The 72,089-nt window shown below is 36.2% G+C and overlaps 4 protein-coding genes and 1 pseudogene across 4 annotated transcripts; 1 reads left to right on the forward strand and 4 right to left on the reverse strand.

Annotated features, from left to right (window-relative positions):
- Positions 1–7,342: 7,342 nt before the first annotated feature.
- LOC148196446 (uncharacterized) lies at positions 7,343–10,193 on the reverse strand. The gene is made up of 3 exons (XM_088095391.1): positions 10,165–10,193; positions 7,581–8,046; positions 7,343–7,495 (listed from the first exon to the last, which is right to left on the reverse strand). Exons 1-3 carry the CDS (start codon positions 10,191–10,193, stop codon positions 7,343–7,345), a joined length of 648 nt encoding a protein of 215 aa, XP_087951517.1.
- Positions 10,194–10,877: 684 nt separating this feature from the next.
- Positions 10,878–13,641, reverse strand: LOC148196447 (uncharacterized). The gene is made up of 10 exons (XM_088095467.1): positions 13,096–13,641; positions 12,886–13,011; positions 12,160–12,803; positions 12,005–12,086; positions 11,841–11,930; positions 11,629–11,751; positions 11,422–11,550; positions 11,227–11,330; positions 11,052–11,142; positions 10,878–10,979 (listed from the first exon to the last, which is right to left on the reverse strand). Exons 1-10 carry the CDS (start codon positions 13,639–13,641, stop codon positions 10,878–10,880), a joined length of 2,037 nt encoding a protein of 678 aa, XP_087951593.1.
- A 14,048-nt stretch (positions 13,642–27,689) lies between these two features.
- LOC148196448 (early nodulin-36A-like) lies at positions 27,690–28,453 on the forward strand (annotated as a pseudogene).
- A 612-nt stretch (positions 28,454–29,065) lies between these two features.
- On the reverse strand, positions 29,066–43,989 carry LOC124821023 (protein trichome birefringence-like 2). Its single transcript, XM_088095470.1, has 5 exons — positions 42,984–43,989; positions 30,655–30,847; positions 30,381–30,571; positions 29,797–29,955; positions 29,066–29,593 (listed from the first exon to the last, which is right to left on the reverse strand). Exons 1-5 carry the CDS (start codon positions 43,652–43,654, stop codon positions 29,248–29,250), a joined length of 1,560 nt encoding a protein of 519 aa, XP_087951596.1. The 5' UTR covers positions 43,655–43,989; the 3' UTR covers positions 29,066–29,247.
- A 7,284-nt stretch (positions 43,990–51,273) lies between these two features.
- LOC124829101 (protein CLAVATA3 INSENSITIVE RECEPTOR KINASE 1-like) lies at positions 51,274–57,385 on the reverse strand. Its single transcript, XM_088095468.1, has 11 exons — positions 56,334–57,385; positions 55,721–55,853; positions 55,519–55,590; positions 55,186–55,329; positions 54,987–55,058; positions 54,779–54,838; positions 54,588–54,682; positions 54,352–54,498; positions 53,249–53,590; positions 52,471–52,862; positions 51,274–51,744 (listed from the first exon to the last, which is right to left on the reverse strand). Exons 1-11 carry the CDS (start codon positions 56,434–56,436, stop codon positions 51,433–51,435), a joined length of 1,872 nt encoding a protein of 623 aa, XP_087951594.1. The 5' UTR covers positions 56,437–57,385; the 3' UTR covers positions 51,274–51,432.
- Between the last annotated feature and the right edge of the window lie 14,704 nt (positions 57,386–72,089).

The following is a 72,089-nucleotide window of genomic DNA, read 5'->3' on the forward strand; positions in this document are numbered from 1 at the left end:
GTTTAGGTTGTAGATGTGTCTTTCACTTCATTGATACTCTGATTTGTTTGAAATCCTTGCTTTTCTTTGCTTGGGAAGATGGTTATGATTTTTGAGAGTTGAATTGATTGTGACAGAATTACCCTGTGTGAGATTTGAGCCACTTTATGTTCTTTCTTGTGTGTGATATGTCTCTTGATTGCTTGCGCATATGCCTTGGCTTGACTCTTTTTGATGATTCTTGATTGATATGCATGTTTGGAAGTGATAAAGGCAATTTTGTTCTTGAGCCTCTCTAGCCAAATAAGCTTACCTTGTTTTGATCCTTTGATAACCCCTTTTGAGCCTATACTTTCCCCTATTTCTTTGTTTTGAAGCTCATACACTAGCCCTGAGTGAAAAACCATGATTACCTTAACCTTAGGGAATTTTGGAGCTTTGGAAGTGTTTTGGGAACAAGTGTGGTCTCCTTGGGGACTTTGATGAATTGGCTAGTTGGTTTCTCATCTTGTGTTGTTTTTGGAAATATGATCCTGTTGAGTGATAAAGAAAGAAAAGAAAAGAGACAGGATAGAAAAAAATGATGAAAAAAAAAATGAAAAAAAAAACAATTTTGTGAATAATGGAGTCGAGAAGAGGATTGAATTAGAGGTGTGGGTGAGGTTTGACTGTACTTATACTTGTTCCCCATTGCTCCTCTATTTCTTCTGGGTTGTAGCTACTTATCCATATTTTATCCTCCCTTGTCCTTGGCCCCATTACAACCATGAAAAGACCTTTTGATTTGAACATGCATATGTTTTGAGTGTTGATATTAGAGGCTTGCCAAGTATGTTGTTGCTTGCTTTCTTGAGTGCATTGAGTTGACATTGCTTACCTTAGACACTTGAGAGAAACACTGATAGTGCATCTGTGAGGTTTTGTTACTTTTGACTCACCTCTTGAGCTGATTGATTATTTTACCATGTTTGAATTGCTTGGATGAATTTCATGAGTATCTACTTTCTTTGATTCTATGTTGGATGTTGTCTACTGCCTTTCTTGGTCCAGATGCCTTGAGAACTGTGTAATTCTGTTCTTGTCCTAGTTAGTGTTTGTTTTCTGTGTGTTGAGTTTGTGTCACTTCCCTGATGTCCTTTGAACTATTCCTTGATCTGCGTCTTGATTTTGCCCAGGAGTGCAAAAGACTAAGTGTGGTCTATTTTGATGAGTCGATATTTTCTTCACTTCACTTAGTTTATTGTGCTATAATTAATCTGGGAATTGTGCTTAATTGTCCAGTATTTTCCCATTTTTATTAATTGTGCTTAATTTGATCGGAAATTCTTATTTTAACTAATTTGAATTATCTGAGCTAATTATTTTCATTATTAATTGCAGGGAAAATTTTGGAAATACAAATTGGGACATTTGAAAATAAAATATTCATCTACACACTATGTTATTTAATTGGAAGAAGTTGCATTGGTTTATTTTGTGTGTTGAAGAAAAAAAAAAAGTGGAAAAGATATTTGGTTCATGAAGCTTGGTTTCGGTTTTGTTGCTGGAAACAAAGTAATCCACGGTATTTTTCTTGGTAGCATCTCACGTAAAGAAGGAAGAGGGAAGTGTCCACATGGGAAAGAAGGTAACGGCCTATGGGGTCCATCCACCACCAACAAAGTCATTTTCTTTGGAAAAGAGAAGCTGCCACCGAGAAAAGAAACTTCACTTTCATTTAATGAAGGGGTGCAACCAGCAAATTAAAAAGCACAAGAAGGAGGTGTGAGCATCCACTAGGTTTTCGCTCCAGCACGGTCACGGCCCAGACCTCCAGCAGCTTCAGCATCCAGCTTGGATTCATGCGGCAGCAGCGTCTTGGGAGGTGCATAAGGAAGCAGCGGTGCACCCAGCAACCCTGGTCCAGCAAGGCATCCAGCAGAACCTAGCTCCAGCAGCCACCATATATAACAATTTAACATTCAATTCAAAAGGGGGCTCTGGTGGGGGAACAGCCGTCACCCTCACGGAATTTTTCTCCACTTAAAAAAAGAACGTTGTTTTTGAATGAAAAAAAAAAAAAAGCACACTCTCACTACGAAGAATGGAGGGTGATGTTGCTCTAAGAAGGATACACGGTGATACTGCAAAGAAGAGCTCCACGCTAATTTCAAATTGCTGAATTCTCATTGCCTTTTCTTTTGGTTTTGTACACCTTTTTATTGAAGCTTTTGTTCAACTGCTGTAACGTTCATTTATATATTCCATAAATTAGAATTTTGCTTTACTTGTGCATGCAGTTACGTTTTCAGTTTGGCATTTAATTTCATTTTGGTTCATGAAATCTTTGGAGTGAAGTTTCAGTCCAGTAATGCTTCATTATTAAACTGTATGGTGGGTTTTATTTTGGAAGAAGATGCGCTGATTCTGTGAGGTGCATTCGGTGAATCATTTTCATCTCAGCTGGTGATTGGAGTTTTATTTTCTTTGCTGGAGAGAAGAAAGCTGTTGAACACGTCCAGCATAGAAGTGGTACACGCTGATTCTTTGTGAAAGGAGATGGCTTTTACGGGAGAGAGCTGGGACGTGTTAGAACCGCCACTTGTCACGTTTTGTTTTCTTGGCTTGTGTTCTTGAAGTCTCAGAATGGTTTTTACGCTCATTTCATGATGAATGAAAGAAAAAGCTTCACTTTCTATTTTGCTGATTAAACATGGCCCTTTTTATTTCTTTGGTTCAAACAATTTTTAATTTGAAGAACGTTCACGGCTGGTTCACATTGCGTCCAAGAAGAAGAGGTGCTCCATTGGCTTTGATTCTCGGTTGGGAAAATGCTCAAGCGGTGAATGTTTTTAATCATTTTGTTGATTAAGGAGAGCACATGAGTCACGTGAAATGGTAGAAAAAAAATTTATCTTTTCTTATTTCTTTTGCCTTAGGATATTTTACATTATATTTGGAATTGCTTGTCATCTTTCTAATTAAGTGTTGCATTTTAATAGCATGAAATTGTGTTGGGATAATTATTTGTTGCTGTGTTCAGTTTAGTGTTTTTACGCACTTGAATACCGTCAATTATATTCGGTTGTGTTCGATTTTCAAATTTTAATTTAGTTCAAATTGCATTCACAAGCCTTTCACAAACCCCCCCACTACGTGTTTGATCTGAGACTGAACCACAAATTGGTCCTTGAGAGACGACCTAGGAGTCACTTCCTAGTCTATACTGCATTCTTTTATGCACAACTTTTGTTGGGAGGTGCGACCCTCTCATCAATCCCCTACTGGAAATGAACAACCTTTGAAGACGTATGTTAGGGTTGGATCACGAAGGCGTTACAAGGGAAGAGCACTTAGGACTCCATACACCGGGACCGTAGTGCTTAGAATAAAAAATGAGTGATCTGTGTATTTAGTTGATTGAAAATGTTATTTGGAAAGTAATGAAAATTGTAATCATTGTAAATAGATTAAGAAAACAATGTTCAATGTATCCGATTTGGTTCAATGAAATAAAATTTGAGTTTTGGTTTGAATTGGTCTCATATTTTATGTATTCAATACCATTGTTATTATGAGTTGTGGGTCTGTCGATTTCAGAATGTCGTAATTTTTTTTGTCTCCTAAGTTGCAGGCTTGTTTGTAACATGTTGGTGTTGGAGTGGTCATTTTGAGTAACATGTGATGTGATGTGAGTCCAAGGACTGTGGGGTGACCCCTCATGAGTTGGGGGAGCAAGCTGTGCAAGGAATGAGTGAGAGTGCTGAAAAAAGGCTCTGGTAATCGTTTACAGCACCCCCGCAAACGATTACCCGAGAGAAATTGCCAATTTGTACAGAAATTCCAACACAGGTACTCAGTCAGATGAACACAGGTCACCATTGGAAGAAAAAGTGACTATTAGGCACTTCTGCAACTGTCTGAGGCTTGTGCAGGTGTTCCAGTGGTGGGAGAGGGTGGATGGTGATGTGATGTGAGGCCAAGGAGGGTGGGGAGACCCCTCATGAGTTGGAGGAGCAAGTTGTGCAAGGAATGAGTGAGAGTGTTCAAAAAGGGCTCTGGTAATCGTTTACAGCACCCCCGCAAACGATTACCCGGGAGAAATTGCCAATTTGTACAGAAAGTCCAACACAGGTACTCAGTCAGGTGAACACAGGTCACCATTGGGAAAAAAAGTGACTTTTAGGCACTTCTGCACCTGTCTGAGGCTGGTGCAGGTGTTCCAGTGGTGGGAGAGGGTGGCTGGTGATGTGATGTGAGTCCTAGGAGGGTGGGGAGACCCCTCATGAGTTGGAGGAGCAAGCTGTGCAAGGAATGAGTGAGACTGCTGAAAAAAGGGGCTGGTAATCGTTTACAGGACCCCTGTAAACTATTACCCGAGACAAATTGGGAATTTGTACAGAAAGTCCAACACAGGTACTCAGTGAGATGAACACAGGTCACCATTGGAAAAAAAAGTGACTTTAAGGCACTTCTGCAACTGTCTGAGGCTTGTGCAGGTGTTCCAGTGGTGGGAGAGGGTGGATGGTGATGTGATGTGAGGCCAAGGAGGGTGGGGAGACCCCTCATGAGTTGGAGGAGCAAGCTGTGCAAGGAATGAGTGAGACTGCTGAAAAAAGGGGCTGGTAATCGTTTACAGGACCCCTTTAAACGATTACCCGAGACAAATTGGAAACTTGTACATAAAGTCCAACACAGCTACTCAGTCAGATGAACACAGGTCACCATTGGGAAAAAAAGTGACTTTTAGGCACTTCTGCACCTGTCTGAGGCTGGTGCAGGTGTTCCAATGCTGGGAGAGGGTGGCTGGTGATGTGATGTGAGGCCTAGGAGGGTGGGGAGACCCCTCATGAGTTGGAGGAGCAAGCTGTGCAAGGAATGAGTGAGACTTCTTAAAAAAGGGGCTAGTAATCGTTTACAGGACCCCTGTAAACGATTACCCGACACAAATTGGGAATTTGTACAGAAAGTCCAACACAGGTACTCAGTCAGATGAACACAGGTCATCATTGGAAAAAAAAAGTGACTTTAAGGCACTTCTGCAACTGTCTGAGGCTTGTGCAGGTGTTCCAGTGGTGGGAGAGGGTGGATGGTGATGTGATGTGAGGCCAAGGAGGGTGGGGAGACCCCTCATGAGTTGGAGGAGCAAGGTGTGCAAGGAATGAGTGAGACTGCTGAAAAAAGGGGCTGGTAATCGTTTACAGGACCCCTGTAAACTATTACCCGAGAGGAATTGGGAATTTGTAAAGAAAGTCCAACACAGGTACTCAGTCAGACGAACACAGGTCACCATTGGACAAAAAACTGACTTTTAGGCACTTCTGCAACTGTCTGAGGCTTGTGCAGGTGTTCCAGTGGTGGGAGAGGGTGGATGGTGATGTGATGTGAGGCCAAGGAGTGTGGGGAGACCCCTCATGAGTTGGAGGAGCAAGGTGTGCAAGGAATGAGTGAGACTGCTGAAAAAAGGCTCTGGTAATCGTTTACAGCACCCCTGTAAACGATTACCCGGTAGGAATTGCCAATTTGTACAGAAAGTCCAACACAGGTACTCAGTCAGGTGAACACAGGTCACCATTGGACAAAAAACTGACTTTTAGTTTTACAGACAACTGTAGTGTTATTAAGTGGTATTGGTTAGTGTTATTGGTTAGTATTAAGTGGTATTGGTTACTGACTTTTACTCACAACTGCCATGGTATTAAGTGTATCGTAAATTGAACATTACATAATAAATGTCGAGAATTGAGGAACCATTTTGAAACTAAACAACTTCATTTTATTAAATACTTGAAATGATCAAAGCAGGAACTGGAGTACATAGTTCTTTAAAATGCAGTAAAGAAAGCCTAAACAAGCAATTTTAAGTCTAAGGATTGTTTCCAGAAGTACTTGGCAAGTGTTGCAGTTGTTCTTCAATGTTCCCAACACGCGATTGCAACGCATCAAACCTTGTAGTGATGACCATGTCCATGTTTCCAAATCTTGTTTCAAGGGCATCAAATCGAGTTTCAAAGGCATCAAATCTTGTACCAACAAAGGTTTGAAGTTGTTCTATGCGGTTGATCACATTATCTAGTGTTGTAGATGAACTGCCTTGTTCATCATCTTGTCCTTGATTCTGTTGACCTTCTTGTAAGGGGGGATGGGGGGCATTGCCTTTGGGAACCCATTCTCCTTCATCATTTTGCATATAACCAAATGATGCTAGAACTTCACAACCAATTCTTTGCTTGAACTTCAGTTCTGAAATGGGATAACTTTCAGTAGGCACTTCAAAGTGTTCCATGAAGATGGTTATCAAATGTGGATACGGCAACTTTGCGTTCTCCCTTAATGCTCTTTTCATCTTATATCTAATAAGATGTCCCCAGTTAATTTGAATGGAATTGAAAAATGCCCATAGCAGCATAATATCCTCTTCGGATGCCTGACCTATATTGGTTGCACGAGGAATTAATACTCTAGTGAGAACGTAATGAAGTATCCTTGGTTGAACCTTCATTTGCCCCGCTAGTATTCTAGATTGTATGGCTGCATCATCTCTACACACTAGTTGCCTTGCAGTGATAGAATCGTATTGTTCTTTCCACTCATCTACAACTTTGCCTTCGTAACAAACACCATCAGATGGGAGATTAGTCAGTTGTTGAAAAAGATTAGGGCTGACCCTAATTTTGACCCCTCTAACTTCGCTTCGAATAACCCCCGTATCTGATATTGACATGTTGCTATAGAACACTCTGACTAATTGTGGGTGGTAATGTCTTCTTAAACACACAAATTCAGTCGGCCCAGCTTCGTGTAATATGTCATAGAATTGAAAATTTTTCCTTGAAAGTATTCGTCCTCTAGATACTTACTCTCCAAAATTTCCCGATTTACGAAATGTTGGGCATATTTCTCCTGTTGCTCATCCGACGAGAAGAGATCATTGGTAGGCGTAGGAGGGGATGACGATGGTGATGGGGTTGGACTCCGGCGACGGCGACGTCCACCAACGGAAGAAGATGCCTTTTGTTTCTTCGTTCCACGATCAGCCATTGTATTTCGTTTAGGGTTTTGCACTGAGAGAAGAGAGGTTTTCGAAACGAATATGAGGAAGGATGTGTTTTGGGCGGTTACGAACACGATTGCAAGTTATACACGTTATGCAGCTGGATAATTAGGTTTAATTAACTGAACACAGTAATCGATTACCAGAGCCTCGTAATCGATTACAAGGGCCTCGTAATCGATTACTAGAGCCTCGTAATCGATTACAATAACAAATACTGGTGTGGTCATATGCATCACATACATTCATTAAAGGAATTTCATCGAAGACCATTTTAACTTTGAAAAACAGAAAAAAGTTACAAAATAAGCAGCAAACAAGTTGTATATATCAGTTGATGTTGTTATCGAAATTGTTATGTACAGCTGACAACAACGACATAAATCCAAAATGACCCATTTCGGTATCTTGTGATAGTTGGATAGTGTCCGCTTCAAATTGTTCACGGTGATCACATTCAAGAACATTACTTGGTCTTTCGCCCTGAAACAACACAACTACTAAGTTAAACATAATTGATAGACTAAAAACTATTTAATAAATATTTTGACCGTAAATAATGACTCACGCATTGTTCGGTTGGTGGTGTTGAAGTGTTTGTCAATGAAGTTGACTTTCTTCTTTTGGTTTTTTTCTCAACAGTGGACTTCAACCTATTTGTGCGTGGACGTCCTTTTCGCTTAACAGTTGCAGGACTGTGTACAAGGACATCAGATGTTCCAACTGGAGTAAGTGGTATTGACGTGCATGCACCAGTATCGTATCTTAGTTGGCCTGCATCACTGATGATGTTATTTGTCATGGAAGAACTGAATCCAAATTTTGTACCCAAACAATTAAGTTCTTTTTCCAATTCAGTACTAGCTTCCTCAGACTCACATGCAACTTCAGCAATTTCATAAAAACGTTTGCACAACAGTTTGTATCTTTGAATCCGTGGTTCATTTGTCGAATTACTATACGATGCTGTTATTAGTGTGTGTCTTCTTCGAATGTTTTTGCTCCAGCGCCTCAAAATGTATTGTGAGGGAACACTGTAAACATCTTCTTGGCATAAAAGTCAGTTTTGTGTCCAATGGTGACCTGTGTTCACCTGACTGAGTACCTGTGTTGGACTTTCTGTACAAATTGGCAATTCCTACCGGGTAATCGTTTACAGGGGTCCTGTAAACGATTACCAGAGCCTTTTTTCAGCAGTCTCACTCATTCCTTGCACACCTTGCTCCTCCAACTCATGAGGGGTCTCCCCACACTCCTTGGCCTCACATCACATCACCATCCACCCTCTCCCACCACTGGAACACCTGCACAAGCCTCAGACAGGTGCAGAAGTGCCTAAAAGTCAGTGTTTTGTCAATTGGTGACCTGTGTTCACCTGACTGAGTACCTGGGTTGGACTTTCTGTACACATGTCCAATTCCTCTCGGGTAATCGTTTACAGGGGCCCTGTAAACGATTACCATAGGCGTTTTTCAGCAGTCTCACTCATTCCTTGCACAGGTTGCTCAACCAACTCATGAGGGGTCTCCCCACCCTCCTTGGACTCACATCACATCACCAGCCACCCTCTCCCACCATTGGAACACCTGCACCAGCCTCAGACAGGTGCAGAAGTGCCTAAAAGTCACTTTTTTTGCCAGTGGTGACCTGTGTTCATCTGACTGAGTACCTGTGTTGGACTTTCTGTACAAATTCTCAATTTGTGTCGGGTAATCGTTTACAGGGGTCCGGTAAACGATTACCAGCCCCTTTTTTCAGCAGTCTCACTCATTCCTTGCACACCTTGCTCCTCCAACTCATGAGGGGTCTCCCCACACTCCTTGGCCTCACATCACATCACCATCCACCCTCTCCCACCACTGGAACACCTGCACAAGCCTCAGACAGGTGCAGAAGTGCCTAAAAGTCAGTTTTTTGTCCAATGGTGACCTGTGTTCATCTGACTGAGTACCTGTGTTGGACTTTCTTTACAAATTCCCAATTTGTGCCGGGTAATCGGTTACAGGGGTCCGGTAAACGATTACCAGCCCCTTTTTTTAGCAGTCTCACTCATTCCTTGCACACCTTGCTCCTCCAACTCATGAGGGGTCTCCCCACACTCCTTGGCCTCACATCACATCACCATCCACCCTCTCTCACCACTGGAACACCTGCACAAGCCTCAGACAGGTGCAGAAGTGCCTAAAAGTCAGTTTTTTGTCCAATGGTGACCTGTGTTCGTCTGACTGAGTACCTGTGTTGGACTTTCTTTACAAATTCCCAATTCCTCTCGGGTAATAGTTTACAGGGGTCCTGTAAACGATTACCAGCCCCTTTTTTCAGCAGTCTCACTCATTCCTTGCACACCTTGCTCCTCCAACTCATGAGGGGTCTCCCCACACTCCTTGGCCTCACATCACATCACCATCCACCCTCTCCCACCACTGGAACACCTGCACAAGCCTCAGACAGGTGCAGAAGTGCCTAAAAGTCAGTTTTTTGTCCAATGGTGACCTGTGTTCATCTGACTGAGTACCTGTGTTGGGCTTTCTGTACAGATGTCCAATTCCTCTCGGGTAATCGTTTACAGGGGTCCTGTAAACGATTACCATAGGCGTTTTTCAGCAGTCTCACTCATTCCTTGCACAGGTTGCTCAACCAACTCATGAGGGGTCTCCCCACCCTCCTTGGACTCACATCACATCACCAGCCACCCTCTCCCACCATTGGAACACCTGCACCAGCCTCAGACAGGTGCAGATTAGCATAAAAGTCAGTTTTGTGTCCAATGGTGACCTGTGTTCACCTGACTGAGTACCTGTGTTGGACTTTCTGTACAAATTGGCAATTCCTACCGGGTAATCGTTTACAGGGGTCCTGTAAACGATTACCAGAGCCTTTTTTCAGCAGTCTCACTCATTCCTTGCACACCTTGCTCCTCCAACTCATGAGGGGTCTCCCCACACTCCTTGGCCTCACATCACATCACCATCCACCCTCTCCCACCACTGGAACACCTGCACAAGCCTCAGACAGGTGCAGAAGTGCCTAAAAGTCAGTTTTTTGTCCAATGGTGACCTGTGTTCATCTGACTGAGTACCTGTGTTGGACTTTCTGTACAGATGTCCAATTCCTCTCGGGTAATCGTTTACAGGGGTCCTGTAAACGATTACCGTAGGCGTTTTTCAGCAGTCTCACTCATTCCTTGCACAGGTTGCTCAACCAACTCATGAGGGGTCTCCCCACCCTCCTTGGACTCACATCACATCACCAGCCACCCTCTCCCACCATTGGAACACGTGCACCAGCCTCAGACAGGTGCAGAAGTGCCTAAAAGTCACTTTTTTTGCCAATGGTGACCTGTGTTCACCTGACTGAGTACCTGTGTTGGACTTTCTGTACAAATTGGCAATTCCTCTCGGGTAATCTTTTACAGGGGTCCTGTAAACGATTACCATAGCCTTTTTTCAGCAGTCTCACTCATTCCTTGCACTACTTCGTCCCCCTACTCATCACGGGTCACTCCACGCTTCTTGCGTTCACATCAATCACCAACACCCATCTCCCCACTCAGAAATTGATCAAATCCTTCGCATTAATTACCATTAATTTTAGTGAAAATGGTCTCGTACTTTTCAAATTTTTATTATAATGCTGCGTTCATTTTTCAATCACTAATTTTGTCATTATAACAAACACAAATGCAAAGTTAAAACAATTCATTTCGAAATCCAACCACTATTCTTATTACAAACACATACTGTACATTGTCAAATAACATTAGTTACATATTTGAACATCTTATACATGTCAAAATTGTCAAATAACATTAGGTACATATTTTAACATCTTATACATGTCAAAATTTGATAATTTCTTAGCAATCCTAGACAATGCCGTATAGATGTAGGGCTTCCATTCTGCTAATGTTCTCGTTGTCCAGGATCCAGTCACACACATATTTCTTTCTAATCCCAAGCAGCTTCTCCTGAAACCAACATTTTCCACATTAGAAACCAGGACATACAAGAATATTATCAAACACACAGTTCCAACTTACAGTTGTGTATTCAGGCATGCTTTTCCCATTGTATTTTTCATCTCCATCCCAGATTTCCATTGCTTTCAACATTATTACTCCACAATCATGTCTGAAATAATATACCCACAACATCAGATTACTTTTGCCCATATACATCACAATATAATCCGGCAGTACAGTTCAAGAAACTTACAAGTTTGGTTGGGATGGGATATTTGCTTGTTTAACTGTCAAAGGACCAATACTACCTTCCGGTATATTCATCAGGATGCAAAAAAACTGTGCCATATTTTCAGCCTACCAGTTAACAAAAACAATAATTACTTAAACAATGCAGGGTTATGTCATAATCACACGGTAATCAACAATGAAAGATGTCGAATCTTACAACGGCTGTGTCTATCCTTTTGCGGTCTCTGATCCCCTTCCCCAATGAATCAATCACAAAAATCTCCATTGACCTCAATTTCACTGAATAACACCACCAATGATCATCGTGGACAAATGGCAGAAACAACTACAAAAAATATAAACAATTTCAGTAACACATTTACAACCAAAAGTCGACAAGATTTGCAAATTCAAGGTTACTCACAAAGTCCGCCGTGGGTAATTCTTCAAGTCCAAAATGATCGGAACGCAAATAAGTGTTATAGTTATGAAGCGTGAATACATGCCGATTCTGAGGACGTTTCCTATAATCTGTAAGAATATGGTGCTGTGGACAATTTCAAAATCATCAATAAAAAATCGATCAAAAATACTTTCTTCAATCATAAATATGACACAATATCAAATTTTATTTACCGAGTATAACGGACTAAAATGAAACCTCTTAACAACACCGGACAACCTTTTCTCAAAGTACATAAAGACCGTACAAGCAAATAACACCACCTACACAATAAAAAATTTTCACATTACTAAAATAAACTATAACATGAAACACAACCAAATGTGACAATACTAACCATGTTATCAACGTATTTCATTGGGGCCAAAGTGTAAATTGAAGTCATGCTCAAGCTTTGGCCAATTATCTCGCTTACAACCCTAAACATACAAATATTAGTCAATCACAAACAATACATATTCCTCAACCACAACTACAATTCATACCACATACCTGTGTACGTTCATCTCTCTGATGCTGACTGCTGTATACAATTGGTTTGCATCAACACTAGTGCTTGGATCACCAACAAAACTCCGCAATGGGGGTATAGCCAATGGCACCACCTCTGGTTCTCCTTCATCAGCATCATCTTCTATTTCAATAAAATTAATGTTACCAACAGTTTCATCATCCCCTCTTACTTCAGCATGTGCACCTAGGGGGTCATCAACTTCATTTCCATAACCTTCTTCTTCTCCCCCAACTTCAGCATTCTCCTCACCTCCAACTCCATGTCCATCACCTTCTTCTTCTCCCCCAACTTCAGCATTATCCTCACCTCCAACTCCACCCCCAACCTCTTCATCAATGGCACATGCATCTTCTTCGTGAAAGATTGGAGTTTGATAAATTTCAAATAGCTCCCTAGTCAAAACTCCAATCTTGGCATTCAATGCTCTGATATGTTCGTTATTTTTCCTCAATCTCTCCTCCGCACCTGCTTCCCATGCCCCGTCATCAGAGCTTTCGTCTTCATCATCGTCTTTGTCAACCTTGGATCCTTCACCCAAGGATCCTTCGTCATCCATGTTGAAAGCTGCACGGATTTCCGGCCTATGACGATCTTCATTTCGTATATACCACTCCATATTTAACTGCACCAATAGCACACAACAAATTCAGACAAAATACACAATCCATTTTAACATACAAAATAACGAAAAACAAAACACTTACATCTCCGGTCATAAAAATATTTTCAATTTTTTCGGTCCTTGATTTAAACGGGAACCATCTCATTATGCGCGGGAAAAACCGGTGCGAAGGATGACCATGCAAAGAGAGTCTCTCAACCGCCCAAGCCTAAAATATCATAAAATTATTTCATCAAACATAATTCACAATGTTCTGCACTACATCAAAATAGTGAACTACATATCATATTACCTGCAAGACTGCCACATTGCCACTGAGAGTGACTGACTGGGGGATACCTGCTCCCATAATTTTCTTCTTACATTTATTTAAATTCTCTACAATGTGTTTATGTACACCGGTGCACCAATCATATAGACACAAACGGTCTAAGTCATCTAACACTCCAAAAGGCATGTTACAAACATGCCCTGATTTCCTAGGGAAATAGAAAACAACCAAACAAACTAATATATATAACCTACACACTACATCGACTTCAATGTTTTTATCATGAACAATGACATTAAACATGTCTGTCAAGTCCTTCAAACTGATGGTTTTTGATTTGAACATTTCACCAACCAATCCACCAACTACTTCATCAAAGGGAATCTCTAAACCACCTATTTCTAAACCTAAGCTCATCAACACATCAACAACTCTAAAGGGCACCAACTTTTGACTAACTCTAAAACTGTTATCATTTCCAACCCACCTGCTAACCATAACCTTCAATAATTTTAAATTCACCTCCACAAGGTTATTAATATTCACACACCACATAAATGGTGTCATCCTAATCCGATCCACATGACACTGTCGGAGTAAACGATTCATTTCAATTATGATCGATGAATCCATCGAGATAAGAAGTCGCCACTACAAAAAAAATCATAAAAATTTATTACTAACTACAATCCGTAAGATAATTAAATAATATATAAACAAAAAATTTAATTTTTTTCTTACACTTGCTTTTTTCCCTTCCATTGCAACGGCCCTAAGAAGACAACATTCCACACTCAGTTATATCATTCAACTTAATGAAAAACAAAAACACAGAGTAAAACACAATGTCAGGGCTAGCCCATTTTTACTTACACCAAAATGTAAGGGTTTCAACGCACGTTTTGAAGAAGGAGGAGAGAACGAAACCGAGGATGGAAGCTTCGAACACGGCAAGAGAACGAAGGCTTGAACGAACGAGAAGACGGACGACACACCGAGAGAGAAGACGGACGACAGAGAAGGCTTGAACGAACGAGAAGAAGGAAGGCTTGAACGAACGAGAAGAAGGAAGGCACCCTAAACCGCGAACGAACGAGAAGAAGGAAGGCTTGAACGAACGAGAAGAAGGAAGGCACCCTAAACCGCGAAACCCATATTTTGTCAAAATTTTATTTAGAAAGCCCAAAATACCCCTATGACCGTAACCCCTTCTCTGTTCCATTTTCAAATTACTGAGCCAATAGGAAGCTGCCACTTGCACGTTGTCAAAACTGTGTTAAAAAAGCGTTGTTGGAATAACATTTTCCTTTAACAAAATCCCTTTTTTCTCACCAAAAAATCAACATCAAAGGTACTAAACCCCATATACTTTTTTCTTTTTCAATCATATTATAGTTGAAAGAGAGATTTAAAATGTTTTTGGCCTAAATATTCCTTTTTTGATTGGTGGCTAACTTTATGATGAAATTTTATTTTTATTTTACTTTAAAATGTATTATAGTTTCTAATTTTTAAAAGATAATTTTGAGATAATTTTATTTTATAAAATTAAAGACTTTCGACAATAACAACTAATTAACAATTATTTTGATGAGTTTATACTCGATTCGTAAAATAATGAACATTTAAATTGATGTGAGTTATGTATATTTAAATATTTTTTAACATTTAATCATATTTCCATTTTAATTTAAAGATACTTCAATAACTTATTTAATTATTAAATTAAAATTTATTGTTTACTTTGCTTTATTAATCATATTATTTACAAAATTTTCACTAATTTCTTATTACTTTCTATATCCTTTCTCTTAATATAAACAACTTATCTTCTTATTATATTTATTTTTCTTTTCTTCCTTTTACAATTTCCACATTAAAATAAACAAATTACACCACTTAATTGCTTAAAACAATTAATAGCAAAGCAAAATTCTTTTGTTTTTTGGCTCATAATAAATGTAGTTTAAGGGAAAAATATCAATTTTAAATATAATGTTAATTATCTTTTTTCATTTATATTTCTAATAATACTAATCATAGACACTATGTGAGAACCTGATTAATTAAGCACTTAAATCCACACTCTGATCACCATTTATTACACCTTGCCACGTCAAAACCCACTCACTTCCACTCTGCATGCGCCTGCCATGTGTCACTGAGGGAACGTTCCAAAAACGTTAGTGGAAAACAAGTGGCATGCAGAGAATGGACGTTCGTCCTGCGTGGGAAGAGAAAAATATTTTCTGGAAACCTCTTCTCCATTCCTTGCATGCTTCATCTTCTTCCCAGAAAATCTGAATTCAAATCCTCCAACTTCTCTCTAAACCGTTTCCATCTTCTCTCTAAGATAACTCACTATCAATTCCTCCAATCCTATTTCAGACACCGTAGAAACCTCCTCAGCACTGTGAGCATCATTTTGATCCGAACAAAACTGAGAACTGATCTGGTAAGTTCTCGTCCCTGCATTTGGTCCCTTTTAGTTCATGCGAACCAAATCCTGGTTGCATGCATGGGTTATAGGTTGAATCTGATGTCCTTTTTGGTATCTTAGATTTAGCGAAAGTCGTGGAGTGATTCATTGGGTAGAAAGCTGTTATTGATCGAGAGAAAACCTTAAGCATTTGGAAGTGCACTGCTAGACCAGGTAAGGGAAGCTTTAGTAATTTAATTTATACTTGTATGATGTGTGTGAAGGCATGAAACTGTACTGGATGTATGAACTGTATGATATTTAAGTATGCATGAACGAGCATGGTTGCACTGGATGTATGTGAGGAATATTGTTTGAACTGTATGCAGAGAATGAGAAGTGTGATGTTGAATATGATTGAATTTCTGTATGGTTTGGAATGAAAATGTGTTGAACTGTATTGATGATGTGTTTGAACTGGAAAATGGAAAATTCTGTATTGATGAGATGATGATATGAATTCTGTAATGTATGAGAATTATGTTGGAGATAAATCCTAAGTTATGGTTCGTATGAAAACTGTGAAGTTAATATGAATGAAAAATCTGGAAATCTTATCTTCTCTGATTGATCATGTACGCTCGTTATCGAACGGTCTTATACCGTTCGGTTTCCCTGGAACATCATTTAGAATAAGGATTCTTTCATTTGGAAAGGACTTTGATTAAGAACGAGCGTTATTGGTGTCAAGCGTTAGGTGTGAGCGTTCGGCTTAGCCTAGCGTGTCCAACAACTGAAAATAAAGTGCAGTGTAGTTAGGACGCTCGGTCTTGTTTACCAGCGTTCGTCATAATCAGCGCTTAGTATTATATTAAGCGTTCGTCCAAATGAACTCTCGATCTTAGATTGAGCGTTCGTCCTAATTAGCGTTCGGTCTGATACTGAACGTTCGTTTAAATGTGCGTTCGTTCTATTTGGTGCTTGGTCATTGACCTAGCGTTCGTTCTAAGGAGGGTTCGGGTTCTACTGAACGCTCGTCCTTATCATTGCTTCGTGAGTGAACTTCAACAGCGTTCGTTCAATTTATTAATTTACGTTCGGTCTTTGACTGGCAGTGTTCGTTTCCGAATTTATTAACACTCTGATTATTTATTTGAATTCATTTAAACCGTGATGGTCCTTTTCATTTAACCTCAAGTCTTTATACTTAGAATTTTCCTAAGTATTATTCTGATATTTTAGACTCAATCTCAGTTACATTACTCATTTGTCTTAACGTCCGTGAATGGATAATGGTTCGTTTCTTTTGTTCAGAAACGTGATATCAGTGTACTGTAATACATTCGTCTGGATCTATTAAAACGATAAACTTGGTTCAAATTAAGAGAGTGGAACACAGAATGGAAATCTGAATAAGAGGAATGTTTAACAATGTGCGAATGATAGTGTGAATGGATTTATTGGATTGGATTGTGAATGAGCGTTCCAAGGAGGAACGTCTCCATGATGTGAATATGAGAAGTAGTGTAGTATGACCATGGTAAAATCGCTGATGGCTGTTCATCCTGATATTCCGTGATTGCTCATCCTCATGTAGAGGAGAGTAGTTCATGCGTGGGAATGGCAGGAGGCACTAGTCCTACATAGTACTTTGGGCTGATAAGGGTTAACCTCGGGTGGCAGCTGTTGAGGGTATCCCAGTTACTACATCACCCGGGTGCACGAACGCCTGCGGTTACATGGATCATACAGTCCGGACAGTCTTTAATTATGAGAATTTGCATGAGTTACTGTATGTGTGGATATATGTATTTAACAGTGTATGAATGGTATGATTGATTTACTATGTTTTAAAATGATGCTGTTGGTATTGAATTAAATTACCTAAGCTTACCCTTGCAAATTTTCCTTGTGTTGTCGACTGTATCTGTATGTCCGTCTTGTCAATGCAATGATCATCCGTTGTGGATGTGAGCAGATGGTGAGGCACCCCTGGAATCAATGCTAGAAGAAGAAAATTTGGAGGATGCCAACTTGGTAGAAGTTGAAGTCAAAGCTGAGCAGTAGAGGCTCGTTCCGTATTAGAAATTAGTTTTTTTTTCTGCGTTGTATTTTGGCAGTTCTGTGCATAGTTTAGCAGAATAGATTATTCAGCACTGGTTTTGTACTGATTACGAATTCTGAACGCTGTTATTAGATGCTGTAGGTGCTGTTTTCTGTTGGAGCAGCTGTTGTAAATATTAAGACTGCACTGTATTTTTGTAAATGTGATTAGTTCTGATTAATAGTAATTACTATTTATTGGGATGTTACATTTATTGGTATCAGAGCAGTTAGTTCCTAAAACGACCTGTGAGTTACGGGTTTGTCATGTTTTCCTATAGAGAATTGAGATTAAATGGTATGTTCTACCGTTTTTCCCAAATCTAGATGCCAATTCTATATATTCAACTAAAAGCTTTGAGAACAGAGATGTCTGGATAGAAGCAATAAGGATGTACACTCATGACTTGTGCCAGAGATGTTTTTCTTTTCTGAGTCCTGATTGAGATTTGACCCTTCTAATTATTGAACTCGACCGTCCGGTTTCTTGCTGATCGTTCGGTCTCTTGTTGGTCTTCTTGTGACCGAACGTTTTATTAATTACCGTTCGGTCATGCACTGTCTTGTTGACTAAGCTGATTTGGCTTTTGGCCGTAGTCAGCGTTCGATTTAAATATGATCCCTGAGTTAGAATGAGGAATATTTTCTCCTTGTATTTTCAGTAGGGGGCATTTAGGTCTTTCCTCTCTTATTTACGGTTATGGGTACGTTTAACTCCACGACATGGATGGGATGAACAATCACCGATATGCAGCGAAGGAACATTTCGTTAGTTCAGACTTATCAACATTTGAAGAGCGTTCAAGTTTCAGCAGAGACGTCTCAGTAGCAGTATGTGGATTTGGTGTGGAAGGATAGTACTAAAGCTAGTCATCTACTTCTTCTCTTATTTACCAACAGGAGTGGAATATATGGGAGTATTGCTAGGACGTGTGTAAATCGTGATAAATCGAGAATCGAGTTTAGTTGAGAGTTTCAGGGACTTAATAGTATAGGTAAAGATGCGAACGTTATTAGGGGCCTCCGTTGGTGGTAGCGAGGGAATCTTTCGGTAGCACTAATCAGAAGTGTAAGCGGTGTAGAAAGAAGGTTTGTTATGACCAAGAATGCCTAATAGGCAGAAAAGCTAGCTTCAAAAAAAAAAAAAGGGAGATGGTAGATTTTAGGTTAAATAGCCGAGTCAATAGTGTTGAAAATCATGGGTAGTGATGTTAGAGTAAAGCCGAGCGTTAATTATTTTGAATGACCCCAAACAGTTTCTGATTAACTGTCCTTGGTAGTTACTCTTCATTTTTTTCATAAATACTATACCCTGGTACTGGTTCAGCGAATTGAAAATCAGTGAAATAAGTATTCTCAGTGCATGTGAAATTGTATTTTTCCCTCCTTGATCGTTCGGTGTAAATGAGAGTTTACCGTTCGGATTAACACGCTTGGCGTCTTAAACCAATTGATTAGACGCTCGATACCAAACTCCCGTTCTTTTTCTATTCCAACAGGTAAGATCCGGTAATCTCAATTTTATACTCTTCGTTAATCCTTGCAGTGTTAAAAGGTCCATAAGATTAGATGTTCAGTGATAGGGTAGTGAGTGTGTTACTTGCTGGCGTCGCTTCACTAGGAAGTCATTCCCGGTAAATATTGTGTAAATCACCTTGGGTAGCCTAACGTTAATAAGAAACGTTTGAATTATCGAATCCCCAAGAAGAGGCGCCTAGGTTATCCCCTCAACGTGGAGTTGAACTTTTCTCTGACCTGGTACCAGATGCGTAATTAGTGTTAGTAGCCTTTTATAGAATAGCTTCAGCAGAGTAGATGGAATTTGAGAAGGCAGTTATTATGAACGAGCGTTTTACTATAAGTGCACCAGTTTGGTCAATAAATAGGAAGGATGAATCGAAATGCAACGTGAAGAACGTCTAAGGGTAACCTTACTTTAGAACTTTGGATGAATAAAGTGAAAATTTTAAGACTTGTGTAGGCTATGATGATCCATGAGTAGGGATGAGTTGAGGACTAGAATCGAATGGCATCAGACGTTTCAGTTGGAGGTAGTATATGAACTGTTTGTCAAGGATCTGAGTTAAGCAGTTAGAAAATCATTCTTGATAGTCGGTTACGAAAGCGGACATCGTGCGGGTTATGGGTAGCATGACAAAAGGTAAAGGTAGAACCTTCGAGAGAGCATGACAACGACATAGGATTATCAAGAACTTAAGCCAATTACCTTTATCGAACGGTCAAAAAGCCATAATATTATAGTAGTTAAGGGACGGGTTGACCAAGGGTATGTGCGTTATAATAATCAGTTGAGAAGCAGTAGGGGAGTAGTCGGATTCCTTAGAACGCAATCTAGTAGCAAGATAAGTAGAGATTTTCATCTGCTTTAGTTCATCTTTTAGTACTGTACAATCATTGAAGAGTAAGTTGGGGAAACCAATTGATGATTTGTTCAACTTATTACTCCAAACGAACGGCCAGACGGATAGGAAAAATCCCAAAACAGGAAGACCTAGGCATACGCATGTTTTGAGTCTATTATGGGTTAGAGATGAAGTCTCATTTTCTCCAAGAACCAAGCAGTTCAGTCCTTGCATAAACTGAAGAAATTTGATACTCTCCACCAATCAATTGGAAAAGTTTCTATGCTCTCCTTCTTAAACAGTAACTGTCAAATAGACCAACTTTTAATTCATTTAGTGGGTTTTCTTGCTGATTAGTCGTTCAGTTTTCGTTTAAACGTTCGTAGTGAAACTTTCTATTCTCTTCCTTCTGCACGTGAGTTATAAACAACGTTCTATTTTTCTCTTCTTGGACATTCGTTATCTCCATTCTTTACTTGGATTAGCTATATATATATATATATATATATATACATATATATATATGTATATGTCTTGAATTTCAATTAATAATAATTTTTTCCCGTGATGATCAGATTACTTGTTTATGTGTTTTCTCTCCTCTATTTCTCTGATTCCTTCTGTTTCTCTGTTCACACTCGAATCAAACAGTGATAAACTTTCCCATTTCACCATTTTCTTTGGAAAGACTCGTGATTTCCTACTAGTAATTTTCCCATTCTGTATTTATGTCATGAGTTGGTCGACCTTTCAAAGCTATTATCTCTTTAATGAAATGTTGTCAACCAGTTCTTTACGTCAGCGTTCTTCTGTAGTTCATTTTCTTCCCATAATCATTCAGCCTTACTCAAATATAACCGATAGGTGTGGTTGAAATCGATTACGCGTCTGCCAGTCAAAAGTTAATAATGTGCTCGCATGGCCTTTGATCGTGCATCTTCCTGGGTATTATGGAAATGGCTCATGGCGATTGTGTAAATGTGGTATCAATCTGCTCAAGGCATTTCAGTAGTGCGGCTATCGATCAAGCTGTGCCATCCCACAAATCCATTCTTTTCCGTCATCAACAATCGCTACAAACGAACACGTTCACTATTTCCATCGTCGCTCACAAGTTACTGTAAACAGTGAATTCCCTTCAACCGAACACACCCTTAAGGAGAATAGGGCCAGTTGCGTACGACATTGCCTTGCCTCCTCAACTGTCCAACCTTCACCCATTTTTCCACGTTTCCCAACTTCGGAAGTATATAGCTGATCCCTCACACGTACGGGAGTTAGAAGACATCCAAATTCGCCCAGACAGGACACTGGAGATGCAACCTGTATGTGTGGAAGACAGCCGCACCAGACTTTACAAAGGAAAGGATGTTCGTCTCGTGAAAGTGGTGTGGAATGCAAAGACTGGTGACTCAACATGGGAGGTTGAAGAGGCAGTGAAGGAATTGTACCCTCACCTATTCCCTGGTAAGCCTTAGAATTTTCGAGGACGAAAATTTTTGTAGTTAGGGGGAATGTGAGAACCTGATTAATTAAGCACTTAAATCCACACTCTGATCACCATTTATTACACCTTGCCACGTCAAAACCCACTCACTTCCACTCTGCATGCGCCTGCCATGTGTCACTGAGGGAACGTTCCAAAAACGTTAGTGGAAAACAAGTGGCATGCAGAGAATGGACGTTCGTCCTGCGTGGGAAGAGAAAAATATTTTCTGGAAACCTCTTCTCCATTCCTTGCATGCTTCATCTTCTTCCCAGAAAATCTGAATTCAAATCCTCCAACTTCTCTCTAAACCGTTTCCATCTTCTCTCTAAGATAACTCACTATCAATTCCTCCAATCCTATTTCAGACACCGTAGAAACCTCCTCAGCACTGTGAGCATCATTTTGATCCGAACAGAACTGAGAACTGATCTGGTAAGTTCTCGTCCCTGCATTTGGTCCCTTTTAGTTCATGCGAACCAAATCCTGGTTGCATGCATGGGTTATAGGTTGAATCTGATGTCCTTTTTGGTATCTTAGATTTAGCGAAAGTCGTGGAGTGATTCATTGGGTAGAAAGCTGTTATTGATCGAGAGAAAACCTTAAGCATTTGGAAGTGCACTGCTAGACCAGGTAAGGGAAGCTTTAGTAATTTAATTTATACTTGTATGATGTGTGTGAAGGCATGAAACTGTACTGGATGTATGAACTGTATGATATTTAAGTATGCATGAACGAGCATGGTTGCACTGGATGTATGTGAGGAATATTGTTTGAACTGTATGCAGAGAATGAGAAGTGTGATGTTGAATATGATTGAATTTCTGTATGGTTTGGAATGAAAATGTGTTGAACTGTATTGATGATGTGTTTGAACTGGAAAATGGAAAATTCTGTATTGATGAGATGATGATATGAATTCTGTAATGTATGAGAATTATGTTGGAGATAAATCCTAAGTTATGGTTCGTATGAAAACTGTGAAGTTAATATGAATGAAAAATCTGGAAATCTTATCTTCTCTGATTGATCATGTACGCTCGTTATCGAACGGTCTTATACCGTTCGGTTTCCCTGGAACATCATTTAGAATAAGGATTCTTTCATTTGGAAAGGACTTTGATTAAGAACGAGCGTTATTGGTGTCAAGCGTTAGGTGTGAGCGTTCGGCTTAGCCTAGCGTGTCCAACAACTGAAAATAAAGTGCAGTGTAGTTAGGACGCTCGGTCTTGTTTACCAGCGTTCGTCATAATCAGCGCTTAGTATTATATTAAGCGTTCGTCCAAATGAACTCTCGATCTTAGATTGAGCGTTCGTCCTAATTAGCGTTCGGTCTGATACTGAACGTTCGTTTAAATGTGCGTTCGTTCTATTTGGTGCTTGGTCATTGACCTAGCGTTCGTTCTAAGGAGGGTTCGGGTTCTACTGAACGCTCGTCCTTATCATTGCTTCGTGAGTGAACTTCAACAGCGTTCGTTCAATTTATTAATTTACGTTCGGTCTTTGACTGGCAGTGTTCGTTTCCGAATTTATTAACACTCTGATTATTTATTTGAATTCATTTAAACCGTGATGGTCCTTTTCATTTAACCTCAAGTCTTTATACTTAGAATTTTCCTAAGTATTATTCTGATATTTTAGACTCAATCTCAGTTACATTACTCATTTGTCTTAACGTCCGTGAATGGATAATGGTTCGTTTCTTTTGTTCAGAAACGTGATATCAGTGTACTGTAATACATTCGTCTGGATCTATTAAAACGATAAACTTGGTTCAAATTAAGAGAGTGGAACACAGAATGGAAATCTGAATAAGAGGAATGTTTAACAATGTGCGAATGATAGTGTGAATGGATTTATTGGATTGGATTGTGAATGAGCGTTCCAAGGAGGAACGTCTCCATGATGTGAATATGAGAAGTAGTGTAGTATGACCATGGTAAAATCGCTGATGGCTGTTCATCCTGATATTCCGTGATTGCTCATCCTCATGTAGAGGAGAGTAGTTCATGCGTGGGAATGGCAGGAGGCACTAGTCCTACATAGTACTTTGGGCTGATAAGGGTTAACCTCGGGTGGCAGCTGTTGAGGGTATCCCAGTTACTACATCACCCGGGTGCACGAACGCCTGCGGTTACATGGATCATACAGTCCGGACAGTCTTTAATTATGAGAATTTGCATGAGTTACTGTATGTGTGGATATATGTATTTAACAGTGTATGAATGGTATGATTGATTTACTATGTTTTAAAATGATGCTGTTGGTATTGAATTAAATTACCTAAGCTTACCCTTGCAAATTTTCCTTGTGTTGTCGACTGTATCTGTATGTCCGTCTTGTCAATGCAATGATCATCCGTTGTGGATGTGAGCAGATGGTGAGGCACCCCTGGAATCAATGCTAGAAGAAGAAAATTTGGAGGATGCCAACTTGGTAGAAGTTGAAGTCAAAGCTGAGCAGTAGAGGCTCGTTTCGTATTAGAAATTAGTTTTTTTTCTGCGTTGTATTTTGGCAGTTCTGTGCATAGTTTAGCAGAATAGATTATTCAGCACTGGTTTTGTACTGATTATGAATTCTGAACGCTGTTATTAGATGCTTTAGGTGCTGTTTTCTGTTGGAGCAGCTGTTGTAAATATTAAGACTGCACTGTATTTTTGTAAATGTGATTAGTTCTGATTAATAGTAATTACTATTTATTGGGATGTTACACACTACAAATTATAAATAAGTTAGTGATAAAAATGTTAATTTTGTAAACTGAGATAATTATTTTATTTATTTATTTTATGTGAAAACAAAATTAGGACAATCCTATAGAGCATGGTAAATGTCCTTTTAGAGTAATTTTTTTGTCGACATCTTTATTATCGAAAAATACACTTCTCAATCATATTAGTCACTGTTTCTGAAGATAAATATTTTGTTTATTAATTTCATGCTAAAAGTAATATTTACTTAACAAAATTTAACTATTCAAAACTAAAATGGGACAATTTGCATATATGATTTTACCATTGGCATATAGTTAGTTATGTGCTATTTACATAAGTTCAGGATTTATCCTTATACAAGTGAAAGAATGTCTGTTAAGAAAATCAATTTCATGAATAAATTTTTATATTTTAAAAAATTGGTCTATAACTTTTTATTTTTTATATTTAAAGATTTTATATCATTTAACAATCAAGACAAAAATGGTTTTAAAATGTCATCTACTAATATACCTTTTAAATACAAAACCATGAAGAACTCAACAAGCTTAATATTTAAAAGATTAGAATTTACATAAAAAAGTTTTGTAGTTTGGTGATGACCATAAACTTAAGACACAGAGATAGAATTGGCTCATTCTCCTTCATGAATGCTATTCTTTTTAAAATATTTGTTTTGCTCTTTTGAGATCTTAGAGTACAAATAAGAGCCACTGACCTTCAGAAATCTGGGAATCTTCTCTTTACCACATGTAATATCTGAAGGGGCACTTAAGAAAAAGTATAAATGTTATTATATCAAAAGACAAAAGCAATGAAGATTATGACAATAGATTTTGCACTGTTGGAAAATGGAATTGCGTCACCTCCCAAATTGAAGGGTACCTAGTACCTACAATGGTTACATTTGACCAACATTTGACAAACAAGAAATTGTAGATGAAAATCAAACTAGGAATTTACAAGTACATGGTAAAGTAGTTTTGATCTTGGACCAAAAATAATGAGAAGGGCCCAACAGTTTGATTCCAAATTGAAACCACATCATGGAAAGGTCACTTGTCCTACAACTTCGCATGCCATGTGGAAATTGGATGGCAACATCTATAATTACTACCATGATGACCACTTGATGAGTCATTCATGTTTGAACGTAAATTAAACTGAATTCACAGTAAAAGTTTGGAAATTTTGCATCATAAGGGACCCAAAAATTGATTGCAAAATTGGAACCAGCTTAGAGTTACTACTAATCATCTTCCATTGGTCTTGGTTGCCTAATTTTAAGTGGTGGACAACAATCATAGTGTGCATTATGATTTATGAAGGCAACAACAAGGATCCAACTTACTTTTCGGCAAAACTTAATTCATTTACAACTACAGATAGGTTAAATTGGGAAGAATAAGTTCATATATACTACCATGAATTTAAATTCTGTAATTGATGCATAGACATGTTATTGGTGAATGTAAAATGTAAATACATATTGACTCTGAGAAAACTTTGAAAGGTTTATAGTTATTTATCTTTACATTGTGTTCAACTTTTGAAAAATTTATAGTCTTTTATCTTTATACCGTGTTTAACTTTTTTTATCTTCATCCAATATAAAATTGTTTGTTTAAAATTTTATTAAGACTTCCGATAGAAAGAATCGTTACTTCTAGAATTTTTCACTTATATTATAGGTTATCTGAGTTGGTTACCAAAACAAATATTTGTCTATCATACTAATGAGTTTTTTCAAAAAAAATCACTAGATAAATACAATATTAATAAAAAAACAAATTCAATCTATATAAGATATTAAAATCACTCTCAATCAAAAACCTTTCAACAATATACTTAGATTCTTCATTTTTACATGATACTAAATTCTTTTTAAGTTTATGCATTCAACTTTTTTTTATACATAATGAATGTAAAATTTAGATTCAGATTTGAATTTTTTAAGAATTTGTAGATCTTTCTTCTTATATAATATTTAATTTTCTTATTTTTTTTTTACTTAATGTGAGATTTTCAACTCATTTAAATTTCTTTGACCAAGATAATTAAATGGGTTTGTTGTTTGATACCAATGGCCACAAATAAAGGTTCACTAAAAGAAGCTGTGAATTGGGATCTCATTCAGGCAATGTTGATGGGAAATAAAAATATAAGTGGCTACAGAGGTAATAAATAAACAGCACAGAAAGATTCCAAAAGGGGACTGACTTAAAAGCGATAACAATTTTGTTTTCTTGCTTGAAGAAGAGGCAAACCAAATGCTTCAATGGATTATCTAGCTGCTATGATTGTATGCATATCCGAGAAGGAGATCACTGCCATTTTTTGTATCATTCATCAACATTGTTTCAAGAATTTTGGGTTATCTATAAAGCCAGCTATAGAAAGAGAAATGACTCTTGGACACAACTTCAAGCTATAGTTTCCACTGTTACTTCCTTTTTTCTCACTATAAAATACAGAACTTCACTTCTTAGAGGTGACTAATCACTCTAATTTCAAAAGTTGAATTGGCCCCTAGAAATTATCAAAAGAAGACACATGATAGGGATCAATTAACAACTAAGATGTAAACAGTGCAACATGGCTACATACATGGCCAAGATTATTTTTAGCTCTGAAATCAAAATCATGGTATTTTGAAACTTTAAGAAAATATAATTACAGAAGAAGAAAACAAAGTGGTTTGGGTGAGAGAGAACGAAATTAGTGGAGAGTTAGGAATTTGAAACAGTGATGAATTCTTATCACAAGTCCTGGTAACATATTCCAATTATTTCAAAGTGTAAACGTGTTTAATATCTTGGAATGTGTCAAATAATATTTTATTCAAGTACTTAAGAGGATTATTTAACTGGTTCATTAAGAAGTTTTTTAATTAATTTTGGAAGCAAAGTGGGGTTTGAGTCTCCTAAGTGGATCCAGAGATTCAATAAAAGCCTCCAACCATCAAAAGTCAAGCACGAATGAAAAAGTAAAGAGTGGGTGCCCATCTTTTAAAGTTTATATTGACTCTTTCACATTCATATCCTTTGTATTTCAATCAGATATCTTCTGTGGACACTATTTAGTACTGAATTTTAAATTCCCTAAAATGCCTTTGTGGGTTAATATAGTATGCAGTGTAGTGTCATATTTGGTGAAAATAAACAGAAATTTGGTCAAGACAAAATGGAAATATCAAATTCAATTTGAGCATGTAGACTAAGTACAACTTCAATAGTAGAGAAAAAGAATGAGATAATCAAATTAGGTTAGGCCATCAAAACCTCCTTCCCTTGTAAACCAGTAGAAGAAAAAGAGGGTAAAAAAATACAGTTAGGTCAGGTCTATCCTGGTTAGTGTTAGATTGAGATTCAAGAAAAAGTTAGAAAATTAGGTTAAGGTTGAGATTGAATAAACCAAATAGAAATTTTTTAATGAGCACAGTTCTGTTTTGTTTCTTTTTTTAATGAGTTTCTACATTGCTACTTTTTATGGTTAAAAAATAGGAAAGGTAGAAGCAAATGGATAATGAAAAGATGATGTGATGATAACACTTCTTAGTTCTCAATCATCAACTATTTAAAACTGTGGTCAGAGACTAAGTTCTCCACTAGTTTTCTATAGAGCCCTTTGGACCCTCTTCACCAAAATCTATCAAACCCTGAATCTGGTGAGAATGAAGCTTTGTTGGCAAGCATCCATCCATGGTTCTTAAAGAAGAGCATGGAGAGAAAGGAGTGTGAGAGGGTCCTTACCCTTCACACTCCCCCACTTTCAACAGTTTGCTTGTGCTTAGCTTTGGCTTCTCTAATCAACAAGGGATGTGTTTAAACATTCTGTGAGTGGCAGAAGCAGATATGCATTCTCCAAAGGAGGAGAGGCTATGGCTACAGTCAGGCAAACCGGCAAGTCACAAAAAGGCAATGGACTCCATTGGGGTCTCTATGGCTGTGTATTGCTCATCTATGTAGTTCTTCTTGCTTTAGAATGTAATAAACAAGGTTGACCTTCCTTTAAGAAGGTACCAACTTGTGCTGTCCCATTTGCTCAATTTGCAGCTGACTAGATTTCCTTTCTCTCTTCAGTTTCTGCAGATGAGTAGGTAGATAGTTGTGATCACTTCACTCCATTTCTGTCCCCTCCCATTCTGTGTGTTTCCTTTTCCATGTTTGTTTGTGTTGCTAGTTATCACCTTATCAGAAATAAAGCAAGAGTACAATTCTAGTTCCTCAAAGTTTAGGATTGTATTTTATTGAACTTTATTACAAAAACTTCAGAGTCCTTTTTCTTAGGTGAATGATGATCATGTCCCATGACCCCTCACCCTTTTTCCCTTTATACTGCTGCATTTCTGCTGTTTCTAATATTTGTTGTTCAAGGGACTCAATGGTAACTATCTTATCCTCTTTATATTAAACAAGGCTACCCTAACAAACAGATATTCATGTCCCAAAAGTAATTGAAAAGTAGGAATATACAGACACCTAATATATACAAGTCAGTAATGTCAAGAGTAAATACATTTATATGATAACACTTCTATTAGCAAAACTAAACTTTCCTTGTATTAATACTTCTTTTGCTACAATTTTATATGTCAACTAGACACTACAACTTACAGAATTTTCATTTGGCCTTTCATCTCCAAACTATAAACCTATAAATCTAAAACAGACAAAACTCTTAAACAAATAAATAACTCATTTAGTTCTATTGTATTTAAGTTTATCCTAACAATTTCTGCATACAACAATTATTAATTTTAGTGTGAATGATTGATTAACCACGATTGATTAAAATTTGAATTTAAAATCAATAGTCAAAATCATTTCAACCAAGTCCACGTTTCTTGTTATGTATCCATCGTATTTATTGTTATACGTTTACAAGCGAAATTTTGGTAGTTGAATAGGGGAACAAATTCGATCCTTCCTTTTCTTTAACTAGTCAAGGCTAACGAAATGGAGCTTTCAATCTACAAATTTTACAGCTTTCGTGGTTTTCATTATGAGAATTGTGCAAGTCAATGAATATACATGTGTTGAATATGTATAATGGATGAGAAATCATAACGAATTTGAGGAGTTTGGCTCAACTTTTCCAATGGCCTTTACCATATTTCAATAGAGAAGCATAGAGTAATTCATTCCAAGTATCAGGTACTCCAGGCAAACACCAATGACTGCAATCTTGGTGAAGTTCCGCAGAGGCTAGCTCCTCTGCTGTCTTATACTCCATTCTGTATATAGAGGGATGCCCATCTTTTCTGTAATCTGTAAGCCTACTAATGTTCATATATATCACGGAAGTTTTCATCTTTGGCATGACCACACGCTCCAAAGCCCTCATTTTCGAAGGATACTTGCGCAAGTGCTTTCCATCAGATATTGGCTCAGTTTCTTTGTGGCACTGTCCTCCTGAATTCCATTGCCCACCCCTGAAATCATATCAGCCAGTATAAGAATATTTTGATCAACATGAATCAGTATAGATAAAAGAGTTGTAATTCATACAATAACTTTTGTTGAAGCAACTTCTTTTGTGTTTATCCCACTATAGCGTCATTTATTGCATATTGTATTTCAAACAGTAGCAAGTTCAGAACTCTTAACATTTGGCAGCCATGTTTAACACCAATACCTGAAATGAGTGACCGAGTATCCTCTGAAGAAAACCTGAGTTCGATTGGCATCAATATTGTTGTCAATCCATCTAGCCCAAGTGGTCAATGCCCTTGTATATGCATCCAGAACTTTGAGTCTGGGGTATATATGGTTGCCTTCTTGATAATAGTCCTCTCTGTAAATATACCGTAAAAATAAAAAACCTTAGTGATTATGAGGATTACAGACGGTAAGCACTTTGAGGTTGAGAATGTATGATAAAAGTAAGCACTACAAGGCATGTTTATGCAAGTGATATCGTATTCAAGAACTTTAGTTAAACATTATGCCAAGAGTGTATTATAATTCACAGAAAATAAGCACTACAAGGCAGAAAACTCTTGGTGTGAAGAAAACAAGAGATTCAAATCTTTAATAGGAAAAGCAGTTTCACAAGACAAAATAGTAAGCATGGTTGTGCATAATGTTGAATCAGACTAAAAACTTTGTTGTTACACATCATCAAGTAAGAACACCTAATCTACAGATTCCAAGGAAGGATAAAACCATGCAGAGGCATATACAATGTGAAGGCAATGTTACATAGTGAACTGAACTCACCCCCTAGATGTTTTCTCGTGAGTCCACCAATGACCTGTATTGAAGACTATGATGTCAGCATCATGATAGGTGGTAGTTGTCTGATCCATCAAATCCAATCTTAATGTCTCAAAGGATCCATTTGTGCCCTTGAAAGTTGACTCTTGAACAATGAAAGGAGAGCTAACAAAATCTACTGAACAATTATAATCCTATAAATATGGGAAAAAAATTCAATGAGATATCATTAAAAGATGCATACTCGGGAAAATCTCAAGGATATACATAAACTTGCCTCAAATCTAAAAGCATAGACACCTTTCTTCTTAAATTCTGTTTTCCCTGAAATTTCAAAAACAAGTTTCTTGTCTCTGACACTTTGACGCAAGATACACACCATGGACTCCCACATGTTCCTGTTCAGTGAGTCCCCCACAAAAACCAGCCTCTGTCCTCGCAACTTTTCCAGAAAATCAGTCGCATTCAAACTGAGGTGACATCAATAGTTAGTTAACAAACATTAGCACAAGCATTGATATGTAGTATGCGCCAGATTTCAACTTATAACCAATTTAAGTGATGTTGTTTAACAAATACATAAACTGCATTCCAAGAATTGACGCAGGTAATGAGATTTTGGAATAGTATGGTTTAAAATGGATGTTCTAGGTTTGATACTAAGTTAAAAACACTAAACTACCCCCAAAAAAGGAAGATAAATAAACTTGGTATAAAGATCTGTTAGATTCCTTTATGCAAGGAACCAAACAGCAGCAAATAATACTCACACACTCAACAGTATAAGGAATATGTATGTATATGTATTGATATTTCCTCTGTAATGATAAGAAAAGATGAATACAGGTATCTCACTCTCCCCCCAAGGAAGCCTCCCTTCCTCCACTGGCCAAGAGGTCCAGTCTTAATTCCAAAATCCTCAATAATCTACCTCTCTCAAACTATTTGTTATTTATACTCTCTCACTCTTCTAACAAACTCACCCTCTCTCCTCTAACTGATTTCCCCTCTACCCGCCACTAACTCTCTCTTCTTTTATTCCTCCTCACATACACTTTTAATTGTCTAACATTACCCTCCTCCCCAAGATCAACCTTGTCCTCAAGGTTGAAATCAGGGAACTGCTGTCGAATGTATTGTTCCTCTTCCCAAGTAGCTCCATCCAACCCCCCTTCTTGCCATTGTATTAGAACTTGGGGAATTTCCTCTCCTTGTTGCGGCTGGTTCCTGCGCTCTAATACCTTTAGAGGTGTGTACATAGGGCTGTCAACCTGCAGTTCAGTGGGAAGATGCCCTTCCACCGAATGATCCCCTATAGCTAGCTTCAATTGGGAAACATGAAAAACAGGGTGGATTCTTGATGTTGTAGGTAACTGCAAGCGAAAAACAACTGGTCCTAATTGTTTCTCCACCAAAAATGGTCCATAATACCGTGCAGAAAGTTTTGGGTGTAAGCGTGTGGCCACAGAAGTTTGTCTATGAGGCCGGATTTTCAAGAATACCCAATCTCCCTCCTTGATCTTGGTGTCCATTCTCTTCCTGTTGGCATAGTGGGTCATCTGATCTTGAGCTCTGGCCAGATGATATTTAAGTTGTGTCAAAGCCTCATCTCTTGTTTGTAAGTCTTGTGCAACGGCTTCCACCACTGTTTCTCCAGGAATGAAACGTGTGAGAGTTGGAGGGGGTCTTCCATACACAGTTTCAAAAGGTGTGCATTTTGAAGCTCCTTGGTAAGTAGTATTGTACCAATATTCCGCCCAAGGCAAGACTGTACTCCAATTTTTTGGTTGTTCAGAACTAAAACAACGCAAATAAGTTCCCAGCACCCTATTCAGCACCTCCGTTTGGCCATCTGACTCTGGATGATAAGCAGTACTCATGTTCAGCTGAGTTCCCTGCAGGCGAAAAATCTCCTGCCAAAAAACACTCATGAATGTTGAGTCGCGATCACTTACAATGGTCATGGGTATCCCGTGAAGCCGAATCACTTCCTTCACCAACAATGCAGCGATGGATCTGGCTGTATAAGGGTGTTTGACTGGGATGAAATGACCATATTTGCTAAGTCTATCCACCACCACCAATATAGTATCAAACCCATGAGATTTGGGTAATTTTACAATAAAATCCATACTAATCTCCTCCCAAATGGCTTTGGGTATTGGTAAAGGCTGCAACAATCCTTGGGGAGAAGCTGCCAAGTATTTATGTTGTTGGCATACTAGACATGCAGCCACAAAATCTGTAACAGTTTTCTTCATTCCTATCCAATGCAAAGATTGGGCCACCCTTCTATAGGTTCTGTAAACTCCAGAATGCCCTCCCGTGACACTACTATGGAATTCAGCCAACAAGCGAGGGATCCAAACAGATTTTGCTGATAAGACAAGTCTCCCCTTGTAATGTAATCTTCCATGCTCCAACGTATAAGCTAGATGAGAGTTAGGGTCTACCCTTAAGTCCTCCAACACTTTCTGCAAACTCTCATCTTTTTCCACCTCCTCCATGATCTCTTGAAATTCAAGCCAATATGGTCGTGATATCATCCGTAGCATCTTATCTGTTTCTTCCTCCTCCATGCCTTTTCTAGATAACCCATCCGCCACATGATTGGAAGCACCTGTCCTATATTTGATTTCAAATTCGTACCCCAAAAGTTTAGCTAGCCAATTTTGTTGACTTTGAGTTGTAATGCGTTGTTCCAGTAAATAACGCAAACTCTTCTGGTCAGTAAAGACAACAAACTTCTGACCCAATAGATACGGCCTCCAATGTTGTATAGCAAGCACAAGTGCCATTAATTCCTTCTCATAAATGGACTTGGTTAAGGAAGAGTCAGATAACGCCTTACTAAAGAAGGCTATGGGTCTGTTTTTCTGGGACAAAACAGCTCCAACACCTGTACCCGAAGCATCACATTCTACAACAAAGGGTTGCTCAAAATCAGGGAGAATCAACACTGGAGCTGTAGTCACTGCCTCTTTAAGCTTCTGCAGTGCCATGGCCCCCTCTTTAGACCATTTAAACATTCCTTTTTTCAACAATTCAGTAAGGGGTTTAGCCATTTTCCCATAATCTCTAATGAACCTGCGATAATACCCAGTTAACCCAAGGAACCCTCTTAACTCCTTGATGTTTCTGGGTTCTGGCCATTCCAAGACAGCTGCCACCTTCTCCCTGTCCATCTCCACCCCTGCTGCCGATATCTTGTGCCCCAAATATCTCACTTGTCTTCTCCCAAATTCACACTTTGTTTTGTTTGCAAAAAGTTCATGTCCAGCCAAGACTTTTAAGACTTGAGTGAGGTGTTGAGAATGCTCCTCCCAAGTCTTGCTATAGATAAGTATATCGTCAAAAAATACTAACACGAACCTCCTCAATAGCGGCCTTAAAACTGAATTCATCATGTCCTGGAATGTGGCTGGTGCATTTGTTAATCCAAAGGGCATCACAAGGAATTCATAATGCCCTTGATGTGTCCGAAAAGCAGTTTTTGGAATGTCTTCCCTCTTCATTCTTATTTGATGATACCCAGCCTTTAAATCAATTTTAGAAAAATATGACGCACCTTGAAGTTCATCCAGCAGCTCCTCAATGACTGGAATGGGATATTTATCAGCCACTGTTACTCTGTTCAATGCCCTATAATCCACACAAAACCTCCAACTTCCATCCTTCTTTTTCACCAATATTACAGGACTAGAGTAGGGACTGTTACTAGGCCTGATAATGCCCAAATTCAACATCTCTTCCACCTGACGCTCTATCTCATCCTTCATTCCATGAGGGTACCTGTATGGCCGCACATTGACGGGCTCACTACCCTCTTTTAAAGGGATTCTGTGATCCACTCTCCTCTCGGGTGGGAGGCCTTGGGGGTCTCGGAATACCCCTTCAAAAGCATTCAGAATTTGTTCCAGCTCTACCTCCTCCTCTTGCATTAAGCCACTCTCTTCCGTCTTCTCATCCACCAATTCTGTTTGGCTTAAGCTCCATACTAAAGACAGCATTTCAATCCCTTTTTCTTTTATAAGAGCTTCAGGAGTCACTACCCTACGTGTCAATGATGGATCCCCCTTTACCTCCACTTCTCTTCCTCCATGCGCCACCTTCATGATGAGCTGTCCCCAATCTACTTTGATTTCTCCTAGGGAGGATAACCAGGTCATTCCCAATATTATGTCCACACCGCCTAATTCAAAGAGATATAACTTATCTCTAACTTCTAAGTTTTCTAATAACACCGAGACTCCTGTGCAATACCCGCTGGTTTCTTTCCTTTGTCCATCCCCTAAACATACTTTATAAGGGCGTGTGTCGGTGCACTCCAGACCCAGTTCTTCCACCAATCGGGTGGATATAAAACTATGGGTAGCTCCACTGTCAATAAGCACCAGAACTTTCTTCCCCTGCACCCAACCTTGCAGCTTCATCGTGTTCGATTGCGAGAGGCCACCCGCGGACAATCCCGACAACTCCATAGTCTTCTGTTCTACTTCGACACTTGCCTCCGCTTCTTCATCTTCATCCTCCTCTGCCAAGATCATCACCCGCATGCTTCGTTCAGCGCAACGATGACCTGGACTGTAAGGTCCGCCGCAGTGGAAACAACGTCCTTCTTCTCGCCGTTTCATGTATTCTTGATAAGGCAGGGTCCGAATGCCTCATCCCGCGGTTCCTCCTCCACTGTTACCAGCCTTCGAAGCCACAGTGTTCGCACTAACGTCCTTCTTCATTCCTTGCCCTCCGCCGCCATTCACCGATCCCTCTGACGGTCCGCGAAAAGTTTCTGTCCTCGCCACCGTCCCTGAACTCGCGGAATATCTTCCCCACGTCGCTCCGCTTCTTCCTCCCACTCCACTACTTCCTCGCGACGTCCATCCCACTTGTTCGATGTCCCTAGCTCTCTCCATTGCCGTCAACAAATCGCGTGGGTCATGCGGTCTCACAGCATTTCGTAATCCCTCCTGCAAACCCGCGAAAAAATATCCCAGCAATTGGTATTCGGTTACTCCGGTCGCCTGCGCCACGAGTACCTCGAACTCCTGGATATACTCATCGACGCCCCCTCTCTGTCGCACCGCGGCCAACTTCTCAAAGACGGTTCCCCTAATTAATCCGCCGAACCTCCTCGTCAACGCCTCCGTGAATGCCTTCCATGTTGGATGTCGGGTTTTCTTCCGCCAGAAGCGGAACCAGTAGTTAGCGCTTCCGTCCATGCATATATACACTAACTTCATCTTCTCTTTCTCCGTCACTCCTTGTATGTCAAAAAATTTCTCAGCCTTCGCTATCCATCCCGTTGGATCAGTACCTTCAAAAGTTGGAAGCTCAACTCGCTTCATCCAACTGCGTTGTACGTCGTTCCGGTCCTCCTCCGATTCTTCATCAGAGCTCTCTGTCGACCTTCGTTCTCGATCACCCTGAACGGAATTTCGACTCCCCTCAGAACTCCTATCACGGGTTCCAGAACGTCTTCCGAGGGCTCGTCGAAACTCGAGAGTCATCGCTCGCATTTCTGCCTTCAACTCCTCCATCGTCGACTCCACAGCCACCATTCACCCCTCCATTCTTCTCTGATCACGCGCATTCCTCTTCCCTCCGAAATGATCCGGCAGGTCGGACCAAATCTGTTAGATTCCTTTATGCAAGGAACCAAACAGCAGCAAATAATACTCACACACTCAACAGTATAAGGAATATGTATGTATATGTATTGATATTTCCTCTGTAATGATAAGAAAAGATGAATACAGGTATCTCACTCTCCCCCCAAGGAAGCCTCCCTTCCTCCACTGGCCAAGAGGTCCAGTCTTAATTCCAAAATCCTCAATAATCTACCTCTCTCAAACTATTTGTTATTTATACTCTCTCACTCTTCTAACAAACTCACCCTCTCTCCTCTAACTGATTTCCCCTCTACCCGCCACTAACTCTCTCTTCTTTTATTCCTCCTCACATACACTTTTAATTGTCTAACAAGATCCCTGCCTGAGTTTCAAGTTGTAGCTTGTTCCATATTGCAAGTAGATCACTTGATAAAGAATTTTGTAAAGATTATATTGTAATTTCACACAAGTAAACAAGAATTGTGGTCGTTGACAATGTACCTTGCCCACAACTGTGTCCCTTGTCTAACATAAAGTATAGATATTCAAACTTGTTTAGCTTGCTCCTTTTTCTATCTCTTGTCCAGAGTAAACCAAAATGACATTGTCATATGCAGAAAGAATTGCACATATTATTCTAACGAGGCACATTTCCGGGGGTAAAAGTACCATTTCACAATTTGACACCCATAATCCTTTGCATTGAAACTGAGGTGACACCAATAATTAACAAACATAAGCAATAAGCATTTATATATTGTATGATTTAAAATGGGTTTCACTGGTTTGATAATTGAAGTAACTACAAACCAAAACTAAGGTTAAAACACCAAACTTCACTAAATATAAGAAAAATAAACTAGGTTATAAAGATCCCTAATCACCCATCCCTGCCTGAATTTCACAGACTATAATTGCAGATTATTCCATATTATATTAGCCTGTATATCTCTAGATCTCTTAATCCTGTTTAACCATATAATCCAAACCCTACTCACCATTATTATTACTCCAAAAGGAACAATGGTCAAGGAACAATTACCCTCGTTTAGTTTAAAACTGGGAAGGGAGTGTATGGGAAACAAATCCCCCTCAGCCTAATTTTATTCCCCACAAAATGGTGGTTATGGGACAACTTTTCTTTCAATTTAAAAATGTGTTGTATGTTACCCATAAATTCACCTACTTAACTACTTATTAAAATAACGATTACTTATATTGTAATTTCCTACTACCGAAAAACCATTGTGGTCCTTGACCATGCACTCACAATTTCGTCTCTTATATAACATATAGTATGGTTCAATACTTACATGTTCAAACTTGTTTAACTTACTCCTTGAACAGGAATAATGGCAAATGACTTTATAGCATAAAGACAGAATGGCTCACATCAATGTAATGAGCCACATTTCCATGGACCAAAGTACTATTTCACATCTTGAGACCTATAATCCTTACCCTCTTCTATCTCCCCTTAATAAAAATTCATACTGATGAATGAACTTTTTTTCCGTTGCATTCGTTCTTCTTTATGTTATATTTTTTTCTTTTTCACTACATTTTCCTATCTTAAAAGCTTTCCGTCTAATATTCAAATTAAGGAAAGTTTATGTTTTCTATCCTTCATACAAACTGTTCGCTGGCAAGATTTCTTTCATCTTTTATTCATCAATATTGCAATCTCATAGAACCTGCTGTTGGGAAACAGCGGTACTTGTTCCCTCCTCTGTGAACCCCAAAATGGGCACTGTGCGGAAGCGTAAAAATGAAAGCGTAAGAAAAGAGAAAATTAACACTGGAAATTTTAACGTGGAAAATCCTCTCGGAAAAAACCACGGGACCTAGTCCAGAAAATTATCTCCACTATGAAAGTAGGATTACAGTGTTTCTCTCACTCTCTGAGGATCTCTCAATAAATCTCACCCTCTCGGATGGTATACAAGACTCTCCCTGTATCACACACACTCACAATATCTAGTGCACTATGTCTTCACCAGCGGTATCTCTCTCTTTCTTTCTTTCCTCACCGTGGCTCTCCTTTTCTTCACGGTGTATTTCCCTTCTTCGCTGCTTCCATTCTGCTACTTCTTCATTCACTTTTATAAGTGAATTTTTCACATAAAATAGAAAGAGGACAAGATGCTAGAAACATGCAAGTTGAAAACATGGAAACATGTTTTCCGTGAAGTGGGAAAACATTGACCCTTAATTTAGGGTGTAGGTCCCATTATTTGTTTTATTCCAACAAAACTCCCCCATAAAACAAAAATGGGTCTTCCATCCCTTCTTGACTTAATTTGAAGGTACCAAGATACCAGCACCTTGGCAACAGTCTTCAACCTTCTTGGTTGGTACTGACTTAGTCATCATGTCAGACCAATTCAAGTCTGTATGGATTTTCTCTATCTTCAATTTCTTCTCATCCAGCGCTTCTCGTATCCAGTGATACCGCACGTCGATATGCTTCGAACGTGAATGGAACATGGGGTTCTTGGTTAGATGGATGGTACTTTGATTATCACAGTTCACCACATAATCATCTTGATCATGTCCTAATTCACTTAGGAAATTCTTCATCCATAGCATCTCTTTAGAGGCTTCAGTCACCGCTACATACTCTGCTTCAGCAGTAGACAATGTCACACATTTTTGTAGCTTTGACTGCCAAGAAACAGCTCCCCCTGCAAAAGTAATCAGATAACCTGATGTTGACTTCCTTGAATCGACATCTCCAGCCATGTCTGAGTCTGAATATCCGATTAGCTTTAGATCTCCATTGCCAAAACACAAGCTTCTTTTGGCAGATCCTCTTAGATACCTCAGTATCCACTTAACAGCTTCCCAATGCTCCTTTCCTGGATTCGACAGGAATCTGCTCACAACTCCTACAGGATAGCCAATATCTGGCCTTGTACAAACCATTGCATACATAAGGCTACCCACGGCAGAAGAGTAGGGTACCTTGCTCATTTCTTCTTTTTCTTCTTCATTCTTTGGACATTGAGACTTGCTGAGTTTGAAATGTCCAGCAATTGGAACACGAGCAGATTTGGCATTGTGCATGTTGAACCTTTTGAGAATCTTCTCAATGTAATCTTCTTGAGATACCCATAGCATTCTTCTAGAACGATCTCTGGAGATTTTCATTCCAAGTATCTTCTTTACTGCACCCAGGTCTTTCATGGCAAAAGACTTGCTTAATGCCTTCTTGAGAGCAGCTATTTTAATTTTGTCCTTCCCTACAATCAACATATCATCAACATATAAGAGAAGTATGATGGACTCACCATTTTCATAATGCTTCACAAACACGCAATGGTCTGCGGAGGTCTTCTTGAAATTATGTTGGATCATGAAGGAATCGAATTTCTTGTACCATTGTCTTGGAGCTTGCTTCAGACCATAGAGACTTTTCTTCAGACGACACACCAAGTGTTCTTTGCCTGGTTCTTCAAAACCCTCTGGTTGCTTCATGTAAATTTCTTCCTCTAGGTCTCCATGTAAGAATGCTGTTTTGACGTCCAGTTGTTCAATCTCCAAGTCTAGTGTTGCTGCTAAACCGAGAATCGCTCTAATGGATGTCATCTTCACCACTGGTGAGAATATTTCATCAAAGTCTATTCCTTTCTTCTGGTTGCACCCCTTCACGACAATTCGTGCTTTGTACCTTGGGCTTGGGTTGTTCTCTTCATTCTTGAGCTTGAACACCCATTTGTTCTGCAATGCTCTCCTTTCTTTTGGTAATTCTACCAAATCATAAGTCTGATTTTCCTTTAAGGATTGCATCTCTTCTTCCATGGCTTGCAACCATTTGTCTTTGTCTTCCGTCTCCATTGCTTCTACAAAGCTTTGAGGTTCACCTTCATCAGTAAAATTAACATATTCATCTGAAAAATACCTTCTTGATGGTTGCTTCTGCCTTGTTGATCTTCTCAATTGGGGTTCTTGCGGAGCATCCTCAATTGGTTGATCTTCTTCCGTCAAATTAGGTTGATCTGCTTCTTCAGCCACTTCATCAAGTTGTAACTCTGGTTCGGCTTGATGAGTCTCTCCCCCTAAGTTGTTCATCACAATAGGGCTTTGATCACTTATCAGCTTAAGTGTTGGTTTCTCCACTTTCTTGATGTCTTGGATTGTCTGATCTTCAAAGAACACCACATCTCTGCTTCGAACAATCTTTCTGTTTGCAGGATCCCATAATCTGAAACCAAATTCATCTCTCGGAGAACCAAGGTATATGCACTCTTTCGCCTTAGCATCGAGCTTTGCTCTTTCATCTTTCGGAATGTGAACAGATGCCTTACATCCGAAGACTTTCAAGTTGCGATATGAGGCCTTTTTACCGGACCATACTTCTTCTGGTATCTTACCGTTTAATGGTCTTGAAGGTGATAAGTTGATTAAATCAGCTGCTGTCACCACTGCCTCCCCCCAGAATGACTTGGGAAGTTTTGCGTGAGACAACATGCTCCTGACCTTCTCGGCAATCGTTCTGTTGAATCTTTCAGCTACACCATTCATCTGAGGTGTCTTGGGAGGTACTTTCTCATGTTTGATCCCATGAGTCTTGCAATAGTACTCGAACGGACCTCTATACTCTCCACCATTATCACTTCTCAGACATTTCAACTTTCTACCAGTTTCACGTTCAACTGAGGCGTGAAACTCCTTGAAGATTCGTAGAACTTCATCTTTTCTCTTCAATGGATAGACCCACAATTTTCTGGAGTGGTCATCAATGAAGGTAACAAAATATTGAGCACCACCAAGGGATTTTTCAGATGTTGAGCAAACATCTGAGTGTACAAGATCCAAAATATGCTCTTTTCTTCTTCCATTTTCAGATCTACGGAAGGACACTCTATGCTGTTTACCTGCTAGGCAGTCTTCACATAATTCAAGTGGTTGTCCTTTTATACTTTGGAGATGATCTTTTGCGAGGATCTCTAATCCCTTCTCGCTCATGTGGCCTAGTCTTTTGTGCCACAACTCCTTACTTTCTTCTTGAGCAACATTCGTCTCTCCTTTGTATATTTTTCCTTGCATGCAGTACAAGGAGCCTTCCTTCTTTCCTCGAGCAACAATCATGCTTCCTCGGCTAAGTTTCCATTTTCCATCTCCAAACTGGTTGTTCATTCCAGCATCATCTAGCTTACCGACTGAGATAAGGTTTAGACGCATCTCTGGTACATGTCTTACCTCCTTCAGCACAAGTTTGTTTCCATTTTCTGTCGTCAAAGTCACTTCTCCTATGCCCACAATTTTGCTTGTGACATGATTTCCCATCTTCACTGTTCCAAAGTCTCCTTTTTGATAGGATGAGAAGAATCCCTCATGAGGAGTAACATGGAAAGATGCTCCGGTATCTACTATCCAAGTGCAGTCATCAAAAGCAATATTTAGATAGTTTACCTCAGTGATAAGGAACACATTCTCATCATTTGATACCACCGCCGTTGTGGTCTTTTCTTCCAGCTTCTTTTTGGGATCTACCATATCAGGGTGTACAGTTCCATTCTTCTGATCTCTCTTCAGGAATCTACATTCTGGCTTCTTGTGACCATCTTTTCCACAATAAAAGCATGTCAGACCTTTGGAACGAGACTTGAATCTTCCTCGTGACTTTTCACGTTTTCCTTTGCTTCTGTTTTCACTCCTTCCTCTATTCTCAACAACATTGGCTTCTGAGTGACTACTCGATCCCCTTTCTTTCCTTCTGGATTCTTCATTCAGTAAACTGTCTGTGATGTTATCCAGACTGAGCTTTCCATCTGGTGTTGAGTTACTGAGAGTGACCACCAATGTGTCCCAGCTCTCAGGTAGAGAACTAAGGAGTAAAAGAGCCTGTAATTCATCATCAATTTTCATATCTGCTTTCATTAACTGGTTCACAATACCTTTGAAGGTATTGAGATGCTCGATCATATTCTGGTCGTCAGAGTACTCCAACTTTACGAGTCGCCTGACTAGGTGAGCTTTGTTTCTTGGAGTCTTCTTTTGAATCATAGATTCAAGCTTTGTCCATAACTCATACGCATCGGTATAAGTCGATACATGCTCAAAGAGACTTCTGTCGATGTATTTCCGAATCATAGCCACCGCTTTACGATTCAGAATCTCCCAGTCTTTTTCGGTCTTCCCTTCCGGAATTTCCAGATTTGTGATCGGCTCATACAAATCCTTGCAGTATAGATGATCTTCCATCATCGGCTTCCAGTAGGAATAATTATCCGCAGTTAGCTTGAACATGTCTCCTTCCATCTTGAGTTTCAAAGGATTTCTGACTTTTTCGAACCGGTAGCTCTGATACCACTGTTGGGAAACAGCGGTACTTGTTCCCTCCTCTGTGAACCCCAAAATGGGCACTGTGCGGAAGCGTAAAAATGAAAGCGTAAGAAAAGAGAAAATTAACACTGGAAATTTTAACGTGGAAAATCCTCTCGGAAAAAACCACGGGACCTAGTCCAGAAAATTATCTCCACTATGAAAGTAGGATTACAGTGTTTCTCTCACTCTCTGAGGATCTCTCAATAAATCTCACCCTCTCGGATGGTATACAAGACTCTCCCTGTATCACACACACTCACAATATCTAGTGCACTATGTCTTCACCAGCGGTATCTCTCTCTTTCTTTCTTTCCTCACCGTGGCTCTCCTTTTCTTCACGGTGTATTTCCCTTCTTCGCTGCTTCCATTCTGCTACTTCTTCATTCACTTTTATAAGTGAATTTTTCACATAAAATAGAAAGAGGACAAGATGCTAGAAACATGCAAGTTGAAAACATGGAAACATGTTTTCCGTGAAGTGGGAAAACATTGACCCTTAATTTAGGGTGTAGGTCCCATTATTTGTTTTATTCCAACACCTGCCTCAGTCCATATTCACACTCACAATGACACATAAATTGCATTTGCACAAGTATTGTTTTTCCCAATCTAAATCAACATTTCTTAACTATTGTTGATGAAAAGAACAGCAAGAGCATCATCATACCTTGGAATGTCACACCCATTCGGCTGCCATCTCCACTTCACATACTCATTATCAGGCCTCCCGTTAAGATGGCAATCAAAATCCCTATCAATGAGAGGACAAGACCCCAAGGGATAGTAAGGTTTCGATTCATCCCTCACCCATTTCCCATCAAAGATATCACACTCCCCAAACAAACTACCAACACTGTCATTACTTGCCTTAACCAACCCTTCTTCACACTTTCCCAAAGCATCATCACCACTGCATGACGAATTTCCCACGCGCCCATTTTCCTTCCCTGACACAGTAACATTCTTCAAAGAACAACAGTCTTCATGTTCCTCGTGGCCATCATGCAAGCTTGCATTTTTCTGATCCCCAGTGAGACTCCCCAAAAGGGTCTTCTTCTCCGAACCCTCACTCCACACATTCACTTCAGCCCTGTGCAGAGAACTCACGGAATCATTGGAATAACGGGCCGAGAAGGGAAAACGCCAAGAAAAAGAAGAATTTAAATCGGATCCTTGGAGAAACAGTTGAACCTTGGGAACAGTGAGTGAAGTGTTGTTGAGCAAGATAACGGTAACAAAAATAAGAGAAACTCCAACGCCTAAACTGAACCCTGAAATCACCTTTCTCCTCTGAGACATAATGGGTTCCGAGAATGCAAGCCTCTTAGAAGAGTCCATGGTGGAGATAACATGAACAAGCAAAAACAAAGCCAAGGCATAGAACAAAAAGAGCAACACCACCAACGCGAACTACAATAAAAAAAAAGTGCTTGGTGGTTCACCGATCAGAGCGGTTTTGAAAGAAGCAGTGATGAGGGAAAAAGGGTTTGAGAGTTAGAGTGAACGTGAGCAATGACAGAGAGAAAGAGGGCTGTAAAGGGTGCACCTTTGTAGGGTGCAATGTGTGTACATGAAAGAGTGAACCAAGTTTGATAGTGTGTTACTATTACTGTTACTAGTAACTCTGAAGCGTCTCATCATCATCGTGCATTATGCAACTCATTTTGGGTTTTCTGTGTGTTCTTTGGAGACCATTGCACCATTAACTTGACCTCAAACACCAAAAATAAATGTGAAAATGAGGTTGACTCAATTAAACTTGAATTAAAACTTGATGAGTTAAAATTTGATGAGTTAAAATTCTCTAGATTCAGTTCTAAATCTTAGGAAAATATCTCTCTAATTAGTAAAAAGATGTTGCTTTTTCAATCACCCTTTAATATATTATAATTATTATTATTGTAAAAACGCAAAATAAATACTAAATTGGTTTGGGAAAGTGAATTTGGGAGGTATAACTTGCCATGTTGAAACCTAACCCTAGGTAAAAAGTTTACACTTTTTTTGATGAAATTTATGATAAGTTGTGTTGTGTTCATCCAAAATGGTAAGTTGGAGGTGCATTAATGTAGAAAGAGGTTGAGATTTGAAGGGAGGGGTAGTTTGGTGAATGCATAGAGAAAAGGTATTTGTTTTGTTCTGTTTAGTTTGGTTTGGTTTGTTGTGCAAAGGGCAAACCAGGTATAAGAAATAACGGTCACGAACACGAAGTTGTGAGACGTGGCGTGACCGAAAGGGTGCAAAAAGTTGTGATGCGTAACGTAGCACCGACAAAGAGCATGAAATATGATGACGACACGTGGCAAATGTTGGACACAGGGTGTGGAGATTTATGGTTTGGAGATGGGTGCAGGAGCACACTAACATGGACGCACATGCCAACTTTATCCTTACAGTGAGCTTTTTGTCTTTCAGATAATCGATATTATTTTTAATAAATATACTATAATTATTATTATTAATTAAAATATAATTAAAAAAATTAAATTAAGTTCATTCTGTTAGACAATATGAATCTGCAAAAATTTATAATTTTAATGAAAATGTGAAAATATATTTAACGTTTTCGTGATTTTCGTAAGATTAGATTTGAATGAGTAGGAATAAATATCGGCGCATTTGAATAGCTAGCTACATTGAGAGAGAATTTGCAATTGGTATTTAATAAGATTCTTAACTGAATTATTTGATATTTTTCTTTAATTGCGTATTAAGTGAATTATAAGATTAGATTCTTTTTTATAGTGAGATGAATAAATTAATTTTCAAATAGGAGAAATATATTAATATATTAGTGGCATTCATTTCTTAGATTCTTCAAATTAAAGTTGGGTAAAATTAAATCAAGTCAGATTGAAGTTCTAAAAAAAATATTAATTAAATTTATGAAAACAAATAAATTTACATTTTATATATAATATATTGAAAAATAATAATTTAAAATTCATCTAAAATAATAAGTAATTTCAAGAACCGTGATGGATGATTATATAAAATAATTTATTTTAACTTTTATTGTAACATCATAACATCGTAATATAATAATCATCACACATTTAATATAAAAAACCAATTGAAGGAAGGATTATAAAATATAATTTACGATCATCTAAAATAATCATAAATTTAAAATTTTATATACAAATAGTTATATCAAAACTATATATAAAAATGTTCATCTCAACCACATAATAGAATCAAGCTAAGACATATAAAATCTACTACTACGGCAAAGGAGCATCAGAAACATCTTCATCAATAGCTTGCTCCACTAACATATTATTGTCCGCTGCTCACACCCATCAGATGATCATGCAAAAAGAAGAAAACAACAACACACAACATCATAACAAACAAAAGGGTAAGTTAGATAAACAAGGCAATTCCATATTTATATGGATGTAAGAAGACATTCCATTTTTCATTCTCTGATATAGGCATGTCAACCATGTTTGGAGCTCATGCTCTGACTCCACCTTCGACATACGGTATTGTGAGACCTTATGATAACTCGTTTTATTATATCAAAAGTCTCAATGAAATAGCATCCTCCTTTGGTGCGTATCAAGGAGATGAAGTTGAACAACATCATCAACCACAACCTTTAGAGGAAGAATCACCTAAACCTCTACGGGGAATGAGGAACCTAGCAAGGAACGAGCGATGATTGGGTTGTGGAACTCGACATCATTATGGGAAATGATTAGTCAATTATTAATTTTAATGTTCAATGTAGTTATATTTAGTCAATCAATGTTCTTACATGCACTCTGCCACAAAGACAAGACTTAACACCTTTATTGAGTAATCGTGCCAAAGCATATATTCGCTTTGAGTAAACTTAAATCTAACATGTACTCCAACATGCTTTAATCAATCAATGCTATGACATGCACTCTGCCACAAAGACAAGACTTAATACTGTTATTGGGTAACTGTGCCAAAACATATATTCGCTTTGTGTACACTTAAATCTGACATGTACTGTGACATGCTTTAATAATCAATGCTCTCATATGTACTCTACCAAAAGAAAAGAATTAACACTTTTATTGGGTAATCGTGCCAAAACATATCTTCGATTTGAATACACTTAAATCTAACATGTACTACGACATGCTTTAATCAATTAGTGCTCTCACATACATTCTACCGCAAAGACAAGATTTAACAACTTTATTAGGAAACTGTTCCAAAACATATCTTCGCTTTGAGTACACTTAAATCTCATATGTACTGCGACATGTTTTAATCAATCAATGCTCTCACATTCACTCTACCACAAAGACAAGACTTAAATCTAACTTGTATAGCGGCATGCTTTAATCAATCAATTCTCTCACATGCACTCTACCACAAAAACAAGAATGAACATCTTTATTAGGTAACCGTGCCAAAACATATATTCATTTTTTAGTATACTTAAATCTCACATATGTTGCGACATGATTTAATCAAGCAATGCTCTCACATGCACGCTACTACAAAGACAAGACATAACACTTTTATTGGGTAATCATGCCAAAACATATCTTCGCTTTTAGTACACTTAAATATGGCATGTACTGCAACATGTTTTAATCAATCAATGCTCTATCACATGTACTCTGCCATAAAGATAAAACTTAACACCTTTATTGGGTAATCGTGCCAAAACATATATTTGCTTTCAGTACACTTAAATTTGACATGTACTGTGAGATGCTTTAATTAATTAATGCTCTCACATGCACTTAATCGGACAGACCACACTTAAGTTTCACTATAAATAACAACAATTTAAACCAAATCTACCACAAATATTTATTGAATAATGCACCCAACACCTACAATTACTTTGAACACATCAACACATACACTTCTTTCAAATGGAAAACTTTGCCATCAGTCAAGCTATTCAAGTTCCTACTTCACTGTCTTATTTTCAAATGGTCAAATCATTAAGTCTGAAGATGGTTTGCAATTCCAAAGTCAAAATACAAAATTCTTTTGTATTCCATATAATTATACATTAAACCTCCTAAAGCAAAAAGTGTGTACAACTCTCAATTACCAACCACCACATCCATCAACAAGTGTTACTTTAGAAGACCCGTATTGAATGAAGAAGGATCCATTGTGTATGATGCTCCTCAAATATCAACTGATGGTGATGTTACACAAATGATTATTTGTAAGTCTAACTTTCCTATTAACACAATAATTGAATTGTTTGTTACGTTCACAAGGTCGAATGAAGAAATATTTTCTCTTCTAAACCCAACTCCATCACAGATAGCCCATATGGCTATGATTTATACTTCAGATTAGACACCCTTGTCACCTTGTCAGTCCTGCACAATTACACCTTCAATAAGCTTCTACAAAAAAATAACCTAAAGAATACATTATGAGGACCACACAATAGTAACTAAAATTGACTACCTTTATCCAGTGAGAGTAGTTAATAACAAACTCATCCATAACATGGTTCAAATCAAATCAAATAATGATATCACATAAATGATCAATCATGGGGAAAAAGTTCAACGTATAGATCCATTTGTGTATCATCCCATTCTTGGAAATATTTTGAATTGTTCATCCAAACAATAGATATACTTTCACCAACAATTAACGGACAATGAAAAGATATAAAATCTTGGAGTTATGTCAATTGGAAAGGTGGTGTAAGATTTAGACTACCACTCGTACCAATATTGTAACTTTTTTTATTTAATTCCATTTTCTTTGTATGTGAAAGTCTGTAATTGGTTGAATTGAATGAACAAATTTTTATTCACTTCTACATTTTCAATTTCGTTATTACATTATATCTAATTAAAAAATTATAAAACATGAACGAAATTAAAACAATATATATATATATATATATATATATATATATATATATATATATTATAAAAATATCATTTAAAAAATATTATAAATAATTGAAAAATATATATTAAACTATTAATCATATCATCTCTTAATTTTTATTCTCGTCTCCTATTTTTTAATAAATGAAAATAAAAAGAAATTGTTTCAAAAGTATAATTGACAAAATTTAAACATATAAAATACATATTCTCTCATTACAAAAATATATAATTTTTTCATTTTTTATTTTTTATATTTTAATAAAATTTAAAATAAAAATAAAAAAACCAGTTTAAAATTCGATTCTTTGGAAACTCAATTTCAATTAATGTTTTGGCCATTATTCACAAAAGTAAAAATAAAGGTCAGAATTTGACTATCCGATAACCACATAAAATCAAAAATGTACTATCCATATAAATATGGTACACAATATTATATAGGAAATTTTAAACAAAATATGTTAGGCATAAAAAAACAATCTTGTAAATCTACCAAATCACTCCTTTAAGCTGTGAAATCTATAAAAGGATTCATTGGTTTTTTATATTTTTGCACTTGCATGTGAGCCTGCACAATAAATGATAGAATGATTGGAGACGTATTATAATTATTATTATTATGAGTATTAGTATTATTAGTATCATTGTATATTATTATTAGTATTACTAGTAGCAGTGGTAGTATTATTTGATTAAATTTAGTAGTAATATTGGTATTATTTGATTTATTAGTTTAGTATTAATATTAGAATTATTATTATTATTATTAAATAAATATTAAAATAATAATCTTTATTTTTAATTAATTTATTCATAAAAAATCCTGTGATTAATTATTTAATTTTTTCATATGATCAAACTATTTATTTAAAAAAAATATTTTTAACAAATTATAACACTTAAATACAACTATTTAAATAAATTGTTTTTTCAAAAAATAATAATTACATTAGTTATTTAATACAAATATAAAATAAAATAAAATAACACAACGACACGGTCCAAAACTAGTTGATTTCAAAAACAGGTTACAACTGCTCAAATTAATGGTTATGCTAAAAAACTAATTGATTAATTTATTTAACATCATTTCCAAAAACCAGATTTTATAACATTAATAAATTAGAAACAAAAACTAATCGATTAAATGAGAAAATGTGATTTTCATACTGATTTAATCAATTAGATTTTAAACTTAATCGATTTAATATGAATAACTTCTTCTACTTAGTTTTTCTTTCAACTAATATAATCGATTAGATATTTATACTAATCAATTAATTGCGAATTATACATCCTGTTTCTAAGCTTTGATTGATAAAAAAGTACTTAACCATTTAAAAATAAGATTATTTTAAGTCATTATTAGTTCAATTGCTTAAAAGATTTATCTTTCAACACCAATAGGAGAAGGTTATTTAAGGTCTTTGACAATTTTAACTAAAAATATCTTTAAAATATAATTAACTCGATTGGAATCTTACATTAAAAACATATTTAAGTTTTATAATTAATGCAATATTCTGTTAAGAATAATGAGTTTATTAAAAAAAACATATATGCCAAAAAAGAATCGTACACGTGCCTCACATAAGGCCCAAACTGAAACACTAAATACTTAAAAGTTTTCTTTCCACACTCCTATTATTACTAACTGCACCGAATACTGGGAGAATATTCTCTCTCACTGTCTCTGCCATTATGCTCCCTTTATCTTTCAAGTTAATAAAGATTAGGAGTCTTACAAATACAAATACAACCCCTAACACACCATTTTTAAATCATTAATTAAGATTTATTAAACACAGAATAACATGAGATATTAATAAAATGAAGTGATTCTCACAAAATTCCAATTTTTAATAAATTTTATCAATACAGAAAGAATGTGTTTGAAATAGTATTGTAAGGTGAGTGAGAGATATGTTTAATACCATTAATTGGATCACAAAAAATATTTTTTTATTATAATAAAATAAAATCCCTTCTTCCCACCTCATATAACCTCATCTATAAGCCATCATTAATCCAATTCCCTTTACAATTATGGTGTTTGAGATTTGGATGATAGTTTCAAGTTAAGTGATAAGGTTCTATGGACATGTTTTACGTTGATGTGTTGTTTTATTGATTATGATAGTTTAGCAATGGATTGTGGGTTAGGTATTTATTTGAGTGTGGAAGTTGGTTTAGCACAAGGGAAGAAGATCATCACATCATGGTACGTCAATGCTCATGATTCATGATTGTGTTAGGTTCACATGTTTTATGATTATATTAAAAGGAGTTAATGCTTCAATAAAACTTTAATAAAACCAAATCCAAAGAATATATCCAACATGATTATGGGAGAAGATGGTGGTTACACAATTGTAATGCCAATATTGCCATTAAAGATAAGTTTCAAAAATTAAATTATATATTTATTGATTCTTATTGTATAACATTTCATTAATACAATAAATTGGAGACTTAAAATAGTAAATGGAAGGCTTAGATATCTTTTTAATTCATGATATATTGTGAAGTTTTGTTTTTAGACTCTTAACATATTTTTAATTTCTTTCAGTTTTATTTTTTTTCCCAAGCTTATTAAATTAATCTCATTCATAATTTCATAATTAATTTTTAATCAATAAAAAAATATATACAATAGTGGCAGAAAATACAATATGTAATATATATACTAAATATATATGTTACTATATCATATTTTAAAAATCAAAAACTCTTACAGTTATAGCAAAAACCAAAGGGAGATACACAATAAGACACTCTTGTCTACCTTCTGTTAATTCTGATGAACTTCAATAGTAAAAGGTAACACACAATTTATGTAAAAAGCCATGATTAACGTAACTAGAGTTGCTAATAACACTTTCAAACAATTAACATAAAAATGAACAAACTTATCACATATATTGTAATTTATAATTAATGTAAAATTGTTTTAAATCTATAATATATGACCTGTTTTATGATTCTTTCTTTTAAATTTGCTCATTCCAGAGCTTCCATACAGCGAGATGATGTTGAGTGCCACTAGATACAATTTTCTAACATTGATTAAAAAAATTTCTGAAGAAAGTAGAATGAACATTCCAAAAAGATACTTATACAAGACTTTCCTTTTTTTCTTTTTACAGATGAATACGAGCATTACATAGGTATTGACACTAATGAGAATGTCATTTTTAACGTTTAAACTACATGTTTTAAACAGGGAGCTATAGTGGAAAACCAAGATGCTTGTCACCTAGGGCCAGAAAGCTCCATGGCTTCAATTATGAGTGAAGATTCCTCTATTAAATCTGAATATCTTTGAGGCTCACAAGACCGAAACCTTGGTGTTTCAATCCTCTGTGAGGCCTCCCATCTCTCAGCCAAGCCATCCCCTTCCAACATCTTTAATACTTCTGACATCTTGGGGCGGTGTGAAGGATTGAACTGTGTGCACAAGAGTGCAACCTGAACCATTTCTTCTAACTCAATCAGATCAAAGTTTCCCTTTAGATCTTTGTCCACCATTTGACTTAATCTTCCATCCTGGTGGAGCTTCTTAACCTGAAAGTTGTTTCATTCACATTCAGCAGAAGAATGGTTATTTAAGACAAAAATTTATCTTTTTCACCCATTTACCAAGAACAAGAGAGAATAACTTTCAACTAAACTGGCCAATTCTTTTAGCATTTTTGTCAGCACCAATCAACCCTGATGAATATATTGGAGGTTTAATCCACCCTATTGAGGGTAAAGTTTATTTTTAGGATCATTGAATGTAGCAAAACTCTCACTGTTTTCTTCTTAATCCAGTTGCATTCATAGAACTTCAATTCAATAATACCATTAGTAAAGTTAAGCTAAAGAAATGTTGCTTTCTAATCAATACACATACACTTAAAAGGCTGGTTTGAAGCAGCTCAAAATGTAAGGTTTTTATTAAATAACATTTATATCATACCTTTTGTATTTATGATGTAGTAAATGTTTTCTTTCCTAATAAAGACATTTCACTTTTAGTTGCTTACAATCAGACCTGGTAAGTATTAATGTTAACCAAACTGTTTTATTACTACTAACTCCTATTTAGAGAAGTTATTCAAGTACTCTTTCCATTAAAATTTCTAGGAAGACAAGTTATGCATATAAGAAGAAAGTTGCTCCAAGTGCCAACAAATCATTCATTGTAAGTTGTGGGAATAAATACATTCTAAAACTTGTAAAAGAGTGATATGCTAAGTGAAGAAGAAAAGAAACGTTGAAAAGAGTGAAAGTGTGTGGAAAACGTACCCAATCAAGCATTACACCTTTCTGGTTCGCTGCTCGCCCAAAATCTAGAGCCTTGTGACCTGTGATCAGTTCAAGCAGCAAGATTCCAAACCCAAACACATCAGTCTTTTCTGATGATTGGCCAGTGGATAGATACTCTGGAGCAATGTGACCAACAGTGCCACGCACGGCAGTGGTCACATGGGAGTCTCTATGATCCAGAAGCTTGGCTAAACCAAAATCGCCAACAACAGCTTCAAAGTCTTCATCTAGCAATATGTTAGCTGCTTTCACATCACGGTGAATAATCTTAGGGTCACATTGTTCATGCAAGTAAACCAACCCTCTTGCTGTACCTAAAGCTATTCTCTTCCGCCTAGTCCAATCTAACGCCGGATGGCCATGGATATGATCTGGTACATAAATCCAAAACCAAAAACAAATAAGTTTAAAATGATCTTGTGGAATTGAATTATAATTATTACCCCTAATCATGAGCAGCTCATGAATATCTTAGCAAACCAACTAACTATAAGTAAGAGCTAAGAACAGAAAAAGGTAATAGGTTTTCTGTAACTGAATAGGAACTCGGCACAAAAAGGCTAGAGTGTATTAGTATTAACTAAAGTGGCCAGTTAACACAATCTAAATACCTACATACGGTAATCTGACTGTAAGATTCAAATGATCATATGACAGATTATTGTCAGTTGACATAAAACAGGCTGAACACAGTACGTCCAGCCAGTTATTAGTATACTGGTTAGGTAAACAACAGATTGTAAAGCTCAGATCTAACCTTTTAATCTAGAGGCTACACTTCCATTAGACATATATGGATAAACGAGGAGCCTTTCATGCTGAGTGCTGCAAAACCCCGAAAGCCTGAGAAGATTCCGGTGGACAGCCAAACTGATTGTCTCAACTTCTGTTTGAAATTGGATCTCACCACCGGCTGCATTGTAGTCCTTTAGCCTCTTAACAGCCACAACAGACCCATCATTTAGGCATGCCTTGTAGACTATTCCAAAGCCACCTCTTCCAAGAATGTTCTTTGAGTTGAAATGGTCTGTTGCAGTTCGAAGCTCTTTGAATGAAAACCTTTTTAAATGACCAAGACGCACCTCCGGATCATAATGTTCTGCCAAATAACAAACACACACAAGTGTCAATTGAACATCATTGAAAGAGAACGAAGTAAAAGCTCTTTCATACACAGTATTTTGGTATAGGAGCAGAACGTATGCTTATATCACATTAGGGAATGGATTTATAATGATACTGTTTTCAACTACAAAATGCACATAATATGCCAATGTTAACTTCCTTTCAAAGAAGGTGGTCCATATATGATTACACATTACATATACCACAAGTGGTACTGTTAACCATCAATTTTTTCTCTTCTAGAATAACCATTACAGAAGTTGCATAACACCAAATAAAATTTTCAACTAAGATTTCCAACAATTTCAAAGTTTAGAACAATGACAGCTGTTGTTCGTCATGTTTCAAAAGGTCACCATCGAGGTTTAGTCCCATTTCATTATATGCATAAGTCTTACAGCTGATTTAATGAGCTTAGAGTAGTTGGAAAATAATATAAACAATCTAGAAACAGTGCAACATGTTGAATGGTCAGAAACAGACAAAAGTTCTTTGGAAGCAACGTCGCTTAGTGTTAGGTAAAGGTGGGTCAATTAACTTTGCCAGTGTAACAAACATGAATTGAAGCGAGCATCTAAGATGTGAATTCCTTGAAAAAAATATCCTTAAACGATTGTGTGCTGTAACAGTGCGATGAGCAACCCATTTTTTGCAAATTTTCCATAAAGTTTACTGATAGAGAGCATAAGAGATAAAAAGAAAAAGAATTATAAAAAGAAAAATGAGAGTTCTAACCGTTAACATCAAAGAATATCTGCTGGTTGCGTCTATATCGCCACCAAACAAGAAACCCAACTATAATCACAATGACAAATGCAGCACCAAAGCTTGCACCGAAAGCAAGTGCCACGTGATGGCTTTTTTTACCAGAATCAGATTGGCCTAGAAAACCAAATCACCACATTAAGCACGCCATATTTTTATTCAAAGAAATAATAATGTGAAAGCAGAGTTCAATGATAGATTAACACCTCTTAGTGCATCTGGAGGGAAGGAAAGTGGCTCCGGTAAAACAGAAGAACAGTTGTTTGCTTTTGGACCACAAATTAAAGGGTTACCCACAATCCTGCAGTAAATAATTGAGCAAGAGATAAACTACACTGCCCTGTTTTAAACTTGAATACAGAAGAAAAAAAGACGAGCAAATTCGAAATGAACTAACTTTAATGTTCTTGCCGATATTCTAGGCAAGGAACCACTCAGATTGTTGTAGGAGAGGTCCCTGTACATATTCAAGTCATAAGAGTTAACATAACTGTCTTTTAGATAGAAATCAAAGCTTTGAATCTGCCCCTTGTTCTCTGAGCTAAAACTGAAATATGATTAAGCAAACAGAAAAATAATGGTGCAACAAGATGATAAAGACTTACACAAGGGTTAGACCTTCGATATTGCTAAGAGACTGAGGACAGGATCCCGTAAGGCTGTTATTGTTTAACCTCCTGGCGTGCAAGTAAAATAATTTACATTGAGTAAGAAACATAATTTCATTAGTCACTGCTAAAGCAAATGAATAACTCATAATCACTGCAATCAATAGGTTCTTCAGAAGTGCTTTTTGTAACTTACAAATAATTCAGGTTCTTGAGGCCTCCCAAAGAACTGGGTATCTCACCACTAAATGCATTATTGGAAAGATCAAGTGTGTGAAGCCTTTCCAAGTTTCCTATTGCAGCAGGAATCCTACCAGAAATGGCATTATTCTGAAGCAACCTGCATGTGTATAATTAATAAAGCATAGTTGTAATTTTTTCACTTATTCAGCTTATAATTCGGGGGAAGTATGATTTTGTGAAAGGATAGAGCTGATCAATAAGAACTAAAAGACACTGATGCCAAACTCAACCACCATACAAAGCGAAAGCAAGATATAAAGAATCTCAACAAAAATAGCAGACGTACACAGATTGCAAGTTAGTGAGGTTTCCAATTCCGGGAGATAGTGTACCAGACAAGTTCTGACTCGGAAATCCCCTGATAAGAGAAAAAGAAAATCCTTTAGTTGAAAATCAAACTAGCAAAAGTTGGATGGTTCACTCTCTAAACAACGCCTCTTGAAACTTCTTCATCACTCTAGAACCCACTTAAAGGCCAAGCAACTTACAATGCAGAAACGGAGCCATCAGAGGAACACGTAACCATTCTCCAGCTACATGGATCAACAGAACTAGAATCCCAATTTTCCAGAACGTTGTGAGGATCAGTCAAGTCACCCTTTATGGCCATCAGAGCTACAACTGTTGAAGGAACAAACAGAAGAGGGGATAAGAAGTTTCATCCGAAAATCCTCCTGTACCTCCAGCAAACAGATAAAAAGAACATTGATCGGCCAAGAAAATAAAATAAAATAGGAAACTGAAGACCCCACCCCAACACCCTAGGTATGGGGAAGAAGAAGAAGAAGAAAAAGAAGAAAAACCCTATTAAAAAAAGGAAGAAGAACCTCTCTGCTGCTATTTTGTCATAGATAGTTAGGTAGCACTTAAATTCTCAAGGAAAATGAAAACTGAAAAACCAAGACAGAAATAGCATCATTACATTACATCAACCTTAACCACCGAGCTACCGTGCCTACTAGTTTCCAGCACAATTAAATTGGTCAATATGCAAAACTTTTGTGCCTTAAATAATCAATTCACAAACCTTCACTTCACAAGTTTTACCAAAGATCTCAATGAACAAAACAAACAAAAAAAATTCCCAAGAAGAACATTAACCTTCATAGTTTATGCCAGATGGAGAAAGAGCAGCAGAAGAAATCTCCATCAACTGCAAAAGCAGCAACCCCAGTAGCCAGAAAACCAAACTACTAAGTTCCATACTCTAAAATTAGTTCCTCAACTGTGTCTCCCTCACACAACCACTGACCAGTGCTCCAAGCCACCATAATTAACAACAACTCTCCCCATTCCCACAAAGAAGGTCCAGTCTATATCACCTTATCCAAACAGAAAAAGCCAGTCTCTGGAATCAGATTCCCACACAAAGCAACCCCACCCTCACCAAAACAGCAACTTCCACTAGACCAAATTCAATGAACATCAAGCCAAAAAGAACCCAGATGCCAAAATTGTTTTTTTTTTCCTTTTTTGCCACCACAGACCAACTTGGCAACTAAAAATTTGAATCAGCCAAGAGGAGTGAGCACTGAGAACACCAAAAAGAGCAAAACTTTAATGGCGAAAAAAAGAAAAAAGAAAAACCCAAGTTCAAGGCTGAAGTTGTGAGATCCTTGAGATCTGTGAGCGTTGGGTTTGGGTTCTATGAGGTGTGGACAGCCCCCACAAATAATTCCATGTGAGTGTGTCGTTGTTGTTTCCCGGTGATAACACTACCATTATCTTCTTTCTTTTGCAGTTGCAGAAAATAAAAAGGAGGTGAGCATGGAGCACGCTCACAACCCAACCAAACAAAGAACCAAACAGAGGACAAAACAAAAGGCCAAGGTGGACACAAATGTAGATGCACAACTATACCCAGTGACCAAAAACTTTTCTCAGGAATAAAAGTAAATAAATGAACAAAAATTATTATAATGATGGAAAACTGGTTGGTGCATTTTTTAACTTTGAAAAAAAGGAGATTGTGGTGTGAAGGGATGTGTGGGATTGATGAGTGAGAGAGAGAGACATGAGAATTATGGGAATGGGATGTGGTGATGAAAAAGAAAATATGGTTGCAGGCAGGTAAGTTTTTTTGGACAGGTCACGTGGTTGGATTGTCTCCTCCTTTGTTTGCTTTTGGCTTGAAAATGTAACTTTTTCAGAATTCGGGAAAAACAAACATCAACCAACGAAACAAATCACATTCTGCAATCTGCAGCTCATGAACTAATGGTCCATTGTGCTACACTGTGCCTCTTTCTTTGCTTAGTAATGCAGGAACCCTTTCATTTAAACTCTGATTAAGTTAATTCAAATAGGATAACTTTATACTGTTTACTATATGTCTAACTTCTTGTTAATAACTAACCATAAATTTTATGTTAAATTTGTACAATAAATCGAGATATTGTTAAATTTTGTAAACAATTTTAGGTTTAAGTTTTATGGAAAGATGCAATTGCGAATCGATTTTACCTTATATAATAGTTTTACTTTAGAAATCATGAGTTAAAATAATTTAAATATTTTTTTATCTTTAAGAAATTATAAATTTAAAATAAGAACAAAAATTTCTAATTTTTGTAATACTTATTTACAATTTCATAAATGCTCCCTTTCAATTTTATATGTAAAAAACTAATGCAGAAAAAAATATTTTCCAAAAATTGCTTGCCACATTAATTTTCAAACAATAGTTATCAAATACATGTGTAAATAAAAAGATCACATGTTACATATGCTCAACTAGCAGAAACAATATGTTGCATGTATTGAACTAGAAACAAAAGTAATATCATAGATATTTATGTATCAGTTTTTTTTCATGATTAATATAGTAAATTGAATATTATATCAATTATTTTAGTAACTGATCTAGAATGTTTGGAGTTAATAGGACTGTATCTTCTCGCTTTTTTATCATTTTCCCACAATTATGTTTTTTCTCTTAGGTGATAATACGATCAAAGTAAGAATATTTATCCTGAAAAATAATTTAGAAAAATGGATGACAGATAATAATTTTTCTAGTTGGCTAGTTCTTCCTATGATGGACTAATATTCAAAATGTGTTTAATTTTTTACTTTTAAAGTTTTAAATATTTTCCAAAGTTAATTATTGATAAATATGTTTTCTTTAATACAAATTATAAATTAAATTATTATTGAAAATTTGGAAATAGAAGATGTTTTAATTACTTATTTAAACCAAATATTTTAAAAAAATATTACAAATAATTCAAACATCACATAATTTTCTAGAATTATTAAAATTTCTCATATCAACACAAAGTAATTGACTCAATCTCAAAAATATTTAAACATTTAAAAAAAATCTTGAATTAATACACAGCATCTCACATTCACAAAATTTATGAGATTTGTTTTGTTTAATTGAGTGATTAAACAAATTATGAAATTCAACATCATTGGTTCCAGTTTAAAGTTTTGTGTTTTGTGACGAGTCTTTCGTGATAAGAAGCATACATTAAAATTAGTTTATTATGTATCAACCAAGCCAAATTTGTAAGCAAGTACATACTCATTGGCTCCTTAAAGTTAAAAGGTAAAAATAGATAAACAAATAAGAAACTAAAATGCTTTTTTGGGTTTTATAATTTTTAACATGTTTATATATGATTTTTAATAAAAATACCCCCACTGTCAGAACTCTTAAATTCTATATTAGTGAAAGCCAAGGGTAGGTGCAAAGGATTTAAAATTCAAAAAGTGAAAAACAAGAGTGAACAGTGGAGTGGACGATCGGTTTTTAACGGTAATATATAAATCAAGTTTTCAGATTTTCGTGTCACTTTGTTGCATGCACCTTCTTCTCTAAAAGTTTTTGAGTTTCAGTTTTCTTCTTTCTCTCTAAACTTCGTCTCCTTGTCTCTACAAATTCTCCTCCTTCTCTCTACAAATTCTTACCTGAGTCCTCTTGGTGTCAAGGGCTTCACTTTGCACCGATCAAGTTGTTGTTTTGGAGTTGAAGTTTGTAGGAGGTTATAGAAGTTACTCGCGGCGTAGGCAATACTGTGAAAGCATAGGAGTTTTTTGGGTTTCGAGGTAAGGGAAACTTGTAATTTAATTATGATTCTTTGTTTTGAATGGTTGCATGTTTTAATGATGTTTGGTTTAATTATTTGGTTGATATGAACTATCGATGTTATTGTATGTTCGTTTGTATGTGTTGATGATCGATAAATGGTGTGAACTAGGTAGGATTAGAACTTGATCATGATTCTGCAGTATTTGTGCAGAATTCATTAATTGTCGTCAAGAGTCATTCGTGACCATTTGGTTTCTCTTGGTGTGTTCGGTCTTAACTGAATTCTCATTCTATGGAGAATTTTAGTTAATGACCGATCGGTCTTCTATTAGTATATTTGAAAATAAGTGTTCGGTCTTAGTATAGTTTTCTATTTCTACTTAGCAATTAGCCTAGTTAAGGTACTCAATATAATTTAAATCTTAGATACTATATTTATCCTCAGTTATAAATAAGTGTTTCGTAGTTGTGCGAACGAATCTATTTATTCATTTTATATAAGCTTAGTAATGCTCGGTCTTGTACTAGCACTCGGTCTCAGTAGTACTCGGTCTTGTACTAGCACTCGGTCTCAGTAGTACTCGGTCTTGTACTAGCACTCGGTCTCAATAGTGCTCAATCTTGTCCTAGCACTTGGTTTGTATTGGTGTTAGCTCTAAATTCTAAGTGTTCGGCCTAAGCTGATAGTGTTCGACCTAAGCCAATAATGACCGGTCTAAGGCAATAGTATTCGTTCTAACTCATAAGGGTTCGGTTTAAGATTTAAGTGCTCGGGTTTAATTGTAGTATTTGGTTGTTTTAGTGTTCGACTCTAAAATCGTGTTCGGCTCATGCTTGACTCTTGCTCTTTAAATGACCGCTTGGTCATGATCATATGGGTAGTGATTTTCCATCCAGTCCTGTTCATAAAGATTAATGGATATTTCTGTTCGGTCGTTCTCAAGGGTGGTGTTGTTTTACTGTTCGGTTTGAATTGTATAAATGAAGAAGTATGATGGCAATACAGTATGATGTGATTTGTGTTATATGGATATGAACAAGTGTTCCAAGGAGGAATATCTCATGGATGGTTATTGAATGGTAAAGTATGAATGTGATTATAGCTTAGCTAGCGTTTATCCTAATATTCTGTGATTACTCATTCTCAAGTAGAGAAGAGTAACTCATGCGTGAGAATGACAGGAGGTCTTAGTCCATAAGGTGAACTTGGACGAGGTATAACAGACTAACTTCGGGTGGCAGCTGTTGAGGACATCTCAGCTACTACACCATCCGGGTGCATAAACATCGTAGCTACATAATTCATACAGTCCGGACAGTCTGAGTAAAGGTAGTCGGTCATTGCATGTAAATTCCTGTCGGTTATTATATGAAATTGCATGTGTGATGATTTTATGCTATATGTGAATCTGTTCGATTTTTATGACTAATTAAATTACATAAGCTTATCCTACTATCCTATCTTGTATGTTGTCCGTTCGGTCATCCTTCCTGTTACAATGATCATCCCGTGGATGTGAGCAGAAGGGGATGAGGGTTTGCTGGAATAAGCTTTGGAAGGAGATAATATTGAAGATGTACCTTAGGACCGTTCGGTCAGTAGGATTAGTATTATTTTGTACTACCGTTCGGTTTAAATGTAGTTTTGGAACCGTTCAGCTTTTTCTTCTAATTTGTACTGGACTTTTTTTGTTATTGTAAAGTTCTAAACGCTCGACATTTTTAGTTTATCTAGAACACGTATTGTGAATCTTTTAACTGTCCTATTATATTTTTTGGATGTTACACTCACTAGTGTTATAAAAATATACTTCATATTTGAGATGTTACACTCACTTATGTACTAAAACTATACTTCATATCATATTCATCTAATTTTCATCTCTTTCCAAAATTAACTTTATTACTTTATAGAGTGAAAGGAGAAAGAAGGCAGTAACGTTTTTCTTTCTCTCTATAAGTGGACAAAAAGGGAAAGAGGAATCTTAATGTTTTATATAAAAATTAAAAGAAATTCATTTATCATATTTTATTATAGGTGTTATTGACATATATCTCTTATCTCTTTGTTTCTTTTACTTACTACACATTCAAACAAGAAGAAGGAAAACAAATTTTTTTCTTTCTTTTATTTCACTTCTACAATAAAAAAACTAAAACAACACATCTTATTTTTTTAATTTTGTTAAAAAATAAATTTAAAATTTAATTTAATTTTACAAAACTTTATTAAGTGGTTTAATTTCAAAAAGTTAATTTATAAAATAAAATATATATATATATATATATATTTTTAAAATTAATGTTATTTTTAATCAATATTAGATTTTATATATTTATTTAACTTTTTTTTCTAATTAAAATTACAATTACAAATACTCTTTTCCAAATAAAAAGGAACAATTATCCATACATGTATGATCAGAATTCAGATGACAGTTGCAGTGCAGGGGCTACACCTACACTACACGGTAATTTTTTTTTCTCGCCAATACGACAAAACAATGAAACATAACGTCAATGTTAACATGTTGTCCATGAACTGCTCACACTGTCTTTCAACAGGTTCAAAAATCTAAATCATTTTTATTTTTTACCAAAAATATATTTAGTAAGTTTTATATTCCTTGAAAATGAAATTTGTTTCAAACTTCATTTTAATTAGAAAATAAAAAATTGCTGTGCAGTTGCAATTAGTTTTAATCTAATTTTTAATTGAAATTTAAACATAAAGTGATGTGTATAAAGGGAAGAGAACTAACATGCGCCTGTGGTGGAGGCGCAGAAAAGGGAAAGGGAAGAGAAACACTGATTAAAAGGAACAGTATAAAGTGTGGTAATATTCTTTTGTTGGATAGCGTGGAATTGGAATCTCTACACTGCGTTTCCCGGGACACTCGTCTTCTGTTTTATTTTTTATTTTTTCATTTTCCACCTTTTTATCAGTACTTTATTTTAATGATAGAAAAATTAGTGACGGTAAAGGTTATTTAAAAAAAAATCTATTCATTAATGTCTTTGCTATACTTTTATATATTTGTGAAAAATAATTACAGATTTTTTTTATTGTATCATGCATACTTATTTTTTTTTTAATTTTAAATAAAATCATCAAATTTTAATAAAATGTACTACAAAACATAAGTTTCTAAATTTTATTTTAAAAAAAATAATTTTATAAATTTAAAAATTATGAAATATATAGTCATTTGGCATAAAATCAAAATTCGTCTCAAACTTTAATATATATTAATATCAAATTTTAAAAATAAATAAATATAATTCTTCTAACTTATTTATATTAATATCTTTTAACATATTAAATATATTTTAAGATTATATCTAAATTATTTATATTATTATAATATATTTAAGTTTAAATATTATTATAAAACACTGTTTAATAAATTCAAAAACATCAATGTCAATCCATTAAAAAATTATATCTATTAATTTTTAAATTTTAAAAAATACATAAAAAAATTTGGACAAAGTTTAATTTAAATATATGGATTAAAAACATATCTCGTTTAAACATAAACATACAAAATAATTTATTAATGATTATGTATATATGAAAGTATATATTATATGTACACATAGTAGTACACGTGTAACTAAGACTATAAATATTTGTTTGTCCCTTAAAAGAGGTAGCAATATAACACAGTCTGTTAGGAGCAAATGAGAAAAGGTACTTTTGTTAAGCACAGTCACCAGTGGCAGTAGTTTAATATTAATCTTGTTTTATAAACAAGAATTTTCATGTACTACTTCACTAATTTCGAAGTGATTAATTTATGAAATAAAATCCTAATTATTGAACTGCCCAATAGTTTATAAACCAACTCCAAGGGTATTTTTGTCGCATTGGGAAAGCTGAATATTCTTTATGCACTTACTATAATAAGTTACTCTTACTCTTAAGTACTTTTATTTTTAATTTCTTTACTTATCTTTAGTTTATACAAGTGGATTATGTTTCAAACAAGATCCTCAAACACCAATAGACCTTGGCTTTGGAAATTGAAAAGGCAAAAATTCCTAGTTTCATATTAAATGCTATTTCCCATGAACAACACAACACAACAATCATAAATGAGGAAATCTGACCAATCATACTCACACTACATTTATTACATAGTTACATCACTCCATATTACTTTTTTCTCTTTTTATATATACTAACTATTTTCTCATCCTTTTAATTGCTATTTTTTATATTATTTAAAAATAATTTCAGTATTATTTTAAGCTTCAATGTATCATATTCTTTCACCAACTTTAAATTAAATATATTTTCTTGTTACCATTGTAAAGATCCACTCCCAACTCCAGCATTTCCCTTCTTTATTAATTGAATTATAACATGAATATCTTTTGTGTTGGATTCAATTGAATGCCACAGCAACATTCTAAGTACATTCCATGTTTATATATATAAATATATGAACACGAATGAGTTCTTTAAAAACTATAGTATCTAATTTTTAATATGGAGATTCTTACTTTCTTTACTCTTTTTAACAATTAGACATTTATGTTATTCTTTCTGTTTTAAAAAGTGCATTCCACACTACTTTTGCAACTAGTACAACCTTTTTTTGCCTCAACCATCTTAAATTTTTCTTCTTTTTGTTTTCGTATTTATTTCCAAATAAAAATTTTATTTTTTTTAAATATAAAAGTAAAAATCATTTTATACTACAATTATAGTCATTATCAATCTGAATTACAATTTATGTTTTCAGATATTTACTTATTACAAACTTTATTTTTGATATGTTGATTTAATATGTTTTAAAATGTTAAAATCAATGTAATCTAGAGACAAAATAGAAAAAACTAGTAGATAATCAAATTGAAAAAGGTTTGTAAGAAAAAGTCTTTCATATTGTCTATAAAATTAAAATAATATTACCTATTTGATCATAAAGTTTTGCTATTTATAGTTCTTGTGAGTTCTCCAAATTTCTTCCTAATAAGTCTAGGGTTGAGTTGGATCCCTCTTAATGGACCGTTGCAATTATTGGCCCATCACAATTATAATTATTATTAGTTTAACATTTAAGAACTATGGTGTGGATAAAATTTTAGAATTTAATTAATGAGATTCATTCATCTTCAATCTTCAATAAAAGAAAAAAGGAGTTCCCGTCAAACAAAAGGCAAATCTCAAATGTCGGAACTCAATCATTGAATCATCACGTGGACCCCACCTCCATCATTTCCATCATTCCCTTCACTTAACTCATCTATACAAATTTCCAATTGCCTCAATATATATAATTTTCTTCCTCTAAATACTTAAGTAACTTTTCATATTTTTAATTAATGGGTAATTATTCAGATAAGTGGCGTTTAGATTTCAGATTTCTTTAAATCAAAATATATTCTTCACTAATTAAACTAAAAGCTTACGATTTCTCAGCCCCTCTTGTAGAGGAATGTTAAATGCAACGTAACATAATTTTATTCTTAATATTATGCAAGTTCCATTAGGCAGCTTCCAATAAAATTATTTTACTTTAAAATAAAAATGTTGAAAAGCAAAAGTTGAGTGCAAAGATAGGAAAAATAATATAGAAAAAGTAGAAATGGGAGGAAAGTTTGGGTTTAGATTAGGGTTATCTCTTCATGATTAGGGGTAGTAAAAAGGGAGGGACAAAGAACCTGCCCTTCTTGCCCATGGTTTCACTCTGGCCCATTGCTACCCCAATTTGATTCCTCACACTCTTAGGTTTTCATTTTTTTTATTATTTTCTTAAAAAAAAAGTTTTATTTTTTCAATTTACTTTGTAAAACTTTGATGATCATTGTTTTGGGTACATGATTTGTTGAACATAAAAGTTATGAAAGGAAGAGAGAGTTTGGTGCTTGATTGCAGAGCTACTCCCACAAGAAAAATGTTGATTTGGTACTTTTTTCACAAGTTGTGGGCAATTATAGGAGGCTGAGAACAATGGTGGAAGAGCATCACATTGACTCTTGTTCAATAGAATGAACTTCAAAAAGCACTTTTCAAGCTTTTTCAAAAAGAAATTAGGAACCGTACTTTTCTACAAGTACACTTTATAAAAGTTTCTTTATTTCATTTTTGTTTTCAAGTTATTTACAACGTAATTGAGGACGGGACAGTATGCCATAAAATAAGGAATATTATTATTCAAATACATTATTAATTCAGTTTTAAATTTCGTATAAATTTTACTACTTTTTTAATTGAATTTTGGTTCAAATTTTTAATTTATTAAATTTTTTAGATTTTTTATTTTTTAATTAAGTATTTCTCATTTTTTTACTAATTAGTTGGTATGATTGTTGTACTTTTTTTCTCGTCTTATTTTTTTTCACTTATTAAGAAACGTAAGTTATATAATTAGTACTTATAGAGATTTTCATACAACATATAAATATACATTTATTTATGTGATTTATGTTATGTGTTTGTTATTATGCATGTATACTAATTTTTTTTATTAAATATAAAGTTGGATACTTAATAATTTTACTTTGTATAATGTAACATCCCAAAAATACAGCCAGAAACTATATAATTAGAATAATCACGTTTCATAATAATTCAGTACAGTTTTTCAACTAAAAGAACGAACGCGCAAGGACGCACGTCCTTACAGTAGAGTTACAAATTAAAGCCGCACATAAGCGGAAACTGACCGAACGATTTACACAAGAAAATACCGAACGGTCGAACATAACCAAAATAAAAGCATAAGGTGGTCGAACGACCACTCTATCAAACACCTACACTACTAGCCGAACGTTTCACTGTTCGGTCTTCACCTCAACTTCTACCAAATTCTCTTCTTCCAGCGCATCTTCCAGCCCCTCGTCTCCCTCTGCTCACATCCACACGGATGATCATTGCAACGACAGGACGAACGTACAAAACAAGACAACACAAGGAATACGCAGGGTAAGCTTATGTAATTTAATTCACACATCAACATATAATTTAAACATTTCAACAACACAAGTATAGTTCAACATATATATATATATAATGATACGAAAACTATCACTAGACGGACCGTCCGGACTGTATGAATCTGTGTAGCTACAGGCGTTCTTGCACCCGGGTGATGTAGTAACTAGGATACACTCAACAGCTGTCACACGAGGTTAGCCCTATCCAAAGTACCCCTAAGGACTAGGACCTCCTGCCGTTCCCACACATGACCTACCCCCTCTACGTGAGGACGAGTACTCACGGAACATCAGGATGAACTGCCAGCATTAGCATAACCACAATCATACTTTACCAAATCCCAATATTTAATACATGAGTCATTCCTCCCTGGAACGCTCGTTCAAAAACCACAACCGTTTATTCATCTCATATATTGTTCATCCTTTATAATTTTCCACTTTATTATCAATTTCATCATCAGTTACAAGGACATAAAATAACGAACGTTCAGCCCTCTTCAGAACGAGGACGAACGATAAGGAAGAGATCGATGATTCTCCCGTTCAGAACAGAATAAGACGAAGAGAGTTACTTTTGGATTTACGAAATGAACCGAGTAGACAAGTGCAATATGTGACGAACGGTATCTACCACGTGAGTCAGTTAAATGAACTGACTCTCTTGAGTTCAACCAATACTTAAGGAATAATTCAAGTATGGAGGCCTTAGGCCGGATCCAATGCAAGAAGAATAATCAAGATGTTAAGGAATTATATTCAGAATAGTTCACATACGGAAATCCAATGCCAGTAAATGACTGAACATGGTAAAGGAAAATATTACTGAAGTTGGACGAACGCTATTTCGAGAAGCTTGATAATTAAAGACAAGTATGAGTGTTCAGTATAAGACCGAACACTAATTAGTACGGACGCTAGGTGTAAGACCGAGCGCCACTTATTACGAGCGCTAGGTATAAGACCGAGCACTACTAGTCTTTAAGTATGAGGGTATATATATATATATGTATCACTGTATTTCGGATATCAGGGTACAACTATGCTGAGCCGAACGCTCAAACATAGTATTTTAACACAAGGACGCTCGTCCTCAACTAAAGTTTTATCCAGATGAAGGAATCGACATTTCAACTATGTTACAAGGGAAAACCGAACGGTCAATGACCGTTCAGTAACGAACGTATATTATCATGGGAATAGTTTATTTTCAAATCCATTTACATTTCAGTTCTTTTCTCATCATACAACTTCATAATTCCATCCGTTCATATTATGATACATTTCATATTCCTCATCATGCATTATTCTCATCAAACATCATGCATTATTCTCATGCAGTCAAATAATCGAACGTTCATACAAAACACATCATACGAATTAAATCAAATAAGCTTCCCTTACCTCTAGTGTGAACGAACGTCCTACAGACCGCAACTCGGTTTTGTCAAACTAAGATTCTTTCTACCCTCAACGCTCAACCAAACTCTTCAAACTAAAACAATTTACAAAAAACCAAGATTGGTTCAGATAAGGTGACTTCATGCAACCAGAGCTAGGCTTGCATGTTCATACGGACGAATAGCTAAAGACGAGAAACTTACCAGTTTCAGAATCCAGAACTGTTCGGTTTAAGTAGAAGCTTGGGACGCCGAAAATGCTCCTACGGTGCCTGAATGATGATCGGAGAAGAGGAAGGGTGAGTTTTCTTAGAGAGAAGATAGGGTTTCTAGAGAGAAGAAGGAGGAAGATGGAAGATCAGATTTTGGAAAGAGAGTGCATGCAGAGGAGAGTGGAGTGTTTTTCTAAAAATCCAAGTTTTGCTCCACAGTCGAGAACGAACGTCCCCTCTTCAGTCGACACCTGTTTTCCACTAACTGATTTCTGGTCTCCTTCGCTTGACACCTGGCGTTCGTCATCTGAGTATCAAGCTCCCCTTTTGACATGTGAATTCCACTAACAACACGTGCTTGGATTTTACTGGTTCCTGACTTTTGATTTTTGCTGGGTCTGACATATAATAATGTTATTTATTGATTTAACTAAAGTCGGATAACTTGAAAATTGACATGTACTTACTTTAAGTTATTTTCATGCTACATGTTTTATCATAAGTATGTGTTTATTAGTTACGTTAAATTGATGATAATTTTAGTTGTAATTAATATAAAAAAATCATTTTGCTTCTATGTATTGATATAATCAGTAGACAAATATTATTAAGTTATGTTTAATGAATATAATGATGAGCTTGAGTTTATAAAGTTCTAACACATTTTTGAAAGAATACATATGTGACAAATGAGAGATTGTAATATTTTTTTTATTACATATATATTATTTAAATGTGTTTGGGTAAAATAGTTAAAATTATAAAGTTGTTTGTTATATAAGAGTATGATTATCGTGAAAGGTTACTGTGTAGATATCATAAAGTAATATTCTAATTTGACGAGACATTGAATTAGAATTGTTAAAATCTAGAATGTGACTGGAAATACTTATAGAATGAGTTACAATCTCCATATACAGAGAAGATACGTATTATATTAGAGTTTTATTTTCTCGTCATTTCCATAAAAAACAACAAAAGAGGTGCCCAAAACCCTCTACATATTATTATATACTCACAGTTAATCTCATCATCAACATTATTTTTAATGACAAATTCAAATGTATTTTTACATTTTTCTTCATCATGAATTAAATTATGTGTTTATTAAAATATTAATATATAAGTTGAATTCTATGGGTAAAAGTATGTGATTAAAGATCATTATTATTTCTTAAAAAATCTCTTCAAGAATAACATAATATTTACTTTAGTTTTAATTTTATAATATACAATACCATTGTGTATTTCATATAATCAACTTTATTTTAAAAAAAATTATATGAGTTGTGTCATAACCATTAAAATCCACTCAAGGTTCGTCTTAGTGGATTACATGTGTCAAGAAGGGTGTCCGGCACTCAGATGGTGGAAGACAGGTGTTAGCAACTGAGTGGATGTTGGAAGGAAAACTCTGATTTTCAGAATTTCACGCCACTCTCTGCATGCACCCTTCTTCCCCAAATTTCTGAAAAACTCCATTATTTCCTCCTTCTCTCTACATCTCCTTCATCTTCTCTCTAAGAAAGCCTCACCGTTTCTTCCTCCGATCATCACTCAGGCACCATTTCCACTCCTCCGGTGTCAAGAGCTTCAGTTTGAGCCGATCGGATTGTGAAGCTGAGTTGGTGAGTTCCTTCTCTTCTTAGAACGTTTGTTTTCTGACACATGCAAGCCAAGTTCTGGTTGCATGAGTTTATCATCTCATTCTGAGCACATTTCTGGCATTTTGTTTGGTTTAGTTTCATAAAGCGTGACCTGTAGGATTCTAAGATTTCTAGTGGTGAGCTATTCTATGCAAGCTGTGAGCGTTCGGTCACGTTAGAGGTAAGGGAAGCTTATATAATTTGATTTGTATGTTTGTTTGGATTGTATGTATGTTCGTTGAGTTGCTGAATTAATATGAAATATGATTGTTGCTATGTTTTGACTGTATGAAGTATGGAAATTTACTATGATATGGATGTATGAAATTATGAAGATAAATGTTGAGAAATGAATTGAGATAAATAATTCTAAGTATGAAATTCCCTATGGTAATGTATGTTCGTTACTGAATGGTCTTTGACCGTTCGGTTTTTCTCGGAGACTCGTTTAGAACTGGAATCTTTCATTTAGAAGGAATTCCTGTTGAGGACCGAGCGTCTTCGTCTAGTACAATTTGTGTACAGGCGTTCCGCCAAGGATATTCTTTCCTTGGCATTCTGATATAAATTTAAGTATATCTATATGTAGTAGTATGTTCGTTCGTTCTTGAACATTAGTTAAATGATATCTTATATCTACCAAGCGCTCGTACGATTTAGTGCTAGGTCTTTCACCAAGCGATTGTACTATTTAATCCTAGGTCTTTCATCAAGCGCTCGTACGATTTAGTGCTAGGTCTTTTACCAAGCGATCATACTATTTAATCCTAGGTCTTTCATCAAGCGCTCGTACGATTTAGTGTTAGGTCTTTCACCAAGCGATCGTACTATTTAATCCTAGGTCTTTCATCAAGCGCTCCTACGATTTAGTGCTAAGTCTTTCACCAAGCGCTCATACTATTTAGTGTTGGGTCTTACACCAAGCGCTCGTTCTCTTTTTCGTAATCTCTTGATAATAAGAGCGTTCGTCCAAACTCAATAGTGTTCACTCTCTACCGTGATCGATCTTTGACTGACATTCGATTTTTCTTGATGTTAAACTCATAAATAAGCTAAGTATTTATAGTGTTCGGTTCCTTCATATGATTCTTTTAAGTACTATCCTTTGAATGTCTTGCAGTGTATGTCTCCATTAGTTTCGGTCTAGAGTCTTAGTACTCGACCTAGGCTTTACGATGTTTAGTCTAAACACTCATGAGTCAGTTCATTAAACTGACTCACTTTGTAATTAACGTTCGATTCTTTTAGTCTTGAGAAATATTATTGTAATCGGTCTCTTTCCAACCCCGATATTTACTCTCTCGGTTTTGATCCGTTTTGGAACTGGAAACCTCTCAGCCTCACTACAAGTGTTCGGTCTTGTTCGGGGTGGAAGATGTACGTTCGGTATTTTGTATCCTGAGGGATCTTCGTTCAAATTGAGGTTTAATAATGAAAGATAATGAAGTATGTTATGGATGAAACGTATGTGATTTTGAAAGAGTATTCCGGGTAGGAATATCTCATGAATGAATATTGGAATTGGTAAAGTATGAATGGTGGGAATGGCAGGAGGTCCTAGTCTTTATGGTTAATTTGGACAGATAGGACTAACCTCGGGTGGCAGCTGTTGAGGGTATCCCAGTTACTACATCACCCGGGTGCATGAACGTCGTAGCTACACAAAGTTCATACAGTCTGGAGTCTTAGGCTTTGCATGTATAAGTGAATGAACTAGCTCGTTTATTTTGAATTGTGTGAAATATATGCTGATACATGAATTAAATTACATAAGCTTACCCTATGTTTCCTGTCATGTCTGTTTTGTACGTTCGTTTGTCTTTCTATTGCAATGATCATCCATGTGGATGTGAGCAGAAGGAGACGAGCTGCTGGAAGAAGCGCTGCTGGAAGAAGCACTGGAAGAAGATAATTTAGTTGAGGTAGAAGTTAAGACCGAACAGTAGAACCGTTCGGTCAGTATATTAGTTTAGTTGTAAGATGATCGTTCGATCATCTTTTCTCTTTTCTTTTGTCTGACCGTTCGATGTTGGCCTTCTGTAAACCATTCGGTCGAGATTGCTTATTCTGTACAGTTTTAACTTTCCTTTCATTCTGTAAGGCCGTTCGACCGCAAGCGTACGTTGTCTATTTTTGTAAGACTGATCTATAATATTATTAGATGTAATTATTCTATTATATAGTTTTATACTGTATTTTTGAGATGTTACAAGTTGTTTCCATTAACGAGACTATACGTTAATTGTAAATTAAAGAATGGTATTCACAAAATTGAAAAAAAAAAACTACGTGAATATTTATTTTCGTAAAGAGTTTTTCTTAATGTTTATAAAAACATGTCACATTCGTACTAATTTTTTATTTTATTAGTATTTTAATACATTTAATGTATAAGATAAATATTTTTTTTGATATAATTTAATTTAAATAAATATTTTAATGTATAAAATATTTATAATTAAAATTGAAAAAAAGTACTTGCATACTATATCATCTAATTATAAAATATCATATTTTTTATTTAATAATCATCATCCTAAAAAGGAGACCTAATTGATATTGCGAAGTAATGTGTTCTTAATTATCGATCCTTTTAATACAAACATTGACATCCA

The sequence above is a fragment of the Vigna umbellata genome, chromosome 7 (genome assembly GCF_029865625.1).
Source record: "Vigna umbellata cultivar VRB3 chromosome 7, Vumbellata_1.0, whole genome shotgun sequence".
Lineage (NCBI taxonomy): Eukaryota > Viridiplantae > Streptophyta > Magnoliopsida > Fabales > Fabaceae > Vigna > Vigna umbellata.

Coding starts and splice junctions, on each gene's coding strand:
- LOC148196446 (XM_088095391.1), bottom strand. CDS start 10,193: ATGAGTGAGACTGCTGAAAAACGCCTACG. Junction 8,047..10,164: donor ACTGCTGAAAAACGCCTACG/GTAATCGTTTAC, acceptor AGATGTTTACAG/TGTTCCCTCACAATACATTT. Junction 7,496..7,580: donor CACCACCAACCGAACAATGC/GTGAGTCATTAT, acceptor GTGTTGTTTCAG/GGCGAAAGACCAAGTAATGT.
- LOC148196447 (XM_088095467.1), bottom strand. CDS start 13,641: ATGACACCATTTATGTGGTGTGTGAATATTAATAACCTTGTGGAGGTG. Junction 11,551..11,628: donor AATTACCCACGGCGGACTTT/GTGAGTAACCTT, acceptor TATTTTTTGTAG/TTGTTTCTGCCATTTGTCCA. Junction 11,143..11,226: donor ATCCCATCCCAACCAAACTT/GTAAGTTTCTTG, acceptor ATATTATTTCAG/ACATGATTGTGGAGTAATAA.
- LOC124821023 (XM_088095470.1), bottom strand. CDS start 43,654: ATGGACTCTTCTAAGAGGCTTGCATTCTCGGAACCCATTATGTCTCAG. Junction 30,572..30,654: donor TCTATGCTTTTAGATTTGAG/GCAAGTTTATGT, acceptor CCATATTTATAG/GATTATAATTGTTCAGTAGA. Junction 29,594..29,796: donor TACTCGGTCACTCATTTCAG/GTATTGGTGTTA, acceptor ATATGATTTCAG/GGGTGGGCAATGGAATTCAG.
- LOC124829101 (XM_088095468.1), bottom strand. CDS start 56,436: ATGGAACTTAGTAGTTTGGTTTTCTGGCTACTGGGGTTGCTGCTTTTG. Junction 55,059..55,185: donor CTCAAGAACCTGAATTATTT/GTAAGTTACAAA, acceptor CTTGCACGCCAG/GAGGTTAAACAATAACAGCC. Junction 51,745..52,470: donor AAGGTGTAATGCTTGATTGG/GTACGTTTTCCA, acceptor AACAACTTTCAG/GTTAAGAAGCTCCACCAGGA.